Here is a 63,030-nt window from a genome sequence, read left to right on the forward strand (position 1 = left end):
CAAAAGTTTTTCGAAAGTGGGGTCATCCGGATATAAACCCATTCGCCGACCAAGATTGGATACCTTCAGCAGACCGTAGAGGATGCAACTAGCATGGAGAATTCCTCCTCTCAACCTTCTCCCCAAAGTACTGACTCACTTCAACAGTGTCTAGGGAACCTACCTGGTAGTGTTCCCAGACTGAGCGAAAGCATTTGGGTTTCCAAGCCCTCAGATCCCGAACGCTAGATAACTCGCACGAAATCCAAAACCTGCCTCCTCCACAGGTTAAACAATAACCCTGAAAGCTTAGAAAGGGGGGGGGGGGGAGGTTGTACAAATAATAGACTGGTCTAAACAGGAGAAGATTTATTGAAAATTAGCTGGTGTCAATCCACTTTGTCAGCATACTTACCAGCAACTAGAAGATGGTGCATATGGTGCTACAGTTTTAAAATTGATCCTAAGTCTGCAGATGTTGCCAAATTCTTTCTTCTTTTCCAAAAAGAAAATTTTGCCTATAAAACAATCCTTCTGCATCATAAAGCAGCGCTGTCGACTTTCTGTGGGCGAAATACATGTAGGACAGCAAACATTCTCAAGCTCTCTAATAAAAATTGCTATTTTAAAAAAGCCATCGGAATAGCTAAACAAAATTCAACTACTTATTACAATTTTACTAAGTGTAGTCCCAGTCACATGAGATCCGAGAATAGTTCTAAATTGGTTTTCTTCAAACCCAGCCACCAGATCACGCCTCAATGTAGCTTGAAGGACACCAACAACCATGTTGCTGGCTACTGGATGCAGAGTTAATGACCTTACTTTGCTCAACATTTCTAAAGACAGTTTCTTTGATAACAGAGAAAAACATCTTTCTGATACCAGTCTTTGGGTCTAAAATTGAAATCCATTTTCGTCAATAATCTGCATAAGTGCTTTCTAAACATGAAACTAAAGACATGCCCGGTAAGATTCGTAAGGACTTTTTTCTAACTATGTGTGTTGTCACAAAAGCGGCATCCCGTACTGTAATTGGAAACTGATCTTCGTTCAACCTTACGAGGTAATGGCATCAACGCATCTCTAAGAAGTTGTAGATCAGCAGTAGCCTCTGAGATGGATTGATAATGAACCAATGGACGAAATACTTTCTAGAGGCAATTGCAAATCATCCAAACGTTTACAATAATTATTGCCGAATAATAGAGCTTCGTAAAGATCCTCACGATTCTTTTTTTCAACACATTTACTTCTACATGATGTATATACATCATTTATACAATTTATACATTTTCTTGTATATACAAGATAAAATGTTTATTACAAACTTATAAATATTTTTTAATTATTGAATTAACATGGAAGTTAACAACTGTTTTTTCGATTTAATAATTATATAAATTATGAACATTATCATTGCGCTTCATAATTTTATTATGGCTTTACCTATTTCATCATAGCGTTGTGCTTAATAATTTCACCAGCAGATAACAAACACGTCTTCATAATACAATGCTGTATGTTTTCCTTCTCGGCACATAATATCGGTTTTATTGTTATGTAAAACCGTAATATTGATGTGCCTTTGGAAAAGGTCTTCCTGGTGAAGACTATGAAGATCAAAGATGGCTGCGCTCCCTTTATACTTGCTGGCAGCACCTAGCGGCTAAAGATGGAACTAAATTGACTGTCTATGGTTGGACATAGACAAGGAATCTAAGCTAAGTACACACTGCTTCTTCATAATACAATGCTGTATGTTTTCCTTCTCGGCACATAATATCGGTTTTATTGTTATGTAAAACCGTAATATTAAACAGTAACAACATAAATTACAATATTTTTTTTCCACAGGAGAAAATTGCCGGATTCGCACCCGCACGGCAGATGGGTTATGTGGGAGTCGAACCTCACTAAAAACTCCTGCCGCTCATAGCCAGCGCCCTACCCCAGACCGGGCGGGAACCCAGTCGGAGCTATTGAGACGGCGGGACAGGGTTTACGCAGAGCATATTACATCCATCCCGCCGTCCCCCAGACGCCGGACCGGCGGCCGCCAGCGACATGACCGCCGGTTCCCTCGGTCGACGGGCCAAAAGCCCGATTGATAGCGCTGCGCTACACCTTCCCCCGGAGCGGTCGGGGGAGCACGACCTACCACGCCGCCCCACGCCTAGGTTCCTCCCAGAACAAAGCTGGTGGAGCCCGAAGCTCTTAGGGGGCTGGGTTACAGACGGGATCCCGGTCCCGACCCCTGCTCGGCGGTGGTGGGTTTCTGCGTAGTGAGGACAGCTTTGCCTCACTCGCCCCGCCGCCTCCTTCTGCGAGTGCACCATCTCGCAGAAGGAGGCGGTCGAGTATAGCCTTTCAAGACTCGTCGCCGCCAAGCATCGACGCCACGACGCCAAGCAGCGACAAGTCCGGTCCTATCTTTGCGACAAGGACACGGCGCTGCACCTCCCAAGCGGGGCAGACAGCGAACGTATGCTACAGCGAACGGTGTATCGTATCTCTTTGGCGGCGCGCTAGAGTGCTGGTAGCGCGTCGCGCAACCTCTACGAGCTTACTTACTCCTGGTACAGTATTAATTTTCTAACCGTTCTCGGAGAAAAAAAACTTTACTCGAATTCACAATAAAACGCACCTCGATGAATAATAAAACGCACATATCACTATCCGTCAAATTGACGATACTGCCAGCCTACAGAAAGAATTTAGGGGAATTCCCTAAGCATAACATGTGAATTTATCTCATCTGAGTTGTCATGATTAAAGTGTGGTTGGAGCCTGTCATATTTATTTTAAAAATAGGAGAAATTTTCAAAAGTTCAGTTCGATCGAGATTTCTGGTAAGGATTCGAGGGTCCCTGAGCTTGAGGGCCCCGGGGCACTGCCCCGCCTAGCCCCTGGGTAGCTACGCCACTGCCTGTAAAGTAAGGTTTCATACTTCAGTGAGCATGATAGAGTGATCACGTGATCAAAGCATTGATAACACCTTACCTCGAAAACACCAGTGTTCACAATAGAAAAATTGCGACGCCAATGACGTCATATATCTTTTTTTTTTATTTCCGCTACTGCGACAGTATAATAATAGTGTCAGTCCAAAACGGAACGAATTGTTCCCCAGTAAGAGCACTAAGCAGAGCTCGAACTTGTTTTTGTTTGTTATTGTATTTTTTAATATAATACCTCTTCAGGATTAAAACTGTAATAATGGTAGTTCAATATCTGTGTGCAAGTATAGCATAGTAAAATAAAATAACTGGTTTTCGGGTGCAAAAAAATTTCAATCTAACAAAAATATTTCGCCGGTTTTATCGGTGCTAAAACATACTTATTATTTTCGCTATTAATGTGATCTTATTCAAGAATGTGACATCAGCTGTCACTTAAGTGTAATTATTAAAATATAAATATTTATTTTCACGGACGATCCATCATAGTTGTTTTATTTCTAGCCCACTGAGTTTCTCGCCGAATTTTCTCGGTAGGTCGCGATTCAAAACTAGTGGTATATTCTGCGAAGCACTGCTCTTGCTAGGGTTAGTGTTAGCAAGTTCTCTCATGCTGAGCTCGTGAGCTCACCTTCCCGTCCGGACGTAGCTATAATAGCCCCCTAAGCTACAAGTTATTAGTTAGACGAAAAAAAGTTTTACTTTTAATAATACATAAACTAATATGAAAAGCCATATTAATATCTATTTTCGAAGATTCAGCCAAGTACAATCGGCCGCCTACAAGTTTTTTTTCCTACCTAAGCTGAGAGCCTTGAGAGGCTATAGAGGCTATATCAGCGTAGCCATAACTAGTAAGTGAGCTCACGGGGCTCAAACCTGACGACGTTGCTAACACGAACCCTAGCAAGAGCCGTGCTTCGCAGAATCTACCACCGGATCGGAAACGCGACCCACTGAGAAGATCCGGCGAGAAACTCAGTGGGAGTAAATTAACCCTCAGACACAGAAACTCTGTGTCTGAGGGTTAATTTACTCGTCGAACCCGAATGGTTCGATGAGAACGACGATCGGCGCTTGAGGTACCTGGAAACACTCTTAGTGGATCGGGAGGATCTGAAATGACGTGTTTTGGGTAACGTCAATTGTGTACCATTCTGTCCGCAGGATCGGGAATGCAGTTACCGGCGACCACGATGAGAGGGTTCTCGTGTCGTGCCGCTTTATCGAAGTGTCGCATCGATGCCGACTGAAAATACGTACTGATGGACCTTAAGTCCAGGTCGTCATGGAGGTGGCCGCCTACCTAGGCCGCAGCTTTTATAATAACACATTTAAACGGTATTCCAGCCATAAACATTTTGAAAGCTTATTTTATTTCTTTTTTCTCATAAAACAATTTCTTAAAGTTTAAGTTATTTAGGGTTTATATTAAAATATTATATTATATGCAATATACTCCTTTAAATGGAATTCATACATTTTCTTTGCGTGTCCAATTAAGCAAAACAAAGATAATGATAATGTTGCCAAATTTGTCAGTTGTCAGTTTCCAGTTGTGATCGTTGTCGGAACATACTCGTTGGTTGTCGGCATCATAGATTATACACTTAATATATCGGCATTTTTGTCAAAGTACAAGTACTTAGATGTACTTAGAGTTTAAAATAAATTAACATATGTTAAATTACATAGTAGGTACATACATTCATAAATTCAATAACTTATAGTTAATATTAATTATGGAAACAACTGTGGATGGCCCTTCAGCACCAAAGAAGAAGCTTAAAACTGTAAGTGACTAACATTTTAAAGTGAACAAAAATTATATTATTTCTTTCTTTCTGACCGGTTTTTTTAATTTATTAGTTATTAATGATAAAACGAAATTATATCACTTTTTTTTTGTCGTAAAGTTGTGCAATTTTAGGGACAACTAAGAGCAAGTATGCCGAATGGAATTATAATGCCCAAAAATATTAACAAAAATTTACATTACGCAGGTGTGAAATTAGTGTTAGATGTAGTAATGATTTGACCTACTTACTATCTTGGCACCATCAGTTGAAAAGTATAGCTAATGGTCTTAAAACACAACATTGTTTTATTTACTTAAATTTAATATATTTTTGAGTTTAATTTTTATATTATTGTTTAAGCTTGACCATAATAGTGAGTGATTTTTTCTTAGTAAGTGAAATTGCAACATTCAGTAAGTTGTGGTAGGCTTATATGAGTTTAAAAAACCTCTTAAAGTAATTATTTAAAATTGCTAATGAATTGTTTACCAAATGTATTATAAGTAGAAAATTTTGAATATGAATATATAAATTAAATGAATGCATAAAAAGTTTGGATTAATGATGATCTGAAACTTGAAGATAATTTTCAACGTCTGTAGAGGCGCTTGTCTTATGTTTTGAACTGTAGGTTTTAAGGTAAATGTTCTGAGGGATTATTGGAGATTTCATATCAATCATTTACATTCACCATCATACTTATGAGCTGTGCCTTTCAGCATACTTGGAAGATGATAATGATAAACCTCTCTATTAGCTAAGGAGTACATTAGTCTGCCATTAATGGAAATAAAAAAATGAGGTTTAATTTAACAATTCAATATTATCAGTGAAATGAAATCTATGAATCCAATAATTACTTCTATTAATTTTAAATGTCACCATTAGTTGTCATTGTAGATCTGGGCCATTTGACTTTTTAGTAAAGAGCTGTGGCCGAATTATTGTAAACTCCCTGTGTGGTAGAATATTGATATATATATATGTAAACAATATAATTTAAAGGATAATCATTTTAAGTGATGTGACACAGTAATCTTTCTGATAATGGCAATTACTGTGGATTAATAACTGTAAATACGTATAATATTGCTGCATTATCAGATGATTGTAATGTTAGTCCAGTTAAGGAATTTGTGTTTTTTATCACTAGTTAAATATCTATAAAGATACACTTACACATATTATGAGCCATAGTTTGATATTGGGAAAAAGATAAGATGTAATCATACCTTACCTTAAATATGTAGGTAAAGTAAAGTAGGCAATATTTAAAGTTATGTTTGAAACTTTATATACATACATATCTACTGAGTTATAGTAGTATCTAGTTTTGTAAATAGCATTTAAAGTATATCATTTAGTATAATATTATATGTGATAATATTAGGCAGATCCCTATCTTTTTTTAATTTAAAATAAATAATAGGTAGTTGAACTAAAAAGATAGCTAAAATAATAAGCTAAAAAAATTGTGATTAAAAAAGAAAAAAAATGTTTAGGATTCCAGAAATCAATTTCTGTAAAGATTTCATTAACAGATGTTGGTGATTACTTTCACCATCATAATTACAAAATTATCAAAATATCTTAAAATCACTCCATGCTTATTTCACAATAAAATTATTGTTTTGTCACTTCCCTTTTTTTACTCATAGAATATTATTTTCTACATTTTTCTTTAGCTACAAAAGTGTTTTGAGTTTTTTAAAGAGGCATTTATTTTTGCTTTTTTTTAGTCTTTACAGATGATAATTTCGTAGTAATGAGGAATATGGTTTTTATTAAATTTAGTATAGATGTGAAACCAAGTAATTAAAGATTGTGCTATGATTTATTTCATAATCTAATCATTTTATCTAATACATCAACACCATCGCATGGGACTCTTCCTGTCAACTTTGAGCAATCAAGCTCTTCTATCAGATGACAGCTTCTGTGACTACCGGCGTTATATTCGATTCCGGAGAAGGAGCCTTAGAAAAGACGACATATCCAAGGAAGGCAGCAAACTGTTTTAAATGTCCGTCACGTCATTGATCCTGAAAATCCTGAGGATAATCAGACAATTATATAAAATCGTATTCTTATCAGTCTTTAATAAATGTGCGAGGTTTCAATTCAATCTCACATTTCGAAGTTTTTTTTTTAGTTGCCCTTGTAGGCAGACGAGAGCATACGGCTGATGGTGAGTAGTTACCGTCGCCCTGCAATGCCAGGAGCAGAGACAAACCGTAAGTGGGTGAAAATCACGTTCAAATACTCCATTACATAGATACCTACATACGAACATAACTATACTGAGACCTTACAACTTATATCTCAAGGTGGGTGGCGCATTTACGTTGTAGATTTCTAAAAAAAAAAAAAACGAAGCTAATAAAATCGCGTTAACAAAGGGATTGTTTTTTTTTTTTTTTTTTCTTATGTGGACGGACGAGCTCACGTTCCACCTGGTGTTAACCGATTACCAGAGCCCATAGACATCTACAACGTAAATGCCGCCACCTACCTTGATATATAAGGTCTGAGTATAGTTACAACAATGTAGTTACAATATACATTCACTAATTTGTAAGCTGTGACTGTGCCTGCAGTACTGTCACTATCGGTGTTCACTTCATGAACCATAATTAGTTCCAGTCTGTTAGCAAGAATGATAACGAGTTCTATACTGGCTGCAAATTTATTTAGTAAAAAAAAAACATATTTAAACGTGTTCTCAAAATATACAATTTAAATTTTGGCTCAATTGCACTCATTCCATTACTAAATAATATTGTAATATATTAATCGCAAATGGTAGTGTAGGTAAAAATCGCCCGTAGCCAAAATAGAATAATGTTGCTCTTCATTTACGTGACAAGTTTCTATACTCCCTGCTTATTATACCGGGTTTCGTGTGTCTCTACTATCCGAAATAATATTCTTGCATAGTACTCGAAACTGCCATCTTAGATTATCAATTGAACACTCAATTGGCGCCTCTTTCAAGAACTAGCCTGCTTCATCGGTTATCGGTTCTGTGACATATTTGGTCTGGTCATTCCCAATTCACTTTGCTGATCAAGAGCCACGACCTGCTTATCCAATGATACAGGTACATACATATTATATTCTAGATTTATTAATCACTAGCGACCCGCCCTCGCTTCGCTTCGGAAACATTAAAACACACATGAAACCAAAAAAATAAAAATTTTTTTTTTTTTTAAAAGTAGCCTATGTTCATCAGGGACAATGTCGGCTTCTAATGGAAAAAGAATTTTTCAAATCGGTCCAGTAGTTTCGGAGCCTATTCGAAACAAACAAACAAACAAATCTTTCCTCTTTATAATATTAGTATAGATAGAATTTTAAAAAGTTTATCGTCTGTTCTGTTAGCAACTTTTTTGGACCTATATTATGTATTAACTGCTCCCAGTTCGGGACAGTGTTCGCATCGATGTCATAGCGTTATATAAAAATCTATTTGAAATTAAATCACGTAAGATAACCATAGCTCGATTCAGAAAAACTAATAACACCACCTATCGCCTGATACCGTTGAAGACGCGCTTATAAAGATTAAATTTAAAATATTTTAAATTAAGATAGATTGATTATTTTTTGTTAACGGCCTAGAAGTTACATATTTTAAAAAAAAGGTTGTAATCGTAAGGGCAATAGCAATTTTGAAATTGGAATTAATAAACATGGGCTTAAATCATTACAGTTATGTTCATTATGTGTGTAACCCAAAAAAAAACGAGGATATACTAATTAAGAAAAAATATTTAGATTCGGTGTTTTTTCCCCTACCTATTCTAGTAACCTCAAAGGTTTATTCTAGATTCACCGAGCTAGTAGGTGAGCTCACGGGGCTCAAACCAGGAGTGTTGCTAAAACTTGCCCTAGCAAGAGCAGTGCTTCGCAGAATCTACCATCGGATCGGAAACGCGACCCACTGAGAAGATCCGGCGAGAAACTCAGTTGGCTGTGTCTATGGGTTAATTTACTCGTCGAGCCCTTCGTCGCAAGCGACGGGTTCAGCGCGGATTGTGACCGGTGCATTTGGTGTACGCGTAATACAAAGCACACATTATTTGAAAGTTATCTCTTCATATCATGATAGCGCGAATGTCTGTCTCGCTTTTTTTGATTCCGCGTTGCATCAAAAATATTATTAATTGTAATTTTTCTTCAAACATCTCAGAGACTCCTTATTCATATTTTCCCGCCAAAATGCATACATCTGCCTTGAGAAGCGTCTCTCTCTCTCTCTGTAGATATCATTACAAAATGTCGTATTAGTGATTGGCTTGGAAATTCACTGGCGATTTTGCATTATTGTCATAGTTATGCACGTGCTTGTGTGCGAGTATTGTTATATATAACAAAGAAAATTATTGAACCTAAGGCTAACAGGGAAAGAAAGGCCCGGGAAAAATCAAGGTCATTTTTTTTTCTAATGGCTGTTAATTATTTCCTACATCGTTTTGATTTAAAATTGTGTACGAACTGCAACTAAGCAACAATCCGACAATTCACTACAGTTATTCAACTGTTTAAATTACGTCAAAGTAAAGTGATCGCGCCAGTTGCGACTTCAGCGGCGCGCACGCCGGTTCGTCATTCCGCGCGGTTTCGTGTCAACAGCAACGAGATATTTGTTGATTTCCCAAATACATTTTTCCAGAAAATGAGTCTCGAATTGAGAAATAAAAAAGTGTCCGATACTTTTGTGAAGTATAAAATAGCGGAATGGGGGAATGGAAATATACGAGCGGTTTGTATATTTATTTATATATGTAGTTGTTTTTATTTTTGTAACTATTTCATAATAGTGCAGTCGATGTTTGCTTGTAAAGTCTTCTTTTTGGTTAATAATTGAAATTAAAGAGCCTTTTAAAAATTATCCGTAAATATAATAATTTAAATAAAAAACAAACGTTTTAAAAATACATATCCTTTGTCCGGTATCCGATATTTTGAACAGTAACAATTCATACGAAAGTTTGTTCGTCAAAAATGTATTAGGCAATTTCTTTCTCGTAAAAAAAAGGGAAGTTTATTCATATGGAAAATTGAGTTCGTGTTCAAAATTCGCGGACACATACTATACAATAATATTATAATAATAAAAGAACTGAAATACTGAACTGATATTACGAGTAGGTATATGCGTTTTAAGATTCATAAATAAATACCATTGTCAATTAAAATCTTCTTGAATTTAAACATCTCTCCACTATACTTTCTCAAGTTCCAACATTATTGAAATTTCACTTTCTATCCGGTTCACGGACTTTCATCTTAAACTCATACTAATTTGCCATTTTATTAATATAGTACTCGAAATTTAGTTTTATTGACTGATCGACCCGGTGGCGCAGTTTTTAGCGCTGACTTCTCGACCGAGCTCGTGGGTTCGATTCCCACTCCCAATAAACATTTGATCGGTTTTTATTTGTTAGATGTGTGAGCAAGATCACGTTCCACATGATGTTGAGTGGTTTACTGGTGGTAGGACCTCTTGTGAGTCCGCGCGGGTAGGTACCACCACCCTGCCTATTTCTGCCGTGAAGCAGTAATGCGTTTCGGTTTTGTAGGGTAGGGCAGCCGTTGTAACTATACTTGAGACCTTAGAACTTATATCTCATGATGGGTGGCGCATTTACGTTGTAGATGTCTATGGGCTCCAGTAACCACTTAACACCAGGTGGGCTGTGAGCTCGTCCACCTATCTCAGCAAAAAAAAAAACCAAAGAAATCGCAATGTGACCCAATGTCTCCCACTTTGTAATTTCAGGTTATAAGTGTCAGTTGTATAGTATAATGGCTACCCCCTCCCCTCGAAATGATGTGCATGTCTACTTCGCGGCGGAAATAGGAAGGGCGGTGGTGCCTACGTGTGCGGTCTCACAAGACTTCTTTCCACCAGTAAAGAGTTTAGTAACGAATAGTTTTGTTTGCTCTTTGTCTGAGCGTTGAACACTTATTATGTCACTGCATAATAAGTATTAATATAATAATAATACATATTTAAACGTCTTTATGAATGTAAATGAGTCGCTTTAAACTTTCGCGGCTATCAACATTACGCATACTATTATTTAAGGGTTTCTTACCACGATTTTTACATTTCATATGTAGGTATATCCTCATTATATCGGTGCTGTTGCAAGCGCCACGATCTTAGGTTTTTTTATTTATTGCTTATATGGGTGGTCGAGCTCACGGCCCACCTGATGTTAAGTGGTAACCGGAGCCCATATACATCTACAAAGTAAATGCCGTCACCTACCTTGATATATGAGTTCTAAGGTCACAGTTTTTACAGTAGAACGATTCATTACGTCCCCTTTTGTTCTTGGAGTAAATATAATATAATAATGAACTTTCAATCTTTTAGAATGTCTGTTCTAGATTTAAGTGGTTCTGATTATAAGTTCACACAGTACGTAAGGCATATTTCCATCTAGTCCCCAGCATGAAATGTGTTTTGTGACTAACTCGTATGTTTAACTCGTATGTAACTGTTTTAGAGATATTTCGTAAACCATAGTCGTTTTTGTATAAAAATACCGCGATGCTTTTCGATTTATACTCTAACGTTAGTAAAATAAGCAACAAGAAAAACTTTAAGTTAGTGCGTGTATCCTAATTATAGCAAGAAAAAAAATTCGCAATTTCATAATTATCTGTTCAAAGAACTCCTTTTCAATTTAAAAAGTGTGCTAAAAATGTGCTACATTTTTCCAAGTAAGACGGTGAAGGACAAATGTACTGGGAAAAAATACAAGGATTTCATTGTTTGTCATTTGGCTAAAGAATCCGATGAACTAATAATATCAAAGAGTTGAATTTTTTCCATGTGAAATGGTTAATACAATCTTTACAGATATACATTCCTACATACATTTATTCCTACATATAAGACGTGAATGTTTTCTTTTTTTTTTCTACCCAGCTAATGTTTATCGGTTTTACTACAAAATTCTTCTTAAAGGAATATAAATATACAAAAGTTTGGTGCAAAAGTTCTTGAAAATTAATTAAAGAAATCCATTTGCACTGTCTCCGTATTTGTTTTACAGTTTTTACACGTAATATAGTTTATTTGTAAGGAGTATGTTTCCTAAATTAATTGTACACACATTTTTATACTAGTAGGTACTAATGAGGGACATCCGTTGTGGAATGTTTTATGGCTTAGTCCTCCATTGTGCGCAAATACTCAACGCAATAATTTATTTATTTATCTATTGCTGCATACGTTTGTAATGAGATTTTTTTCCCTACCTATACGCTGGTAGCTTAAGAGGCTATTCCAGCAACGCCCCGACGGGTCTTTGAGCTCACGGGATCAATTTGAGAGAATCTGCTAACACTAGCCCTAGCAAGAGCAGTGCTTCGCAGAGTTACCATCGGATCGGAATCGCGACCCACAGAGAAGATCCGGCGTGAGACTCAGTTTGTTTGTGTCTCTGGGTTAGTTCGGTCGTCGAACTCTTTATCGTGATCGATGAGCTCGACGAGGACGGTGGCCGGTGCTTGAGAGGCCTAAAAGCATCGAGCAAAGAGTGAATCCGGGGGATCCGACAAGACAATGTTTCGGTGGAGGGCGGCTTTGCGTTGCCCCATTGTGGTCGGATAAGTACGTTTGTAAAATATGAGTTCTGACCTACCGAACACGTCATCAGGGTTAGACGGTTACCAGAGGCCATAGACATCACAACGTGAAGACCGCCTTGAGACATGAGGTCTCAATTATATTTTATAATTCCTCTCCTACCATTCGAACCGGAATGAACTACTACGTCGCGGCAGAAATAATAAGGGTACATAGTAATAGTAATAGGCCAGCATGTACATACTTAGTCTGGCCATAATTACTGTTACAAAGGAAAAGAAAAAAATTCTATGGCAAACAACATTTATTACTTTTACAGTGTGTTAGTTTAATACATAAATATAAAACAATTTAAAGTATAAAAAGCTTATTCGAAGTGGTCTCCATTGGCTGCAATACAGTCCTTTAAACGTTGAGGCCAGTTATCAATAGAAGCACGCTCTCTTTCCATGGGAAAATGTTTCACTGCCAATCGTACGGATTGTTTTAGGGACTCCAAATTATCATGGCGTGTAGAGCAAGCCGTACTCTCTAAAACTGACTATAAATCATAATCCAGCGTATTAAGATCGGGACTAGACGACGGCCAGTCTTCAGCTCTGATGAAGTCCGAAACGTTCGTTTCCAACCAAGACTGCGTAGACCGAGTTTTATGACCTGGCGCCGAGTCTTGCTGGAAGGACCATTCTTGATTATTGAACATGGTGTTGTTAAGAGGCTTCACTACCTTCTCAAGAATGGTATCTTGATACACTTGTGCCGATGTTTTGATACCTTTTTCACAAAAGTATGGCTCAGTCACTCCTTCATAGCTAATACTTATTTATTTATTTATTTATTAAGTTGCACCAACAAAGTGATCATCAATACAAAACATTGACAAATTGACAAAAGTTCATGGCAGATGTCACCTCAATTATAGGTGCAATCGACAGTGCATTAACATCAAAAATAAAAAAAATACCCCACCAAACCATCACTAAAGTCGGATAGTGCCCACGTTGCACTCTGTCGACTAATTGGGAAGCTTCCTTAGAGCTTTGAGCATAAATACGGTCATTTTGTTTGTTAAAATGTTGCTCAATTGTAAAAAATTTCTCATCCATAACCAAAATTTTTCTATGACCTACCTTTGCGTACCGCTTCAGTAGTTGTTTCGATTTTACCACCCTATTCTCTTTTAAATTATCAGTTAAGAAATGACCAGTACGTCTCTTATAGGCTGCAAGTCCTAAGTCATCTTTTAAAATACGGGACATGGTTCTAGGTGCTATCTTCATCTCCCGAGATAAAATCTTTTGCTTTCGGACAGGATTTCTTCGAATTCTTTCCCTTACTGCTTTGACCATCTTTTTCGTACGAACACTACGTGGACGGCCAGATCTTTTTCTGTCACAAACAGAGGAGGTCTCATTGCACCTATTAATAGCCCGGTATACAAACATTTTACTAATACCAAGCGTAAGGAGGAGAGTTTTAAAAATTGCATTTGGCTCCATACCTACTTTGTGTAATGCAATCATAGCGATTCGGTTCTCTTTATCACCCCACTCCATTTTAATATTGCAAACTATTGTACAATGTATTGGCGCCAAAATGTGAAAACTCAATGAGCAATTATATAAAAATGACAGATTCCAAATTCAAATATAATATTTTGTTTATTTTTAATTGTAACAGTATTTATGGCCAGACTTAGTATATTTAAAAAAATCGAGTTTTATTTTAAGAGCACGATATTATTCTTCATGGCTGGGAAGTCACAAAAAGGAAGTGAACACAAGTGTTAGTACGTATTTCGTAGAAAAAAAAAAGGTACTTTCCTGAGGATTTGAAAACTGGTTTGATATGAGTGCACCGGCGGTTTTATTCTTTAGTCCACAGTGAAATCCACGCGATTAGAAAAAAAAGTGGAATATGGTAATTTTAAAGTTTATTAAAGTAAATTTATAAGCAATAAATCAAATTCAGTCAGTATTTGCGGATATTTTAAACTCTACCAAGGCCGAATAGGAATGAACATTCAGTACCTAGTCAGGTCATAAATTCTGTCACATGTTTAATGCAAAATAATTGAAACAAGTTTATTCATTATTTAACCATTCATATACCAAAATGAACTTAACAAAACATAGATTCTTACGACACTAAAGTTTATTCAAAATGACCTCCGTGATTTTGAATACAGGCCTTCAATCTGCGCGGCCAGTCGTTTATCGCAGCACGAACGAGGTCCATGTCAATATCGGCGGCTGCCTTAATCAAGGATGTCTTGAGTGACTCCAAATTGGGATGAGGCTTTGAGCACGCCTTTTCCTCCAAGTGTTGCCATATCTTGTAATCTAACGGATTCAAATCTGGACTGGAGGAGGGCCAGTCTTCGTGCCGGATGAAGTCGATTTCACGCGCCGCCAGCCAGTCTTGTGTGCTCTTCGCTCTATGAGCTGGCGCCGAATCTTGTTGGAATACCCAGTGCCTGTTATTGAACATGGTATGAGAAACAGGTTCCACAAGGTTCATCAGGACTGTATTTTGATACACAACTGCATTCGTTTTTACACCTTTCTCACAAAAATGTACCTCTGTTAAGCCCCAATAAGAAACTCCCAACCATACCATGAGCGAGGATGGAAAATGACCTCGTTGGACACGCGGAATACGGTTGCTCGCTTCTTCACTACTGTGTGCGTACACCTTATCATTTTGTTTGTTGTAGCTCTCTTCTACGGTAAAAATTTTTTCATCCGAAAAAAGAATTTCCCGATATTTTTTTCCCGCGTACCGCTTCAACAAAGCACGGCATCTCTTCAGTCTCAGGTCCATTAGACGAGCATTCAAACGATGTCCTGTTTTTCTTCGATATGCCCGAAGCCCGAAGTCTTTATTTAACACCCTTTTCACCGTGGTTCTGCTTAACCCCATCTGAAAGGCCAACAGTTTCTGCTTACGTTTGGGATTTCTTTGAATTCGCGCCTTCACAGCTTTTATCACTGCTGGAGTCCTAGCAGACCGAGGGCGGCCACTTCTTGACCTGTCATCTACACTAGAGTCTTTATTGTATAGTTTGATGGTACGATAATCGAATCTTTTGGTTATATTCAAATTTTTCAGTATGTTAAAAATTTGCATTGGCGCGTAACCGCAACGATGCAACGCAATAACTGCAACACGGTCTTCTTTAAGCGTCCACTCCATATTTAAAAATGAGTAAAATTCTAAAAGTATAAATTTTTATTTTCATGAACAATTCGAAATTCGAATTCAATAAACTTTTTGTGGCCAGCATTCTAAAAGAAAAGTTTTTACTGTGTGACACTACTTATGACCTGACTAGGTATTTACACATGTGTCAAATATTAATAAAAAATACGTATACTTTGTATTGTTTCAGCTGTTAATTCTTCTTTAAAATATAATATAAATATACTTTCGATATGTTATAAATATTTCACGCCTATCTACATTATAAATGCTATTATTTAATACTTACTAAAAAATTTAACTTTAATGCGTACCCGATATATCGACATTGATGAAACTGTCTTGGTCGTGGTTCGACCGAAGACGGCGAGTAGGATGTTAGGACTAGAAAAGTCTGTCATAATTCTTTGTAGTTCGTTATGATATTACCACTTGAACTCGATTGGTGTTACCGACAGTTTTTTCCGGACGTTGAGAACGCCTTATTTTTTTTGTTTAAATTCTACATACCCAGACTGGTGAAGGAAAGTTTTAATACTAGTGATTATAAACATGTGTTTAATTGTTTAATAAGGTTGAAACTGAACAGCTTTTGTAGTCTGCGTCACATTCGATTTTTACGAAAAAAAATCGAGATCATTTGATAGACCGAATGTCTCTTTTCACACACTTAATAAATACAATCATAATAAAATAAACGATGAAATATTCATTCATGGCTTAAATAAAAAAATACATATATATTATTATTGTTTTATGTTACATAATGTATACACATATATTTACTGAAGCATCCGTGTTTATTACTGAGACTGTTCTTCAAATAATTAGCTCATTACCGAGGGTTGTGTAGATTGTTGTAGTTCGGAACTATTTCACCATCGATTGCAATCAGCTGCTTGATGAACTGTGAGGTATCTCTAAATGTTTCTATGCTTCATTCCAACGTATTGGATCTTTTTTTTTTACCTCAATTTTGCCAGTCATGCCATCAGATGTTTCTAATACATCTGAACTTATCGATCTTTTCGTACAATATAACCTTAATAGGTATGCTATTACGTCAGCTAGCCAGGCCAGGGTATCTGTCGGAAACTGTATTAAATCCAGATCCCAAAAGTTTATATTCTCTGTCTATCAGCTTTTAGTGTCCACGATGATTTAGTGCCACATTCGTCTTAGTATAATGTACTAATGTCATGCTCACGATGAAACAATGAATGTTGTAATTTAAGCGAGTGAAGACATGTATATCGTGGTGATGTTAACACCAATTAGTCCTTGCGTAGACAAAACGAGATTCTGCGCTTGTAAAGCACCAAAAATATATAGGGAGGCTTTAATCAATATTTTAAGTGTTGTTTAAAAATCTAAGAATTCCGTTCGCTTGATTTAATCACAAGCCCGTTTGCGTAAGATAATAAATTCTAATTGACACAGATATAATATTTTAATGGCCCTTAAGATTTCATGAAAACAATTAATGTTGCTATCGACAGTGCACAAAAGGCTTTTAAAGATAAATAATTATCTTGGAGTAATTAAATATAAGCTTCCTGTTTGTGTTTAAGTTGAGTGGCTTGCAATAGTCTGAAGCATACTGCTTTTCAGTATGGCGCGTTTTGCTAGAAAATTCAGAAAAGTAGTTCAGGTTCAATTCAAGCCGATTGGCGACCATTTTTTATTACTAAACTCTTGACTACACTTCAAACCTGCACGCTATGTGTCCAAATTTCGAACATATGAGGCTACTTCTTTCTGAAACACGACTCTTTTTTTATTGCCCCATGTAGACAGACGAGCACACGGCCCACCTGATTTTGAGTAGTTATCGTCGCCCATGGACTTCAGCAATGCCAGGAGCAAAGTCAAGCCGCTGCATACCGTATGATGACCTTTGAGTCTGTTTTAGGACGTTCGGAAAAACATTATGAAGAACAATTTGATGTTTAACTTTATTTATGATTTGCATATAGAATGTCGCCTGGTCATATTGAGGTTAGCATTTTAAATTCGGTTTTTCCATCCACCAATATAAAAATAAAAGAATGCATCGCATTGACCAAATAACAATGTGATCAAAATTTTTGATTAGGTTATCGATTATGATAGGTTATTTCGGACCTCACACAACATTTAGCTATAAATAATTCACTGATTTATGATATACGGTACAGTTAAGTGTCTTCTTTATTTATTCATGGAATTCTGTTGAATAATGGAGGTTGGCACACGCTTAGAAAGAAAGTATAACTCCGTTTACAAATCTATTTAAATCTGGTAGCATCACTTTTGAAGTGCGATTGTGATATATTAATATTTAACCGCTAAGTCATGCTAACTTTTTGTTACATTCTTTCACAAAAATATTAATTTTGAATCAATTTTATTATTGCGTATCTATATGAAAAATAGAACAACGTCCCTAAACATTCAAGGCGCCATATTGTGTTAGTTTAGTTCCATTGAAGTAGTGCGTTAATACCGGTTTGGCACTTGCAATTTTACGTAAACATTCTACTTTCTCTGCGCGTTTTCCTCCTACATGCATCAGTTCATTTTATTCACCGTACCGTTTCGGATTTGTATTTTATGATAGTATTTTGGCTTATGATTTTTTTGTTTATAGCATCTTACCGACTTCAGTTTTACTGTCGCATTTCGTAGATTCTACACGTTTTCATACCGCATTATATCTGCCGCAGACCGCTTTGAAGGTTGAAATAGTCCAGCTTTTAATATGGAGTTGCTTCTACATTTTCTAACCTCTAAACTAAAGCTCATAACTCTAAAGACACACACATAATAATGAAAAAAAAAACGTTAGTTAAAATGTTATTGCCAGCTCTCAACTTTTTAATCTATATGTTGCCATGTTAATTGAAATCGCGTTTTCTAGTTTCGATGGAACTCTACGTATGAAGCTACACACGTAAGACATCTAAGCAATAAAAAAAAGACAGTCAAAATTATTCATTTTCTTGATTAATATCGAATTTGAAAGGTGACTCAGATTACTAGGGTCTTTTTTATTGCTCTAAACGACAGACAATTCCTATGTTGTCGAGTCATTAAAACACAGTATTAATGTTTTTATTTAATTGCTTATACTGTGATCGAGCTCACAGTAAAGCTGGTGTGAAGCGGTTACCGGATTCCGTGACGTCACGACGTGAATGTCGCCACTTAGTTTGGTACTTGTTTGTTGTACTTGTAAAATTGTAGGGGGGTGGGGGGCTCTTGTTAATATCCTATATTATCGTAATATTTCTATTGGAATTATATTAAGATGATTACACTGGGATTAGCTTATTGTGATAGTGTTACAATTTGATATATCGCTTCGTTATTAGTTAATTGTGTTTTAAGTAAAACAGTTATTCTATTATTAAACAGTCGATCGTTCAATATAATAATGCCACAGTACATTAAACAAACCGTACTTCTATTTTATTCAGTGTGCTTAGTGCGAGTTTTTTAACGTTCTCGATAGCGTAAAAGTTAGCTCAGATTTGTATGGAGTTCGAGCGTTTGCCTACGTTTGCCGCTAGGGGCGCTGTTCCAACTGCATACAAATTCGAGTTAATTTTTACGCTCTCGAGAACGTTAAAAAACTCGCACTAAGCAATCTGATTTTATCTTTTCGATTACGTGTATCGCGTCTTGGTTAGTTTAATTCGGTATAAAAAAAAATTTAATATGTACCTAAAATGAACGCTCTAATAATATTGTCTCTAATTTCTGCTCAGATCTTACTTAACAGACCTAGGTAATTTTTTAATTGTAAAATAAATTTACTGAACCGAGCCACATTTCTATAAACAATTTGTAAACAGAAGTCCGGTTTTCGCTTTTTCAGATTCTTGACAAAAGTTTGAATGTAAAGTTTTTCGCCTGTATGGCTTTTTAAAATTGATCCGCTATTGTGTTTGCATCTACACGCTAATCTTCCCCAATAACTGTAGGCACGGACATTGTTTTAAGTAGTGTGCTGTGTGCTCATCCTAAAATTTTATATTTAATTTTTTTTTACCTATCTAAGCTGATAGCCTTGAGAGGCTATATCAGCGTCGCCTTAACTAGTAGGTGAGCTCACGAGGCTCAAACCTGATGACGTTGCTAACACGAATCCTAGTAAGAGCCGTGCTTCGCAGAATCTACCACCGGATCGGAAACGCGACCCACTGAGAAGATCCGGCGAGAAACTCAGTGGGCTGTGTCTGAGGGCTAATTTACTCGTCGAGCCCTTCGTCGCAAGCGACGGTTTCGACGAGAACGATGACCGGTGCTTGAGGTACCTAAAAGCACCGTTAGTGGATCGGGAGGATCCGAAATGACGTGTTTGGGGCGACGTCAACTGCTTTCCATTCTGTCCGCAGGATCGGGAATGTTATATTTCAAGATTCACATTAAATTATGGTCAAATATAATAAGGAAAAAAACCTTATTGAGTAATACAGATTATCTAATAAATAAATTGCGACGGGAGTATGTCGCCTATTGAATCTGTCATTGTAATAAAAGTATATTTTTGCAAGTTTGCGCGTTCCGAATTGCGGGCGCATTCCAATCACTAATTTATCTTTTAACATAAATAGGCACTTTGATCGGATGCATAATATTAATTTGTTTGATCAAGGTTCAATTCCCTTCACAAAACCTTTGTGCGCTTAATGTTATGTGCTACTTTGTAATATAAATTTTAATTCAATGTTACTTTGGACAGTTATAATCAGATACTCTATTGTCAACTGAAAGGAAAATGTATGGGGGAGAATTATGAATTTTGTTCTGATATAAATGCATTTTGTTATTGCTTTAGATAGGTTCACTAGCTCAAAGCTGGTTTTCAGTGGTTTACGGAACTCATAGATATAACTATGTAGTGCAAAATATCAACAACTCCATTGTATTGTATAACGTTGTATTGTAATCGCGTGACTACTACGCGGTACGAATAGACCGTCGAGATTGTTACCTACCCATGCTGGCTCAAAATATACCACTATAATAGAATACACTATTATAGAATATAATATAAATAAAGCAAAAATCGATTTTTATATTTGATTGTAATTCTTTATATCTGAAATTAAATTCAATTTGTCAAATTAAATTCAATTGTCAAATTAAATTCAAATTGGAATTAGTTTATTTAGTCTAGATTATCTTATATGAGTAATCTTAAATTATGTTGTTCCGAAACACCAGGTAAGCTAGCAGCCAATTAAAAATTTTGAAGTACAAAATGTGCTTATTTCGGTCATATTACGTAAAGAATAATGAGGGTTTTTTGTTTATAAAAAATGCTAGTGCCTATCTCCTTTTTGCTTCTTCCGGACTTTGCCTCAGGGGGATTAGTCGTTCGGGATAGAGTATAAAGGAGTCATTTAGTGGCTAGTTACGGCAAATCTACATACTACGTATCACAAGATCCCCGAGAAGACGTGCGAAAATTCAACCCAAAAAATGGTTTTGCATGTCCAGTTACAAACCTATGAGTTCTGGATTGGAAAACGCTTTTAGCTTCACCGCCGTGCTGAGCCACGAGTATATAATATACATATGTGTTAATTAACTCAAAACGATATGCTTATTTATATAAAATCGTTTTATTATGATCTTAAAGTTGTACATGTTTGGGCTATTTATGTAAACTTTATTACGAGGAAGAGGAAGGCTTTTTAACATCGATTACTTTGATTTTTATAAATTAACAATATGTAACTATGTTAGTGTTCTTAATATTGGTTCGACCTTTGTTTGAGGTCGTCATGGATCGTGTACGATTTTCAATTACAATAAATTTATTGTTATTCGAAATAGATGAATTTGTTACTTCCCGTTTAATTTCTAATCAATGAACAAAAAGTCAATAGAGTACAATGCCTACATAATATAGTTGTCTATTATTTTCGATATTGGTTCAATATTTATTATAATATCTTATGCTCTTTATTATCTTTATGAGCTACGGTGTTCAGAGCTCTTTCTGCTCACTAATAAAAGTACTTTATATATAGTATTTTGCTCACTATATAGTATTTTACATACACCATTCGTTGATGAAGGAGCAAACTTTAAAATTTTATCAGAATTGAAATTGGTCATAATTTTGTTAAAAAAATTATTAAAGTTAAACGATACATATGGCAAGCTATCTAATTATTATTATAGTTATTATATTATTATACTAGCTGGCCCGGCAGACTTCGTAGTGCCTCAATCGAGAAATAAAAGACCTAAACTTTTGTATAAAATAAACTTAAAACAAACAAAAGGAATTCGTCCGACGGGGGGACACATCAAAGGGAAAACAAAATCGTTATTTTTATTTATTTCCGAGCATTTTCATATTTATCTACCTTTTAAACCTTCTCTGGACTTCCACAAATAATTCAAGACCAAAATTAGCCAAATCGGTCCAGCCATTCTCGAGTTTTAGCGAGACTAACGAACAGCAATTCATTTTTATATATATAGATAGATTATGACACTATTATTATAGCCCGTCAAAAAAACCATTGTAGGTCTACGGAAACAGTCAGGAGTTTGGAGTTAGATTACGTGGCTAGCTATATAACAAAGCTAATATGTGCGCACTGCTTACATAAGTCGCATTAGTAGCTCGAACAGCCAATGAGATTGTCCAAACCTAATTGGAAGTTTATTATGTGAGACGGTTTCTTTTCACGGCTTTGATTTTGTTACGCATTTTTCTTATAGGATTCATATCTCAGAAACATAGTTGAGTTCCGATTTCATTTCTGCTAAATTATTTTTATACGTATAGTCTTATTGTCTTATTGGTGTCTCCGATTTTATCATCGCCTATTGAAAAATTAATTCTTCATAAAATAATAATATAAAGGACAATGCCCAAAAGTGGGCCAACTTTATGTCAAAACTATTTGTACTTGAAAAACTATGAATTATTTTTTTACGTTGTTTAGTTTATGTATCAACATTTCTTTCGCCCTGGCATTGTTTTACAAAAAAATAAATTACTTATTTGATAACATGCCAAAACTTAGTGCCATAGTTTTTAAATTCGCGAATAGGCAAAGGGCCTATTCGCGAAAAGCGAAGAAAAAGCCCATACAGCCTTATAGTAAACCTATATGCTGCCAAACGAAAGAGTTGTCTGTGACTTGAACAACAAATTAAAAAAAAATAACTAATGGTTATAATTCAGACTTTTTAGTTTATTTTTGTTCAATTCAATATTTATATATTGTAATAATGATTACTACTTAAAACCATGAGTTATTTTATTTAATATTTTTAGATATTAATGATTCCATTAGTAAAAATCTCAATGGCCTACCATTACTCTATTCTTATTATATATGATCAGAGAGTTTTGGCAGCAACCCGAGTGAAGCGTCACTTGAAGTTTTATTTTAATGTTTTTTTAATAATTTATTGTGATGATAATATATAAATTGGGCGTTGTTTTGTGTATTAAACGTCAATAATCGTTGTTCACGATTATTGAGGCATTGGAATAAAACTGTGGTTAACATAGCGGTGACTGTTTTTTTTTTTTCAAGATAAAAGGTCTGCGGTAATTCATGCTCACTCAATGAGCTATTCATCGAGTTGACGTCAAAACTCCCAAAAAGCAATAAAAAGAGATACACCGGCTTTTTATCGACATAAAAAAATATAACTACGACAGACTAGGCTGTATAGGCTACGCTCTTTGCCTGCTTATTGGCGAATTTAAAAACAACAACAACAATATCGTTGTCGGCTTCCGGATTTTCATTTCATTTTATAATTACTTTGAGGATATAATAATAATAAAATGTACGTAAGGGCTTATTTCTAGCAACATTAACCACAATTAACTTATTTAATACTGTAAATAATGATGAAAGCGATTATTGATTTCGAAAAAAACAATTAACAACTTAATTTTAATTGCAGAAAAAAACAGATTTCTCTTAAACCTGGGTGAGAATATAAAAATAGTTTTCTGAATATGAAACGATATTTCTTTGTCTATCAAAATAAGTTAAAACCATCATGACGCGACAACTTTTTGAGAGGCCCAAACGCCAATAGAAAATGGGCATTGTCTTTTCGAGTATTAAATTTGAGATGTTGAAATGGTACTTAACCGAGCTATTATGTACGAGTAGTATCGAGATATTTCGAATCTTAATATCTTATCACTTATTGACAATTAGTGTAGTGATTCAAAGTTAAAACTGAACTAAACATTATAATTTTATCAATATTATCATCGTATTTATCTATTTGTGTATTTTGCATTGTGTAAGTCTTGAAATTGGAAGACATGGAAAATCTGATCTGACAGGAGAAACCCTAATCTAGGTCGTCAAAGTAATTCTGCGAGTACGATTAGTTTTTTTATTTTTTATTTTTTTTTACTTCTTAGATGGGTGGACGAGCTCACAGCCCACCTGCTGTTAAGTGGTTACTGGAGCCCATGGACATCTACAACGTAAATGCGCCACTCACCTTGAGATATAAGTTCTAAGATCTCAGTATAGTTACAACGGCTACCCCACCCTTCAAACCGAAACGCATTATTGCTTCACGGCAGAAATAGGCAGGGCAGTGGTACGTAACCGCGCGGACTCACAAGAGGTCCTACCACCAGTAAATATCGTAAGTACCAGTAAGTAGTAACGAAGCTTTGTTTTTGTAGTGCGCTCAGGTGGCCACGAATGTCGTCGAGCAGAAGCATCAGGTGTCCAGGGCCAAGAGGAGCAGAGCTCTTGGAAGCAGAGCCTTCAGGGGCAGCACCGTCTGGTTCACGGGGTTGAGCGGAGCTGGTAAAACCAGTATTGCTTTCGCTCTTGAAGCCTACTTGGTCTCCAAAGGTAATATTACCATTTAATCTGTTTTTTTTTCCTCCCTAAGCTGAGAGCCTTGAGAGGCCATATCAGCGTCGCCTTAACTAGTAGGTGAGCTCACGGGGCTCAAACATGACGACGTTGCTAACACGAACCTTAGCAAGAGCCGTGAAACTCAGTGGGCTGTGTCTGAGGGTTAATTTACTTATAGTCCCCGGCACGTAACTTGGCAAGAGTCGTAAGATGCGCAGAAGTCGTTTTTTAGGTCTCTTTGGTTGTCAAACGGGACGCGGGGAAAGACGTAGCACCGTTCCGAGCGCACGATTGGGGAGTCAGTCGACCCTCCCCTCCCGCACCGCGTCCACGTTCCGTTCGCTCCTGGTTACACATGCGCCTACTAAATTGTAGGAGCCCTTTGTTTATATTGAGTTTTTGTTACGAGTTGTTATTATTGTTTTTAAATTTAGTTTTTGTTACGGGTGTTATTCTTTTAAATTTGTTTGCAATGCCAGGTCCAAATACCAATGACCATATAGTCGATTCAGTCACTGAGCGTTTTATTATTTACGCCAGTGACGACAGCGACTCTTCGTTATGTCAACGATGAGGAGCCAACTCCTTCCACCAGCTCAGGTGCTACCATAAATTTAATCTAAGAGGTAGCACTATTAGAAAATGATAGTGACGACGGCGACACATTAAATATTAAGTATATTTTTTTAAATAAACTTCTTAACTTTTAATTGTATTTTATTTTTAGCACCTAATACACTTCACGAATTCCTCTCTTTTCTTTAACTTTCTTCTAAACACAAAGGCTTAAAAACAAATTACGGCAAAACAAAATTAAATAAAATAAAATTAAATTATATGCGGGTAATAAAAGTGATCATTTTTTTGTTGCAATGTGCACCATGCGCGACATTACCCCCACTACACCAAAACCTTGCCAACTTACGTCCCGCTCACTATACCCGTCGCTTGCGACGAAGGGCTCGACGAGAACGATTCAATCAGTTGGATTGAAGGTTACTTTATAGTGACTAGGCGGGCTTAGGTTAGCCCGTCGACTGCAGGTTCCTCGTCTAGTGGCTTAGATACATGGACTCCACGCGAACCTTGACACTAGCTTGGTTCCATTGAGTTCCGTATCATCTGAAGCTCAGACGCTGGTTGTTGACAATAAGAGATTTTAGTCTGCTTAAATCCGATATACCACGTTTATCGCTCTCACAGCCTAGGCGAAGTCAGGGAATTTCCTTCAGAACCAAAGAAAAAGAAAGGGTTTCGTAGCCTTTAGCATAAGTGAGACTTATTATTTCAATGGGCCCGTTTGTCAATTAAATCGTAAAAATATTTTGTAAAATATACGTTTCCAAAGTTGTGTACTCTCCGTCTAAATATACAAAAATTTTTGGGAAAAAATAATTGTGTAAAAAAATGTAAGTTTCGATGGAAATTGATTGATGAAATTTGAGGTATATACTTGATATTTCTATTTATACGATTTACTCGTATAGTTTTATGCAGTAGCAAAAAGTGTCAGAAATATTAATTAGGTACTTTGGTTTTGAAATGTGAAAGTTCATCACAGCTACGGAACTCTTTACTGTGCGTAGTTCAACACTTCATGCCCGGTTTTGTTTGATCGGCATAACTGTGGACGTGTGTGCAATATTAACAGAAAAAGCAATCGAATGTCAAACTATAAAAAGCTAGCCAATTACGTTACGTGGCACAGTGGGTCGATTCTATGATTTTAGTGACTTAGGGACCAACTTTGTTTTTTTATAATTTTTTTTATGTAGATAGATAGAGCTCGTTAATCTCAATAATAATTGTTTTGGGCAAAAATTACAAAAACTTTATAGTTTGGTCAGAAAAATGTGTTTTGTGATTTTTTTGTATGGAGCGGGTCACATTAAATTAAATTCCTGCTAAGTACCGCGAGGTCCTGCTTTGAAACTTTATTTTCCTTATACCTTGTCTAGTCTACTATCATTTGATGCTATGAACATGTGCATAAAGTTGCAACTCTGCCAAATAAATGGATCGAAAAAAATTAATAAATACATAGAATAAAAACCTTTATATTTTTTTTCGTAAGTGCTTTTAAGTTAAATTTGATATGGATTAGTAAGTAAAAGCACGTAATGATACCCATAATTACATAATACCTAACAACAATACATTTAGTAGGTCTCTAATTATGCAATCTCTCTAAATATTATATATTTTGTTTCACCTTTCGATCTTTGGGTCAGAAGACGAAAGAAGATTGTGTAAAATATCCTCATTAGTCGATGTTCTACTTCTCATTCTTGAATAACATCTCTCTGTATATTTCCGAAAATCTTTATTGCGAGCTTCCGCTGCCTCTTCCGAGAGTTTACCTATATGAATGGCACCAAAGTTCTTCATTATTATATATCACTGCCATGTGCCAACAATTTATGGATACTGGAAGGCATATATAATACCAGGGATATACATTAACATACAATTCTGCAGTATATCTAAAAAATTCCGAAAAATTGGGAACGCGCTCTCCAGATGCAACAGAGTGAAGAATCACGTGAAGCCTCTCTATTAAATCTTTACGTATTCCTGTTATGCGGGCTGTTTCTTCTGCATCCCTGAAAAATCTTCTGGCAGTATTGCCATCATTGGTTGTTCCTACTCCTTGCTTGACAACATCTATAAGTAAACCGCATTCCTTTTTAACGCTTGCTGTATAGCGCTCTTTCTGATTGATATTTTTTCTTTGACATCCCCCCTTGCAACCTCATTTCTTGAAGTCCAAACGATAAGACGCAAACAAAAAAGTGTCATATAAAAAATAATCTCACAGGAAACTACATACGATGAAAAAATTGTGAAGTAATAAAATTATATTTACCGATATGAAGTAAGCACTCCATGCATCTTAGATAGGCATGTAAAGATGGCATTCCATACTGGAATATTTCTTCATTATTTTCTCTTTGATAAGCAAGTCACTCCAAAAAACTCTGACGGTTTTGCTTTGCAAATATCACAGACAGCAGAAAATGTTTCTGAAAAATATGAGGTTATTTTGCCGTCTATCATCATCATGTGCAATTGATGCTTAACTTCAACTTGTTTGATTTTTGATGGCTGAAGTCTTTCTATTTCTTCTGTTATGCTAGCTTTTATAATTGTCACTGTTGACTGCGTTTCTTTTGTAAATTTAATCATTATTGGACGGCAGTAAAAAGTTGATGAGGTCGTTTTCCCAAACAATTGTTCCATCAAATTTCTGAAGCCTTATAGGAACTAGACTGACCATGAAAATAGATGAATCATCAAACTCTGTTTCAGTTTTTTGTTTATAATTACTTTGACCTGGGGCTCTATCAAAGCCTATTTGCTTATAAGCAGTAGCTTTCTTGCAGAGTCCAAATCCGAAGTAATCACATCTAAAAGCCTATATAGCGCCAAGTTTAGTAATGCTTGCATTTTAATAGCAGCTCCTTCTTCAGTAATAATTACCTCGTCTTACCCTGGATAACATTTGGTCTTTTCTTGCTTAATTTTATATTAAGAAGGGTATAAATCAGACCCATTTTCACTTGCTGCTTCTCTTAGGTTTATATACTGCCACTTAATTTAAGTGAAACTAATATTGCCTTATCGGGAGAATATGTACTACTTTTCACTTGACTTGTAATTAAATACTCATTCACTTTTTTTAGATCTTCGGGGTGATTTGACAAGTGGTTCATTATTTCTCCTACATCTTCATTTCTAGTGTTTCTCAAACTAGCAATTGTAGTAGCTTTCATTTCATCTGGGGATAACGAAAGCGATTGGTAAATTTGTTCAATGCGTCTTCGTTTTTGCCTGGATCCCAATTCTTCAAAAGGTTTTCGAGGTGCAAAAATAGATGTCGAGGCTTCTGTAGTACATTTGAGGGTGGTACATTTACAACATCTTCAGTATTAGAAATCTCGAGCCTTTCATGTGCAGTGTTGATAGCTTCAGGTATCATTCCTTCGGGCCAGTTTATTGCACATTCTAACCAATCACATTTTTTTCTTATAAGCTGTGCTAACATGCGACTACTTCGTTTCCATATTGCACTTATATTTGAACAAAATTGCGTACTGAATTTTTGGAGCTCAACATTTTTCTCTTCGGTCACGTTTATTTGATTTTGTAGGAATTGAAAGAGTTTTTTATTATCAGACAGCGACTGTAGTTGCTCTCTTAAAATCATAAATAATCCTAAATTGTTAACAAAATTATCAATTATAACGGAAACAGCAAGATCACAACGACAATCACGAGATGTTAGTAGTAGTACGAATAAACGAACACTAGTTAGTATATAATAAACATGGTCACTTTATACTTCCAGAGACAAACAAATGTTTACTATATTTTCTACTACCCAGTAATGGCTACTTAACTAATTATCCTCATTAAATAATGTTAACTTTCTTAATAATTAGAGAGATTGCTTAATTAGAGACCTACTAAATGTATTGTTGTTAGGTATTATGTAATTATGGGTATCATTACGTGCTTTTACTTACTAATCCATATCAAATTTAACTTAAAAGCATTTACGAAAAAAAATATAAAGGTTTTTATTCTATGTATTTATTAATTTTTTTCGATCCATTTATTTGGCAGAGTTGCAACTTTATGCACATGTTCATAGCATCAAATGATAGTAGACTAGACAAGGTATAAGGAAAATATAGTTTCAAAGCGGGACCTCTCGGTACTTAGCAGGAATTTAATTTAATGTGACCCGCTCCATACAAAAAAATCACAAAACACATTTTTCTGACCAAACTATAAAGTTTTTGTAATTTTTGCCCAAAACAATTACTATTGAGATTAACGAGCTCTATCTATCTACATAAAAAAATTTATAAAAAAACAAAGTTGGTCCCTAAGTCACTAAAATCACAGTATCGACCCACTGTGCGTGGCTTAGCTGCAGATTTCTAACATCACGCGTCGCAGTTTGACTACCGCTGTCCGCAGTAACAACAGAACTGGGACAGCACGCGCCGTAGAAAAAAATCGACAAGTCGGCAAGTTCATTAACATTTCCAATGACATAGTAGTAGGTAGGTAGGTACAACGGCCGCATATGTTTACGTTACGTAATTATTTTATTAATGAACGTGTGTAACCTACATAAGGTAATTTAATAGCCGTCAGGTGATTATACAAAAACGATGTTGCGTAATCATTAACCCATCGGCAGCTCTATAATTACTATTGAACGTAAATGAAAACACAACGTTCATTGTATGTAGGGCAAGTTAGCATAACAATTTATCGATGTGAATAAATTACGAGTGTTTAATTTTATGTTTCTATGAACGCTGTTTGTAGGCAGCGGCTTGGCTCTGCCCCTGGCATTGCTGAAGTCCATGGGCGACGGTAACCACTCACCATCAGGTGGGCCGTACGCTCGTCGGCCTACAATGGCAATAAAAAAAAGAAACTTAGAACGCGTGTTACGCGTAACAAATCGTTTTACACTTACTTATGTTTCAGTAATACTACGCACGGTATATTTTTTAATTTTGTTAGATTAAAACAATAGCAACGTCGGACATTGTCTAGTTCGATCGTTACTAAGAAATTTATAGTCTGATGTAATTGCGTGCGAAAGTATGAACTGTTTCGTGTCCTCACATTCTGAGCAATTAAGCGTTTGTAAATTAATTATTGTAAAAGTCAGTCTTATTCAATTATGTAAAATGTACACGCACCGCCGTTAGTATAGAGATGTGGAGAAGCCTCGCAAAAGCCGCAACCAAGGAATAAAGACAGTGCATAACTACTACCACTCCCCCAGGAGTTACTTCTGAGAAGAAGAAATATAGAATCGATTTGAAGTTACCACGCGGCTCTTTCGCATAATATGACGACAACACTAGACCGAAAAAAACACATTGTAATGTCAACTCATTAGATATTACTCAATATTGTTTAAATCTGTACTAATATCTAAATCTACAGTGGTTTTTACGGATGTTCCGTTATAACTACTGAACCATGTATCCAATTGACTTGAAACTTGGTATCCATGTAGAAAATACATGTACTTAATGGATAGGTTTCTATTTGTATGAGTGTTGGTTTGCGGGGGCGTTAATGATGAGAATCTTTGTGGGGCTGAGAAATAATAATGTTAATTTTAAATGCCCAGCGAAGCGGACGGGTACAGCTAGTTATCGATAAATTTAATTCATCATTGAAAGCAGAAGATGATGTCTATGATTTTTTTTAAACCAGGAATCCCGGCTTACGGCCTCGACGGAGACAATATCAGAACCGGTCTGAACAAAAACCTTGGTTTCACGAAGGAAGATCGCGAGGAGAACATTCGGCGTGTTGCCGAAGTTGCCAAGCTGTTTGCAGACAGCGGCGTCGTTTGTCTGTGCAGCTTTGTGTCGCCATTCGCTGAGGTAATGTCGAATTATAACATGACCTTCTTCAAACGAAGCTTGTGGAGAGTACTTAACTGTAGGCAGCGGCTTGGCTTTGCCCCTGGCATTGCTAAAGTCCACGGGCGACGGTAAACACTCACCATCAGGTAGGGAGTATATTCGTCTGCCTACAAGGGCAATAAAAAGAAGCCTTAAAAGCTGAATTTTACAGGTTTTTCTGTCTTTTCATGGTATCCTGTGAATGGATATGGAATGTGTGAATATTGTGATGCCTATGAGCCTTGGTAATGAATGAACACAAAGTATAACGGTCGTCCACGTCCCACCAGCAACTTTTATTTTATTTTTTATTGCTTAGTTGGGTGGACAAGCTCACAACCCACCTGGTGTTAAGTGGTCACTGGAGCCCATAGACATCTATAACGTAAATGCGCCACCCACCTTGAGATATAGTTCTAAGGTCTCAGTATAGTTACAACGGCTGCCCCGCCCTTCAAACCGAAACGCATTGCTGCTTCACGGTAGAAATAGGCGGGGTGGTGGTACCTACTCGTGCGGACTCATAAGAGGTCCTACCACCAGTGTAAATGTAATAATTTTTTTTTTCTTCTTGATTTTTATTCTACGATGTTATTGAGTCATCGTGGAAGTAATTTGTGAACATCAATTATGTTATGTATTTAATTAAACAAAATGTTATGGACACCGGCAGTGCCGCATCGCTCAATACAAGTATACCGGGCGTCCTATCATTTAGGCGACAACGACTAATGACGCAGCTCATTAAAAACCATAAGTATTGGAGTAAAAGTTGAACTACTACATAGATTTCGTCACTAATTTTGGTCAAATATAATAATATTATTACCTACATCAGTTAATTTAAAGCATGATTTTCAACAATGAAGATTCATTTTAACAGTCTTATCCTTTAGACCGCGATGACGTTCAAGATGTGGTAAGGTGTGTCCCAATATTTACTTTTTCTTTCTCTACTGCTTAAAGACCCATACAAATAAATACAAAAATAATCTGATATGATTCTTAAATATAGTTATCAATAGAGTCACACGCCATCAAACTGACAAAAAGTTTTCAACTAAATCCGAAGAAAAAGACTAGCGAACCCATTTTTATATTATTTTACTGTATAATATTTTATATTATTATCCTACAAAGGTGGTACCTTATTTGTAAAATTAAATAGTACCTTATATGTAAAATTAAATTTGGGTAATGTTCATTATGTAGTTATTTGAATTAACGTTCGCTGTTTGCTCATGTGTTAATGGTGGAAATTTTGTTTGGTTTTTCTTGTAGTACTTGCTATAATATAATAATATACAATGCATATTGTATTGTCATGAACCGCTGGGTCACGTTGGATGCAGCTGGCAACGGACCGGCCGCACTGGAGATCACTTGGAGAGGCCTATGTTCAGCAGTGGACAATGGACAGGCTGAGATGATGATGATGATGTATTGTCATGCAAATTGTAGGAATTTGTTTCCAAAGAAATAAACAGGGCTGGATTTTTTTTATATTAAAATGTTATTTTAGTAGGTTTAAAAATTATTTTAACATGTTATTATCTATATATTAATACGGGAAGAAAAAACTTTGTACCCCTTTTTACGAAAATTGCGCGGACGGAGGAGTATGAATTTCCCACTTATAGAGAAGGAGTGTAGAATGTTAATATTTTTTAGAATTATTCCTAAAAAATAAATTAAATCAATAAAGGAAACATTACACACACTACCATGTATTTGACGCAACACGCATGCATACTATTTATTTATTGTCAAACTTTTGTTCTTGACGTCTGTGATCAAATTGAGAATAGATTAAATAATGTTTGTCTTTATTAATATTTTTCTATAGTGTTACAGTTGTCTTGGCGTTGAAAATACAATCATAATAGTGTACAACCTTACAATTCCAATTAATTATAGTCGAATTTTGACTACTACGGCACCTCTAGTTAGCTTTGTTATGTATGTTTGTTGGCGTGTAACTGAAAGTTTCAAAACAAAACGATATTTTTATAGGATCGTGAAGTGGCCCGTCGTATCCACACGGATTCCGACCTACCGTTCTTCGAAGTGTTCATCGATACTCCTTTGGAGGTATGCGAACAGAGGGACACTAAAGGGCTTTATAAAAAAGCAAGAGACGGCCAGATTAAGGTAAGCCTATTATACACAGGTTTCTTTTTTAATTGCCTAGGAAAGAATATTGCCCAGTCGCGGACGTCAGCAAAGCTGCTGCCTTCTTCTATAAACCCATTTCTGATTTTTTTTATTAAACTTTTTAAGCCTCTTAACAGTTACTTTAAAGGAATTAGCAGGAATCATATTACAAATTGTAAAACGTCTCGTTTTTCACGATGTCAAAGAAGAAAGAAAGAATGTTTCCCGTTTTTGAAGAGTCCAGTAGAATTTACAAACAGTGTCAAAAATCTTCAGGCAATCTCGTGTGTTTTTTTAAAGCCACTAAAATATATATATACTAGAAATGTTTTTTAACGCACATATATAAATTAACACACTTTTGTTTGCACAAGGAAAATATGTCATAATTTTTTCATGTAAAACTCCAGTGACAAACTTGATAAGGTTTAGCGATTGCGGATTTGAACATCGACAGTATTTAAAAAAAAAAAAAGCAAATTTATTTTAACGACTGTGTTTGTTTATCGAGTACGAAGTACACAAGTGGTAGTACTATTTATTGCATGCAGGCATACTAGATATACATGTATTTCGTCGGAACGGGAAAAAATTCGAGAAGCTTCCAAGGTCTTCCGAGAATCTAGGCTGCTACGATAACAACGCCATGGAACGGTACCCGCCCGCGGAGTTCTTGGCTATGACGACTTGTGAAACAATCATAGTGCAATACTTAATTAGTTTCTAAAATTAAATATATTTCATGGGTCGTTCCATAAAGGTCTCGAATAAATTTTCCCGAACCTGAAATATGGTCTGAACATACCTTTAGCCGGTTGTCAGAGTATCGTACTATCTCCATAACGACAATAATCTCTCGGGATTTCCTCCTTTGTGGGCGCAAAGAAAATGAGTTGAATGTTTCAAAGGTTTGCAGTGCAAAAAAAATAATCAGTCTATCAATTAATTAGTTTTGTTGAAAATTAAATTACGGAAATTTTCATGATAAAACTATAATCCAGCGGTGGTCATGTCTGCCGTAAACGTTAAAATTGAAACTCGGATCTTACATAATAAAATGTTCGAAGTTTTTTTTAATCGCTTACACATGTAAACGAGATTAAGGTCCACGTGATGTTAAGCGGTTACCGGAACCTATAGACACACCACAACTCGAACGTCGCCACTCGCTTTGAGACTTATGACTAGTGTTCAATTGTATATTAATTACGTAAATTACAATGTTTACTGGCTTCGTTTTTAATTACACAACGTTATTCCTTCATCGTGACAATCTTAACGTAGTAACACTTGTTAAGTATGTATTTTATCACCTCCACGGTGTTTTTGCCGAGCGGTATGACATGTCCTTCTTCAAACGAGGCTCGTGGAAAGTTCTTAATGGTGGGCAGCGGCTTGGCTCTGCCCCTGGCATTGCTGACAACCCTGAGCGACGGTAACCACTCACCATCAGGTGGGCCGTATCCTCGTTTGTCTACACGGGCAATAAAAAAATATAAAAACATATATTAGAATAAATAATTGTAAATAGAAAAGCTTTAACAAAAACCGACTTCAAATAGAAAAAAAAAAGATATTCCAAAACAAATTAATATACACTAAAAACAACAATCATCGAAATTGGTTGGCCTGATATTGGGTTAATGAGTTATTCATCTATTTTTCGCGCACTTACTTAATGCAAATTTAAGACTTATATAATTTTCTCATGGATACCATTATGAGAAATGGACTAAATTGACCACACGGGAAGCGTCAGCTTTCTAATAAAAAAAGAATCATCAAAATCGATTCACCCACTCAAAAGTTATGAGGTAACAAACATATAAAAACAATACAGTCGAATTGAGAACTTCCTCTTTTTTTGAAGTCGGTAAAAAATTGGTATCCGCCTGCGGGTTTCGAACACCGACACAGTCGCATAGATCGGTACGTGTAAGTACATTTGACGTCTTATCCTTTAGGCCACGACGACATTGACACTATAAACATCTGATATCACGTGATGAGTTTCTCAGCCTAAATATAGTCAATTTGTGTTATTTTCCTTATTAAATCCGTTTAGGGTTTCACGGGAATAACCCAGGAGTATGAGCGTCCCGAAGCCCCTGAGCTGATCGTGTCCACCGTGGGACGGAGCATCGTGGAGTCCACAATGGACGTCATCCGACTGCTGGAGTCCCAGGTAAGTGCAATCGAAGTTTCATAATACCGCACTAAGCATTTTACGTTTTGTCATATGATGATTAACGAACCGCTTTCACCCACTGAGTTTCTCGCCGGATCTTCTCAGTGGGTCGCGATTCCGATCCGGCGGTTTTTTTATTTATTGCTTAGATGGTTGGACAAGCTCACAGCCCTTGTGTTAAGTGGTTACTGGAGCCCATAGACATCTACAACTTAAATGCGCCACCCACCTTGAGATATAAGTTTTATGGTCTCAAGTTTAGTTACAACGGCTGCCCCACCCTTCAAACCGAAACGCATTACTGCTTCACGGCAGAAATAGGCAGGGTAGTGGTACCCACCCGTGCGGACTCTCAAGAGGTCCTGCCACCAGTTTAGCGAAGCATTGCTCTTGCTAGGGCTAGTGTTAGCAAATTCTATTAGGTTGAACCCGTGAGCTCATCTACTCGTCTGCGAGATCTGGAATATCCCCCTCCCAGCGAATAATTAAGGGTAGGAGTAAGGGTAGTAATAGGATCCACTTTGAAAGCGAATTGAAATATATCGCGTGCTACGTGAACACGTTCCAAATCAATAAATTCAATTTAGTCGTTAATTGGATTGAGTTGTAATGTCACAATATTTTTTTATATCCGGTGTGTAAATCAGACGATGAATTAATTAGCTACAGGTTAAGTTAATACCGGAGTAAGTGTAAATCATTCACTCATCACACACTCACATCATTCAAAACCATTTGCTGACGGACCCAGTGATGGGGTAGTGCTCCTGATTCCTTATTAATGTTATTTCGGGAATATTGAATGTAAAAAAAGGAAGATGACGTCAGAACTGTACACGTGCTGTACACGCATTTCAAAATAATACAGGGCCCCCATGTCGCTTACTAATTATTTCTTTGTATTTCCCTATCAAGATCATCAAAGTGTATGTATGTATGTTTAATTAAAAATAATAATATTGCCTTATAGTTAACATCTTATGAATACGTTATCGTCACATTACAGTACGAAGTAATTAAATCAACTTTTCTTTGATTATTTTTTGGGATTAGAGTTGCGATCATATCATGTAAATCGCATTTAAACTTTAGAATCATGTTGAAATTAAATACTAACATTGTAACTAATGAATAAACGCTGTTATACGCTGAAAGAGTTACATCGAATAATAATTATAATCATATTTTTTATTTATTTATTTCTTAGATGGATGGACGAGCTCACAGCCCACCTGGTGTTAAGTGGCTACTGGAGCCCATAGACATCTACAACGTAAATGCGCCATCCACCTTGAGATATAAGTTCTAAGATCTCAGTATAGTTACAACGGCTGCCCTACCCTTCAGACCGAAACGCATTACTGCTTCACGGCAGAAATAGGCAGGGCGGTGGTACCTACCCGCGCGGACTCACAAGAGGTCCTACCACCAGTAAAAAATATCAGAAATTCAAATAAATTTAAAAACCGCAGTTATTGTGATACTGATCCTTATCAATACATACGTAGATACATACTTCCACCGCCATGTATTTCAACTCTAAGGATCGGGCAACCCTATACAATTTAAGCTTGAACCTTATATCACAACAAAAATATATGAAGTCCGACGTCTGTTATTTTATCCTGATTTAAAGTCGCTCGCTCGCTTTCCCAGTCTAGAAAACACTATCCAATTCGAGTTTTGATTACCCGCTTTGATTGGTGCAATCTGAATTAAAACATGCAGAGTAATATTGTAAAAAAATTTAGTGCTGATCATGTAAATGACCAATGAAATGAAATCGTATAGCTACAAGTTATATAAATTTTAATTTCTTCAAAAATTTTCCACTCGATTTGTTTTGTTAACTCACGCACTTTGCATAGCTTGTGTGCGTGTGAAAAAATTATATCAATATATCAAACTGTATATATCACGCCTTTAAAACATCTTATAATATTATTAAAAACACTTATCCAAATAACAAGGTCACAGAGCAAATTGAGCAAATTTGATATTAATTTCATTGCTTAAGAAAAAAAAAAAATAAGCTTATATTTCTTAGTCATAACTATGAGTTTCAACAGAGCGTAGGTAATGTGTGTGACACACAGACACAACGTGCTTATGTAAGCTCCTAAGCTAAACTAAGCTTGGTTGGAGTGTCTTTGATTGTCGTTCACAGGGTATCATTCCGAGCCTCGAGAGCAACCGTTCTGGAGTTGAAGAGCTCTTCATCCACGGGAACAGGCTCACCAGCGCCATCGAGGAGGCGGCCCGGCTACCACAGATTGAACTGACGACACTAGACTTGCAATGGGTTCAGGTAAACCAATATATTTATTAGTAAAACTGGAAAAATTTTTCCTACCTAAGCTGATGATAGCCTAGAGAGGCTATTTCAGCGTAACCTTAACTAGTAGGTGAGCTCTCGGGGTTCAAACCGGAGTGATGCTAACACTAACCCTAGCAAGAGCAGTGCTTCGCAGAATCTACCGTCGGATCGAAAACGCGACCCACTGAGAAGATCCGGCAAGCAACTCAGTGGGCTGTGTCTAGAATTCCTAATGTCTCTCTGTATGTTGAAGAAAACTTCTCTTTTAATCATTGGCTCATTGCTGAGTGTCGTAACGCACCCCGCCTGAGCTATGATGAGCCTGATGAGGATTCAGTGTGTCTGTATATTGAACAAAACTACTAACAACACAAAGAGTTGACTAAGTTATAAGTACATACTACAAAGACTACATATATTACTGTAGAAATTGAAATAAATTCTTAGATCAAATAAATATATACTACAATTTATTAAGAACAGAAATTCGAATTTAGAAATTTAACTGTAAGAGAGAGATAAAGAGACAGAGAAGTCAATATATCCTAATACATGTCTCACTCAGTCTCATGCGCGTGGATAATGCCCTCGCGCTCTTATCCACAGAGGTATTAAATTGAATTTAGGGGATGATTGGCCCTTTAAAGCGTCTGCAAAGCAATTCGGCCGACGGAAAGTGTCTGGGACTATTAGCGATTTATTTTTAAGGATATTGCCTAAAATATACCTACGTAAAAATCAGCTTTCAGAAAATACGTGATTTTACGTGATTTTATGTACCTTGAGTACCTGATACCTGAAAATTGGCCGTCTAAGCAAGCTAGCAGGTAGGCATGCGTTCTTAGTACATACTAACACTACGCAATCGGCCACATTTCGTTCGTCAGAAAATACGTGACGTCTGGGGGCCCTGGGATCTTACTCTATAAGGATAGAAGATGATAGGCTGTCTGTCATCGTATTGCTGACCGCGGGCCTCATCCACACGATATAAAGTGCAGATGTTAATAAACTCTAGAGTTGGTAAATTTTATATTAAAATGTATGTGTCATTGCATTCGTAATTAATTACATGTATAATGTAGGACGTAGTATGTACGTACATAACGTTAGTAAATATTATACTGAGTTTTTCTCTTATTTTAGGTTTTATCGGAAGGATGGGCGTATCCTTTAAAGGGATTTATGAGGGAAACCGAGTACTTACAGGTGAATTATTTATGAATTATTTTAATTTTGAATATGAATTATTTTGATTATGAATTATTTATGAATTATATTAAACATGAATTATTTATTTACAAACGATAACATGCATATGATAAACTATGTGTATGTTTGTGATAGTGTATAGCCCGCTATAGCTGCTGATGTTTTTGTTTTCTGGCAGATAAAAATTGAAGAAATATAAGCTTAAGTTGTTGATGTGTCTGGGCTCCGGTGACCACTTAACATCAGGTGGGCCGTGAGCTCGTCTACCCGTCTTAGCAATAAAAAAGATAGTCGGTAGTGATAGTACTGTGTTTGGTACTTTGTGTTTTTACTTTACTGATCTTTATCATCTCGTGTACAATGAAGTGTGAGTCAAGAAATAAAACTTAAATAAAATTTGTTCTTCCCTCTGTTTCACTAGTTTAGTCACTCACTTAATAATTTGTAGTGTTTTATAACTATGGACACTATATATATTATATTCATGTTATGCTTTCATTTGTTTTATTTAATTTAGTGTTGAAACTTATGCGATATGAATTAGTGGGTGGAGTTAATAAATTAAAAAAAGAACGGTAAATAAAGATTTAATAAATAGTCGCTTTTACTCTCGGCTACACTAGAAAGCATTAATTTTGAATAATAAAAAAGTTTTTTTTTTTTGAAATCTTACATTTTTATAAACGGTTTTATAAATGTTCCACTGAAATGCATCGAAAAATTATGTAAATTCTGTTTCGACTTATACACGTTTAATCGTCCTAGAGGTCGCGCAGTAGTCGAAATTCGACTGTAATTAATTGGAATTGTAAGTTTGTACACTATTATGATTATATTTTATACTTCTATGATCACAAATTTCGCCAAGACTACATTATAAAAAATATTAATAAAGACAAACAATATTTAATCTCAATTTGACAACAGACGTCAAGAACAAATAAATAGTATGCATGCGTGTGTGCGTCAAATACATGGTACGTAGTGTGTGTAATGTTTTCTTTATTGATTTAATATATCTATTATGCATTATTTTAAAAAAATATTGGCATTGTGCACTTCTTCTCTATATTCTGTATAAGTGTGGAAAATTTCATACTCCTCCGTCCGCGCAATTTTCGTAAAAAGGGATACAAAGTTTTTGCTTCACGTATTAATATATAGATTAGTATAACGTGGAGTACAATGGAATTAACAATGTACATTCACCATATCAGAATATCATATCGGAATCGTCATGAACTTATTAAGATGAAGTTATTTCTTAGGAAATTTATTAATATATTCCTTTTAATACTGTATAAACTATTATATGTATATATGTATGTATTTATATATAGGTATATGTGATTGTCTATATATGTATGTATATACTTTTTTGTGTATGTATTTGTAACTTAATATAAATTTCATTGCACCTACCACTGTTTACTCTGCACTACCTTTGGTTGACAGATAGAGAATGCCTTAGGCATTAAGTCCGCCAATGTAAATTTTACATGAAGTGTAATAAATATATATCAGGCGCTTCATTCGAACTGCGTCACGCTGCCGGACGGGTCGCTGGTGAACCAGTCGGTGCCGGTGGTGTTGCCGGTGTCGGCCGAGCTGAAGGAGCGGCTGGCGGGCGCGGCGGCGGTGGCCCTCACGCGCGGCGGCCGGCCCCTCGCCGTGCTGCGCGGCCCCGAGTTCTACCCGCACCGGAAGGAGGAGCGGTGCTCGCGGCAGTTCGGCATATACAACGCCGGACACCCCTACATCAAGGTAGGTAGGCGGCGACGGCGACCTCTACGACCCGCGGCACGGCGCCATGCTGCTCAAGGTCGCGCCGGGACTCAACGACCTAGAGCAGCGGTCGGGGAACCGGGGTAAATTACCCCAAATGGGATAAAATGTAATTTTGGGAGGTAAAAATAAAACTTTTGTGAGTAAAAAGTATATATTGAAGTGAAACTTCTTTAGAATTGTGATTTTCCAACTCGATGAAACGAAATGAAACGAAACGAAAAAATAAATCCATCAAGACATAAACACATAAATGTATAGGATTCAGCCGGCGAGAGAATGAGATAGAACACATTGTTTGGAAACACAAAGTTCACGTGATTGAGGTATTTTATTGTAGGCATCGTGTGCTGCGATTGGCTTGCCGCTATGTATTACTAGATATTACATCGATAATTTGAATAAATGATGTTTAAATTAAATTTTTGGCCATTTTTTTCTTTTCAAAATTATTATGGGCGTTCTAATATGAAAGATGCTAAAAAGAAGCAATTTCGTTTTTTTTGTTCTTATTTACAAAAAAATATTTTGGGGTAATAATTAAAAAAGTTCCACGACCGCTGATCTAGAGGTATGTCCGCTTATCCGACCTTCGGGACCGTCAAACTACACAAGATCACCCGCCAGGTCAATCGAAAGATAATTTCATCGTGTCGTCGCTGTCAAATCAAAATCTGCTACGTGCAAAAACTCTTATTTTGAATTAACGAGTAAAAACATTTTCGTATAAAATTTTATATGAAGGTGATTTTTTAAGAAATATATCAAATGAAAACTATAGATAAATATTAAAGCTATAGACACATAACAGTTTTTTTGGAGTTTACTCCTTTAGAATCGATTTACATATATAGGCCCGGGGTATGAAAATTATGGGGACCAAAATCGTACTAGCATGTCACACGAAATGCGTTATGCGCCTGATTGGCTCCTGATTGCGTGATGCGTGCGCGCGCCAATCAAAATCGTACTAGCATGTCACACGAAATGCGTTATGCGCCTGATTGGCTCCTGATTGCGTGATGCGTGCGCGCGCCAATCAAAATCGTACTAGCATGTCACACGAAATGCGTTATGCGCCTGATTGGCTCCTGATTGCGTGATGCGTGCGCGCGCCAATCAAAATCGTACTAGCATGTCACACGAAATGCGTTATGCGCCTGATTGGCTCCTGATTGCGTGATGCGTGCGCGCGCCAATCAGGAGCCAACGCGCGGCCGCGTTATCGCAGGTGACGCCGGGCTGCTGCGCCGGCAGTCCGCCACAAAGCCTCGTACTGATCGCGCGTTTCTCTCATTATTGTATTTTCATATATTTGTTAGTCGTTTGTTTTGTGTCTCGTTAATTTGTTAATAATCTGTAGTGTATCGTGTTGTCGTAATATAGAACTATTTCTCGTATTGTTTCGTTTAATTTTTTATATCCAGTAAACTCCAGTCGTGCGTCGGAGCGGACACACACACTTTTTGGAGTTTACTCCTTTAGAATCGATTTACATATATAGGCCCGGGGTATGAAAATTATGGGGACCAAAATCGTACTAGCATGTCACACGAAATGCGTTATGCGCCTGATTGGCTCCTGATTGCGTGATGCGTGCGCGCGCCAATCAAAATCGTACTAGCATGTCACACGAAATGCGTTATGCGCCTGATTGGCTCCTGATTGCGTGATGCGTGCGCGCGCCAATCAAAATCGTACTAGCATGTCACACGAAATGCGTTATGCGCCTGATTGGCTCCTGATTGCGTGATGCGTGCGCGCGCCAATCAGGAGCCAACGCGCGGCCGCGTTATCGCAGGTGACGCCGGGCTGCTGCGCCGGCAGTCCGCCACAAAGCCTCGTACTGATCGCGCGTTTCTCTCATTATTGTATTTTCATATATTTGTTAGTCGTTTGTTTTGTGTCTCGTTAATTTGTTAATAATCTGTAGTGTATCGTGTTGTCGTAATATAGAACTATTTCTCGTATTGTTTCGTTTAATTTTTTATATCCAGTAAACTCCAGTCGTGCGTCGGAGCGGACACACACACTTTTTGGAGTTTACTCCTTTAGAATCGATTTACATATATAGGCCCGGGGTATGAAAATTATGGGGACCAAAATCGTACTAGCATGTCACACGAAATGCGTTATGCGCCTGATTGGCTCCTGATTGCGTGATGCGTGCGCGCGCCAATCAAAATCGTACTAGCATGTCACACGAAATGCGTTATGCGCCTGATTGGCTCCTGATTGCGTGATGCGTGCGCGCGCCAATCAAAATCGTACTAGCATGTCACACGAAATGCGTTATGCGCCTGATTGGCTCCTGATTGCGTGATGCGTGCGCGCGCCAATCAAAATCGTACTAGCATGTCACACGAAATGCGTTATGCGCCTGATTGGCTCCTGATTGCGTGATGCGTGCGCGCGCCAATCAGGAGCCAACGCGCGGCCGCGTTATCGCAGGTGACGCCGGGCTGCTGCGCCGGCAGTCCGCCACAAAGCCTCGTACTGATCGCGCGTTTCTCTCATTATTGTATTTTCATATATTTGTTAGTCGTTTGTTTTGTGTCTCGTTAATTTGTTAATAATCTGTAGTGTATCGTGTTGTCGTAATATAGAACTATTTCTCGTATTGTTTCGTTTAATTTTTTATATCCAGTAAACTCCAGTCGTGCGTCGGAGCGGACACACACACTTTTGGAGTTTACTCCTTTAGAATCGATTTACATATATAGGCCCGGGGTATGAAAATTATGGGGACCAAAATCGTACTAGCATGTCACACGAAATGCGTTATGCGCCTGATTGGCTCCTGATTGCGTGATGCGTGCGCGCGCCAATCAAAATCGTACTAGCATGTCACACGAAATGCGTTATGCGCCTGATTGGCTCCTGATTGCGTGATGCGTGCGCGCGCCAATCAAAATCGTACTAGCATGTCACACGAAATGCGTTATGCGCCTGATTGGCTCCTGATTGCGTGATGCGTGCGCGCGCCAATCAAAATCGTACTAGCATGTCACACGAAATGCGTTATGCGCCTGATTGGCTCCTGATTGCGTGATGCGTGCGCGCGCCAATCAGGAGCCAACGCGCGGCCGCGTTATCGCAGGTGACGCCGGGCTGCTGCGCCGGCAGTCCGCCACAAAGCCTCGTACTGATCGCGCGTTTCTCTCATTATTGTATTTTCATATATTTGTTAGTCGTTTGTTTTGTGTCTCGTTAATTTGTTAATAATCTGTAGTGTATCGTGTTGTCGTAATATAGAACTATTTCTCGTATTGTTTCGTTTAATTTTTTATATCCAGTAAACTCCAGTCGTGCGTCGGAGCGGACACACACACTTTTTTTATACTGTAGATAGGTAGAAGTGGGTAGTTAAAAATCGTCGTGACCTAAAGGTAAAGAAGACGTCCGGTGCATTCGTATCTAGCGATGCAACGACGTTTGAATACGGCAGGTGGGTACCAATTTTTCTAATGAAATACGTACACAACAAATGTTCACGATTGACTTCCACGATGAAGGAATAACATCATGTAATAAAAATCGAACCCTCAAAATTGTAAGTTGCGTAATTGCTGGTGGTAGGACCTCATGTGAGTCCGCACGGGTAGGTACCACCACGGCACCTATTTCTGCCGTGAAAAAGTAATGCGTTTCGGTTTCAAGGGCGAGGCAGCCGTTTTAACTATACTGAGACTTTAGAACTCATACCCCAAGGTGGTTGGCGGCATTTACGTTGTAGATGTCTATGGGCTCTGGTAAACACCATGTGGGCTATGTCCACCAACCTATGCCATAGAAAAAAGGTGACACCCCTACATCAGTCCTAGCCGAGTTCGTGATGTGCGTTGTCAAAACAAATGCGTTCTACCTGGACCTTAATCAATTTCAAAGTCTATCCGAACGCCCACCCTAAGATACGAAATGTAAATCGTGGCCTGGTGTAGAGAGATACAACATTTTCTAAGTATGTACTAAACGTACGACTTGCACGCTCATACCCGATCCTGCGGACCGAATGGTAAACAGTCGACGTCGCCCTAAACACGTCATTTCGGATCCTCCCGATCCACTAACGGTGCTTTTAGGTACCTCAAGCACCGGTCATCGTTCTCGTCGAACCGGTCGCTTGCGACGTAGGGCTCGTATTTACTCATAGACACATCCCACTGAGTTTCTCGCCGGATCTTCTCAGTGGGTCGCGTTTCCGATCCGGTAGTAGATTCTGCGAAGCACTGCCCTTACTAGGGTTAGTGATAGCAACGTCGTCTGGTTAGAGCAGCCGTGAGCTCACCTATTCGCCCGGTATAGTATGACCTCTGAATGTCGCTAGAATAGAAACTTACACGGTGAAGGTACAGCAAAGAGGGTATTGGAATAGCTCTGGGTTGATATTTCGAGCGAACTAGAGCTTTGTGATGTTTGTGGACTGCAAAGACAACTTAACGATAACTGGATCGCGTAGCCGTTGCTTGCGTGCCCCTTTTCTAAATTAAATGTCACGTTTTTAAATCATTAGACAAAATGACTATGAGAAAAACGAACATGTTTGCAGATGATCAAAGACTCCGGTGACTGGCTGGTAGGCGGCACCCTGGAGGTGTTCGAGCGGATCCGTTGGAACGACGGCCTGGACTCGTACCGCCTCACCCCCAACGAGCTCAGACAGAAGTTCAAGGACCTGGGGGCTGACGCCGTGTTCGCGTTCCAGGTAACGATTAAAAACTGGCAACACTATGCCTATTCGTTTGGATTTATACTATGACAGATGCTCTATAAAGACCAGTGTTCGCGTTCTAGGTAAAGATTATAGTAATTAAAACTGGCAACACTATGCCTAATCGTTTGGATTTCTACTATAAAAGATGCTCTATAAAGACTAGTAGTGTTCGCGTTTTAGGTAAAGATAATAGTGATCAAAACTGGCAACACTATGCCTAATCGTTTGGATTTATACTATAACAGATGCTCTATAAAGATTAGTGTTCGCGTTCTAGGTAACGATTATAGTAATCAAAACTGGCAACACTATGCCTAATCGTTTGGATTTTGGACTTTTTGGCGGGAACGCGAGGAGTGAAGTTGTGAGATTTGTTTTATTTTGTCTATTTAGTGTTTCTTCGGGTTTAAATGTGTAATAATGGTGGTTTATTAACCGTTTAATATCTGTAAAAGTGCACAAATGTGGGAAAATGAAACAAAGCCGCTGGACGTAACTTCTCGGGATCCTCCAAAAAGTCCATTGAAAAAATCTTAGTAAATGACCACCATTTTACTGAGATTAGATTTCATCTCATATCATCTCATTTAATTTCATCCCAGTTGATTAATGTCTCAAATTAATCATTTTCGTTTCATTTCACTCCATAATATCATTTTTCATAAAATTAAGAATATACATTAAAATAAGACATGACTTAAAGGTCTCAGTTACCAGGTCATAAAATAAGATGCTCTATAAACTCTATACTGCTAAATCAACAATACAACATATCTTAGAAACCGGTATTCATTCATTCTCATTCCATCTCCTAAATCCGGAGGTTCTGTCCAATCCTAAATGTTTTTTTTTCTTTTTTCTAAATTGTACTAAATGTAGTAGAATACGCCTTTTTTTTTAAACAGCTACGTCCATAAAAGTATTTTGTACAGTCAACAAAAGAATATGATATTTTGGTTACTGTATGTGATTTTTTCGTTTATAATTTCCAGTTGCGGAACCCGATTCACAACGGACACGCGCTGCTGATGCAGGACACGCAGCGGCAACTGGTCGAGAGAGGATTCAAGAAACCCGTGCTCTTGTTACATCCGCTCGGTATGCTCAAACATTTCATATTGTTACGAACTGGGGCTAGAGATAAATGAAAACTATTCACCGAGATGCTCATTTAAACTCAATTTAATTATTACGATAATTAAGGTAGACTGTCACAAGTCACTTGTACGATTCCTTGTGGTGATGTCTACAATGTTTTAGAAACTCAGCGAACAAGTGAACAATTCTGTGATTTGTTTTATTTTGTTAATTTAGTTTTTATTTAATTTTAAATGTGTCATAACGGTGGTCTATTAATTGTTAAGCCTCTGTAAAAGCCCAAAAATTTGGGAAAATCGCCGCACGTATCTTCTCGGGTTCTTCCAAAAAGTCCACTGAAAAGCTTCAGCTATTAACCACTATTTTACTGAGACTGATTTCATCACTATCTCGTTTCATTAAATTAATCACAATTGATTAAAGCCTCAACTTTATCTATATCTTTATATCATTTTTCATATTATAACATAATACAAAGACTTGGCTTTAAGGTCTTATTGCCAGGGCGTAAATAAATAAAAAATTGCAGAACATAAGTTATTTCTGATCCTATTTCCGTTTTCTCTCTTTGACGACAGATGTCGTTACTTATACCGCATATCATATACTACTGAATACTGAAGTTGCTCTGTGAATGTAAATTTTTTTTTTGCTACCTTTGCCTAGTGGTTGGTGCGGAATCTACAAATTTATATTAAATGTTACACAGGTGGTTGGACGAAAGACGACGACGTGCCTCTAGAAGTGAGAATAAAACAACACAAAGCCGTGCTAAAGGAGGGAGTCTTGGATCCTAACTCCACTGTCCTGGCCATTTTCCCGTCCCCTATGATGTACGCCGGACCCACTGAGGTAAATACACTTTAGTCCGTAGCTAGTTTGTTGTAAGAGTCGTGTACAGAGTGTGGAGAGAACAGCCAGCGTAGATGATGCCACAAACCGCGTAGAAAATTGCCGCAATACGGTGCTATGTACCTTTCCATGTATATATCATTTAAAAGGATTTATCATTCATTCCGTTAAATAAGCTATACCAGTACATTATATTCAACCAATAAGTAAATTTTTTTCAAAGGCAAAAGCAAGAGCAAAATCAAAATCAATTTCAAGAGCAAAATGGTACAAATAAAAAATACTTTAAAGGTCAAAGATTTTTTTTATTCACAAATCCGATTGTGTTTTTTATTCCTAATAAGATATGAATCATTTTTCTATGCAGGATTTTCATATTTTATTTATTTATTGTTTATGTGGGTGGACGAGCTTACGGCCCACTTGGTGTTAAGCGGTTACCGGAGCTCATAGACATCTACAACATAAATGCGGCCACCTACCTTGAGATATAAGTTCTAAGATCTCAAGTATAGTTACAACGGCTGCTTCACTCTTCAAACCGAAACGCATTACTGCTTCACGGCAGAAATAGGCAGGGCGGTGGTACCTACCCGTGCGGACTCACAAGACGTCCTACCACCGGTAATATATACTTGCAAGTATTTTTTGCTCGTACCAAGGGCGCCGTACTTCGAAGTGTAGAGCTGGTAGCGTAAATACGCCTCATGTCTATTGCAGGTGCAGTGGCACGCCAAGTGTCGCATGAACGCCGGCGCCAACCACTACATAGTGGGGCGCGACCCGGCCGGCCTGCCGCACCCGCGCGGCGACGGCGACCTCTACGACCCGCGGCACGGCGCCATGCTGCTCAAGGTCGCGCCCGGACTCAACGACCTGGAGGTACGGCCGCTTACCCGACCTTCGAGATCATCACCATACTCCTAATTACATCAGCTATCTGCCAGCGAAAGTCTCGTCAAAATCGGTCCGGCCGTTCCCGAGTTAGCCGGAACAAACAGACAAACATTGTAAAAAATGTTATTTTGGTATATGTAACGTATATAAATTCATGTGCATGTAGTAAAAAGCGGTTATTTTAATATTACAAAGGGACACTTCAATTTTATTTATTTGTATAGATTTGTTTCATAGGTGAACATGTGTTTAATGTATCACGAGCGCCGGAAACCATTCAACATCAGACTCCACTAGTGTTTGTTGCCCTTCAAAAGAAAAATAAAAAAAAGTAAATAAATCAAATCCATGAGACGCGCTAACCGTGAAATCTATACTAATATTATAAAGAGGAAAGATTTGTTTGTTTGTTTGTTTCGAATAGGCTCCGAAACTACTGGACCGATTTGAAAAATTATTTTTCCATTAGAAGCCGACATTGTCCCTGATGAACATAGGCTACTTTTTTTTTTTTTTTTATTTTTTTTTTTTTTGGTTTCATGTGTGTTTTAATGTTTCCGAAGCGAAGCGAGGGCGGGTCGCTAGTCGTTCATAATTCAATTTCATCTCATTCTCTCGCAGGTCAAATCTTGTAGTAGTTCTATGCTTATCTCTTTTTAGTGTCCTGTTTTCGTTTCATTAGATTTCAAATCGCAGCGGAACTAGTAAAGTGTTAGGCCTTGTCCGCACTGCGATATTTCGCCGCACGTTTTTTTTTCTCGTTAATCTGTAACACGATTTAATCCTATAGAAGTAGCCATACTGGCAGTAAAAAAAATCATCCGGGAAAAAGTCTGTGGTTCGATGCAAACTTGAATGCGAAGCGGTGAAATTTATTTCCGCGCGAATATTTTGTACCCTGTAAAGTGAGTATGGCTATGTTTGCAATGCGGAATAAAATTCGCGCGTTTCGCTTAGTTTCATGGGTCTCAATGCCGCAAATGGGTGAATCCAATATTCATGACATCTTTTGATACGTCTATTACGCCGCCTTAGTATTAGATAAATTAAAATTTTAGTTCGGCTGTCCATTTTACGCGTGCGTCTTAGCCGAGAACTGAATTAAACTGACCAAAATAATACGAAATTTTATTCGCAGTGCGCGTACTAGGTGTAATTAAGATCGCGGAATTTAATACGCGAGGTATAAAAACCTCGCGGTGAAATATCGCTTTGTCGAACCCGTCGCTTGCGACGAAGGACTCGACGAGTGAATTAACACGCAGACACAGCCCACTGAGTTTCTCGCCGGATCTTCTCAGTGGGTCGCGTTTCCGATCCGGTGGTAGATTCTGCGAAGCACTGCTTTTGCTAGGGCTAGTGTTTGTAATATTCCCAGTTTGAGCCCCGTGAGCTCACCTACACGTCAAGGAGAAGCTGAAATAGCCTCTCAAGGCTATCGGCTTAGGTAGGACATAAACAAGTCGCGTGTGTTATTGTGATTCCAGATAATTCCGTTCCGCGTGGCCGCCTACGACACGTCGGTGGGTAAGATGGCGTTCTTCGACCCGACGCGCAAAGAGGACTTCGACTTCATATCCGGAACGAGGATGAGAGGTAACTTGGTGCTTACACGACCAGACCCGTCAGCTGACTTATTGCACTGATTGAAAGATGTCGTACAATTTTGTAAAGGAAGACAATTCAAGAACGTATCGAGGGGTTCACCCTTATCAAATAGCCTTTCAAGGCTATTTGGTTTAAGCGATATTTTGCTACTTTACAGGAGAACAATTTAAAGTTACAAATTTGGAAAAAATACATTTTTTTTAACGTTGGGGAATCCATTTATAGATGTCGAGGGGGGGAAAAATATCCTGATAAAATTCTCAGCTATTTCAATGGATTACTTAGTTGAAGTTCAATTAAAAACATCGAACTGTTGATGCTGTTACACAAAGATAACACAAAATAGACACAAAGATAAATGCCGCGTATTAAGCGAAATATCGCTTAAACCAAATAGCCTATCACCCCTCGATATAATGAAACATAACGACGACGTTTAGAGTGTCTTATTGGCACTGATAAGCAAAGCTTTATACTAGCCTGATTTAAGCCACGAAGTACTAGTGCGTTTGAATTCTGAGGGTGGAGCAAGCAAGAAAGATGGCCGGCGGCTGCCCTCGATACAATAAGGGTCCGTTCACACGGATCGACTCGGAGAGAAGAGCAGATTTTTAACAGGCTGGAAACCGAGTTTTCAGGAATCGTAGTAAAGTTTATATTTGTATGTGCACTTTTTTGTCATTAAGAATGTTTGAACGCACTCCGTGTGAAATAATAAGAGGAGCCGATCCACTCGGATTGCGTGCGCATCCGCTTTCAGATTTCTTCTAGCCGGTCTATGTGAAATAGTTGGCGGCTCAGCCCCAGCTAATTCCAAACGTACAATCGATACGATCAGGTCTGTGTGAAAAGAAATAACCGGGCCGATGCTCTCCGATCCGGTGTGTGTGAACGGACCCTAAATGTGGGAGTCTATTGTCTGTTCGTCCGCAGGGCTCGCGAAGGCCGGCAAGGAGCCTCCGAGGGGCTTCATGGCGCCGACCGCCTGGAACGTTCTCGCCGAATACTACCAGTCGATGAAATCCAAAATGGATACGAATTAACGCACGAAAACAAATACGTAGTTCATAAGATGATCCCCCGTTGATCCGTTAAATCGCGGATAGTGAAAACAGAATTAACAAAAGGCGCTCTCTGATCACGATTTGAAATGAACTTTGTAATGGCTTAGCGGCCTTAACGTAAAAGCGAAAATCGCATATCACTAATTTTGCGACTTAGAATTATAAATGTTGATAATATAATTTACCAAAAATGGTATCATTGAAATTTTGAAGCACTTCGTGATTCTGAGATTTGGAAAGTACAAACAATTGGAATTGTTTTTATTTTTCTTCTGTACTAACAATAGTTTGTGGTTTTCAATTCATAACTACGTCACGTAATAAATAGATATTTACTTTTAGTTTTAATTTCGCATTATTATTTTTTTGTGGTTATGCTATTTTATTATTCATCTCGAATGCTTTATAGTCTACGTGACCACATCATACTCAGAGTTGTGTGCACCACTAGCGGAAATCTAAGAAAGTATTATGTTAAAATATTTACTATTTTATATAATATATTAACATAATAATTAATATTTATATTAATAATTCAAATTAAAGAAAAAGAAAAAAAACGTTCGGTTCATTTTGTGATTAGACAGCGCCTTAATTGATTCTTTAAAAATAACAGTATCATTAGAATAATTCGGCTGTTTTGCATTAGTCATTACACATTTTAATTTATTGTATATTATATGTCGATCACTTCTACGATTTCAGTATTGAATACAGAAGCGAATTTTATTATATAGAGCATACGGTGAAATTTATTGATACACACATTTGTAATCAAGTATTTTAGGAGATTAAACCAAACCCAAAGCGTTTGTGTGATCTAAGCTATAATTATATTATATTTTATATTGAAAACTTGAATATGGGGTAGTGTAGTGCTTTTTTTTTTTGGCGATATTATAGAATACTACTTTACATATTCTAATTTTATTGAATGTTTGCTTATATAGCAATAAAATACTAGAAGTTTTTAACATAACAACAATTTATGTCTTCTTAGAAGATTTGAGGCCGCCAGCGCAAAAGTCGCCTAAGCCACAATTTTTCATATTCGTGCAATATTGTAATTTATTAAAAACATAATAAATTTTGATGCAAAACCGGGCAATCCGTAGTTTTACCCATAGATAACAGATGGCTTTGTAAACATTATTTTTGCGCGCATTGTATTTGCCTACGAAACAGTGTAAAAGTAAATTCAAACCTCATTATCTCCATACTATGGATATGCTTAGGCCACTTCTGTGCTAACCGCCTTATTGTAGTCCACAAAGAAACCGTCACAAGAGCACACGCTCTAAACCTAAGCTGCGTTGAAAAAGGCGAAGAAAGATGCGCGTGTCCTCATCGAATAATAATTATTATCTATATTAGAATGAATTTAAAAGAGGCTATTGCCACACCACATAGATATCGGACCTTATCTCAAGTCATATACGTCAAAGATTTATTAGTGGTAATGCTCCGAACTAAATTTACTTGCGGGGTTGCCATACAACCCTATTTCCCCTACTCGATAGAAATATAATTGAGACTGGTTGGTGGGACCTCTTGTGAGTCCGCACGGGTAGGTACCACCTCCCTGCCTATTTCTGCCGTAAAGCAGTAATGCGTTTCGGTTCGAAGGGTGGGGCAGCCGTTGTAACTATACTGAGACCTTAGAACTCATATCTCAAGGTGGATGGCGCATTTACGTTGTAGACCACTTACACCAGCTCGTCCAACCATCTAAGCAATAAAAAAAAACACAATATACTATTGATAATGAAGTAAAACTGAATCGTGCTAACGACATTGCCAGTGCCCGCGATTGATGGTAATCACTCGCCATTAGATAGGCCGTATGCTTTCTCCTTCCCTCTCTCGTTACCTACGGTTAATTTTGCTAACACGTAATCCGGTTCCCTGTGACTCACGATGTATAACATGCGATGCAAACGTTTCTTGATATTTTCATTCGCACGTTCCTACGCTGGTGGTACAATAACGGAAACCTTCCCTGAAATGACAATAACAACTGTCAAAATTTGATCTCATGCGGTTAATTCACAAGCTATTACACATAAATATGTATTAAAAACATATTTAAATTGAGCGCGTTGAATCGGCCCATCTCAATCCATTCGGTAATGAATCGAATAAGAATGTGAATGAAAGTAAAATCTCGATTTCACTATGTGATTATTCGTGTTCACTACTTAAAACTCGGGTTTGGGGCGACGGAGAGTTATCGGCACATCTAGTTATTTACTAATGTAATATAATACTATAACGTTATCTTAAGCAAGTAATAAAGGAATAAAAACATCATAGATATGCTCGTCATTTCAGTTCGAGTTTCGTAAAACACGATCAGTGAACGCAGTGTATGAGAATGTTGACCTCGTATGTCGGTCGATGGTATATTTGTATTCCATTGCGTGCAGTGTAAATACTAACACGACCGCCTGTCTTCGGTTTAGGAACGGTTCTTTACCGTCGATATATGAAGAAGATGGTTGATAGAAGAAATGATAAACGAAAAAAAAACAGTAGATTTTAAACTCAAGTACTAGGTACAGTTGAAAATACAAGTACAATATTATCGCTAGTTTTAATCCTTAAATTCAGTCGGATTGTTACGCATTCTGAAAAGAAGTTTATCTATTAAGCGCGAAAAGGTTTTACGAATTCTAAAAAATAGTATTGTAAATATAAAATTTTAGAAGTTCTTCCTGTTAATAAATTATAAGGTACATAGTGTTTAATCACTGCAATATTTGTGAATGAAATCTGATTTGTTTAACATTCCTGTTGACTATTGTACTCGTAAGATTATTTGTTAAACTAAGCATTCCTACGAAATGTTTTTGTGCAATTTATTTTGATATTATTTTGCTTTGATATATATATTTTTTTTATGTATGTATGTATGTAATATAAACAATTCTACAACATATTGTTAAGTGTGGTGGGACACTTATTTGAGTATTTTAATTTACGATTTGTTAAAATAAATTATGGTGCTTGTAAAGCTGTATTTAATATTTGAAAATAAACGACTTAAATTTAAACGGGTTTTGTTATTTTTAGGTTAACTTAAACATTTATTTTAAGATCGATTCACAATATCGATAATCGAAAAAGAAAGAAAAACATAATTACTGGAGGGTTGTTCGCTCCTAAGGAAATTGGGAAACATTTCTGTAATATGTTCGAGCATGGCTAATTGTATTAACGTCGCCCATGGATATTATGAACGCTACAATCGCACAGAAGCTCTTACACGTCGAAGAGGCTTTAAGGGTCCGTTCACACAGACCGGCTCGGAGAGCAGAGCAGATTTTTATCACGTTGGAAACAGAGTTTTGAGTAATTTTAATAAAGTTTATTTTTTCATGTGCACTTTTTTAATACGCTTTTATTAGCTTCAGACGTATGTATGTTTGTAACGGAATCTTTGAACATGATTTTGACCCCCTTCAAAACGTCGGCTTAACTCGAAATTTGGTATACTTATTAAGGACCGATGAAAGTTCAATATCAAAAAAAAAAGAAAAATATTAAATTCAACTAAAAAATGAAAAAATGTTTAAAAAAACTAACGAAATACGTTTTTATAAAAAATCCAACTAAGAAATAGAAAATAAATTTTAATAAATTTGAATTAAAAATAGTGTAAGAAAAAAGGATTTTATTGTAAAAAAGCGTGGGGTGCTTTTCAGGATATTAATAAAATAACCCATCTACTCGTATCTGTTCATAAAATATTTATAACTACTGATATAATAGCCGGCAAACTTCTTGAGCATTTGTTGACGTAGTGGGGGTAAGTTTGCGCATGGTACACTCACGTGCAAAAACATTATTTACTCTGCGTCATAATGCAATTAAATTATTAAAATCAACATATGTATTTATTTATATATTTATGAGAACATCAACAAAAAATATAGGTTAATAATTGTAATAATTTAATCTTGGGGTAAAATAGATATTCCTTCTATTAAGTCAAAACTAGAGCTGTTGCCAGGTCTTGGTTCAGTTGAAGCGAAGCTGGTATTTGTAATTTTATTTTCGTTATCATAATCTTGACCATCATCATCACTGTTTTTATCACCCGAGTTGCTATCATGGTGATGAGTCGACATAGGGATCATCGGTGTAGTTTACAACTCGGTCGGTTCGGTCTACTTTTTTGTCTATAATTAATTATATTTTGAAGATATTCGATTCGTAGTAATCGAATGTAACTTTTTTCAATTACCAGCTTCCGATTATTTTCTGTTTTTTTTTCCATCTGAAGCCTAGCTCTTTCATAATTCGTCGTAAACTTCATACCGAGCCATTAAAATTTATATCTTCTTTAAATTTTTCGAAGCCTTTCTACGGTACGGAGTTTCGCTGCTTGTTATGTAGTTATTATGATTACATCTTTATATTACAGATTGAATGAAACTATCCATTCCGGTAACTTTCTTCTTCCCTGATCTTTTCTTACCCGGAGTCCGAAACACGACGAGCAAGCCAGAGCCTTTAGCTTCGTTAATAATGCACCTAACAGTACTCACGGATGTTTTATAATGAAGCAATATACGTCGTACACAATTTTTCTACCCTTTCTTTTGAATACTACACCAGTTTTTCGCAGCATAGTGTATTTTTTATAAAAAATCAACAAACACTCAACAAATAGCAATGGCAACAAAGTCAACAAGCAATTATAACAAATAACTTAACGATTAATAATGATAGACTTTTCACTGTACGCAAGCGTACTTTTGGGAGCAAGCGGAACGAGGGCGCGGTGCGGGTCGCAAGGTTCGACTGATCTACCAATAACGCGCTCGATACGATTTCCCCTGCCGTCGCGCCTCACCCTCACCAAATTCAAATTCAAATTCAAAATCATTTATTTCAACTTAGATGTCAGTATGACACACTTGTTGAATGTCAAAATACAAATAACAATGTTAACTCTACCACCGGTTCCAAAAAAAGCCACAGTCCTGAGAAGAACCGGCGAAACAAACTCAGCGGGCTTTTTTTTTTCTTTTTGTTTTTTCTCAAATATTTTCTTTTTTTTTAAATAAATAGAAATATTCACAATAAAAGAAAAAACAAGTCTAAAATAATAATAATAATAATGAAAAATGAAAAGGCCAGGAGCGAGCGCCTCATTCCCACGTAGTGCCATCTAGTAAATAATCCTTAACTTTATAATATGCCTTGTTGCACAGACGTTCCTTAACAGTTTTCTTAAATCTATGAACAGGTAGTAGTTGAACGTTTAGTGGGATCTTGTTGAAAAGCTGTACACCCAGCCCCCTAAAAGAGTTGCTTATTTTCTTAATTCGAGCCGCCGGCAACGCAAGCCTATGTTTGTTCCTAGTGTTCACATTGTGCAAATCGCAGACTCTGGGGAATTCTTCAATGTTTTTACGCACGTACAATAAATTTTCAAAAATGTATTGGGACGCTAAAGTTAGAATTTTGATTTCCTTAAACTTGTCCCTCAAGGATTCCCTCGGGTGCATATTATAAATAGCACGAATAGCCCTCTTCTGCAGGATGAAAATCGTTTCGACATCGGCAGCATTGCCCCATAGCAAAATGCCATAGGACATAACACTATGAAAATAACTAAAATAAACCAAGCGTGCCGTATCTTCATTAATATACATTCGTATTTTTTTACCGCAAACGCTGCAGAACTAAGCCTACTCGCTAACTTGCATATGTGAGGACCCCACTGCAGCTTAGAATCAACTGTTATACCAAGAAAAACTGTCGAATCCACAAGCTCCAGTGTCTCTCCACTTACAGTAATATTAGTGTCAACTTGTCTAACATTAGGTGTGGTAAATTTTATACATTTTGTTTTTTTGTTATTTAATAACAGATTATTAACACTAAACCAATGTACCACGCGCGAGATAGCATCATTCACATCGTCATAATCTTCCAAATGTCGTTTAATTTTAAACAATAATGATGTATCATCAGCGAATAATACGACCTCGTGACGGGTTTCAATAAACTTAGGTAAATCATTGATATATACAAGAAACAGGAAGGGACCCAATATGGAACCCTGAGGAACACCCATATTAAGTAAGACACCGGAAGATCTCGTTCCTTTAACGTCTACCTTTTGGATTCTTCCGGATAAATAAGATTTAATAAGTTCTAATGAAACGCCCCTAATACCATAATGGTGTAATTTCCTCAACAATGTATTATGCTCAACACAATCAAAAGCTTTAGATAAGTCGCAGAAAATCCCAAGGGCATTATGCGACTCTTCCCAAGCCTGAAAAATATTTTTAATGAGATCTACACCTGCATCAATAGTTGACCGACCTCTAGTGAATCCATATTGTTGGTTATGAAGCAGGTTATTGGAATTGAAGTGGTTCAAAAGTTGTTCCAGAATAATTTTTTCAAAAATTTTACTCAATGTAGGTAGTACTGAAATGGGCCTAAAGTTAGAGGGGTCAAAAGTACTACCAGATTTAAATAACGGTATTATTTTACTATATTTCATTAGATCAGGAAACACACCACCATCAATACAGTCATTAAATATTGTAGCAAGGTAAGGTGCAATTATATCAATAATGGATTTTATAACATTAATTGAAATTCCCCATAAATCACCAGTTTTCTTAATATTAATGAGCTTGAAATTATCAATTATGTCCTTTATATCAATATTTGTGAACTTAAAGTTAACACTGCATTTATCAACATGATTTTGCAGTAATGATTCGGCGACGGTAGGAGATGAAATTAAAGATTTTGTGGTAGAAGCTGGGATATCAGCAAAGTAGTGCTCAAAGGCACTGGCCACTTCTTGATGAGAAGTTATTATTCGATTATTGATTTTTAAAGTTAATTCATCATTGCTGTTTCTGACATTCCCAGTCTCCCTATTAATGATATTCCAAGTCATTTTAATTTTGTCAGGTGCATTTTTTATAAGATTGCCTAAGTGCAATGACTTGGCCAATGTACAGACTTTTTTAAACAGCTTGGAATATTTAGAGACATACTCATGAAATGACTTATTATGATTATATGATTTTTCATGATAGAGATCATATAATCTCTGCCTACTTTTGTGAATTCCAACAGTCGCCCATTCATTGAATGATCTTTTATTATGTAAGATCAGAGTTTTAGAAGTAAAGATGGCACTAAATTCAGAACTAATAACATTAAATAAATCCATGTAATGAACATTAGGATCTTCACTATAACAAACATTCGGAATTTTTGCCAAAACTTTACCTCTAAGCTTCTCCAAACGTCTAATATTAATAGGAACAAACGGTAGCTTTCTTGTACTATTAACATCTGAAACAGATTTAATTTTAAAAGATAAGAATTGTCCACTGTGGTCTGAACTTAAATGATTAATAATGCATTTATGTAAAGGTTTTACATTTGTGAAAATATTATCTATACAGGTTGCCGATGTGCTAGTTATTCTTGTGGGCTCTGAAAATAGATTGCTAAGGTTATATGATTTTAACAATGTTCTGAGTCTAATAGTGGCATTTGTATTTTCTAATAAATTTATATTAAAATCACCACAAATAAAAACATGTTTATTAGAAACAGAAAGCTTTAATAAAACACGTTCCATTATATTTTCAAAAAAATCATATAACGAATTCGGGGGCCTGTACACACTTACAACAATGAATCGCTCAAGCTCTACACATGCCATTTCAATAATCCGTTCCACAGAGAGGCTCACAATGTCTCTACGTTCCTTACATTTATAATCTTTATTAACAATGATCAGTGAGCCACCTCATATAGCATTCTCTCTGCAGAAGGAACTTACAACCTGGTGATTTTTAAAATTACAATTTAATTCATATTTTTTAAGCCAATGTTCAGTAACACATAGAACATTGACTTTATTATAATCTAGGAACAAATCAATTTCAAGTTCTTTACCCATCAAACCTTGTAAGTTCTGATGCACCAGGTTGATCACAGTTGTTTTCAAAGAAATATTATTTGTTGATGGGCTGTGTCCAAATAAATCATATTTACTGCAAGAGGTAAACTCTGTTGTCTTAGTAATTAATTTAAAGTACTTGGAACGGATTCCAAATTAATAGATGTCATATTTTTTTTCTGCTCAAAAGAAGCAGTAGGTTGATTAGCCAAATTCATGGCTAGATAAATGTGTAAAAATAATGTAGCGAGTTTGCTACTTGTCTAAAATTGTAGCTACCTAAATAGAATTTGTTAGGTTTTGTCATAATAATACATTTATTTTTATCATGCAATTAATGTCAATACTATAAAATATATTTTCTGATTTGCATGGTGTCATGACATAATAATTATTAACATTAGAAATTGTCTGCATGAAATCATTAATGCAATGTCTGATTTTATTTTCTGCTGGCATACTCTGAATAAATGGAAATGCAAACATGATGATCTTTTTCACCTGTAGTGTTAATAATTGATTTATTTGATATTTTATATCTCTTATATCTGCATTTCCCCTTCTCCCAATCATTATGATTATTGTTGTGTTAGGGCAATGAGTCACATTTAAAATTTTATTGAGTATGTGGGTACATGAAGCCCCAGGCATACAATAATTTATGACAGATTGTCCCAAACACAGATCATTCAGCGCTACACCCATATTTTTCCCTAGTTCATCACTGAATATTTTAATAATGTTTTTAGTAAGCGCAGGTTTCATTATATTGTTTACAACGGGCTTAGAGGTAGAACTAGAAAATTGATTTTGACTATTGGAACAGTCTGGTACTGGAGAACCTGATATAGAGCAATGGCATTTACAATTAGCATATTGTAATGTCAGAGATTCAAATCGCTCTTTATTATTATTACACAAATCTAGCAGGTTATCCATCACCGATATATGTTCACATATGTCTTTTTGAGCATATTCATAATTTTTAGTTACATTGTCCAAATCAGTTTTCAACGAATTTATTTGTGAAGTTAACTTTTCTATTTCTAACTCATGATTGTGATGAACATGTTGTAATTCTTCAAGTGAAGTATTTAGTTTTGTACGCAGTGCATTTCGGTCTTTGCATATAGTTTTTATATAATTAATAGATTTTCTAGGTTTTAATACTTGCTCCGTTTTATTTATAAACTTATTTAACCTAGAATATCTCTTATACTTTTTCTTACTAAGAACTAATCGAGAGGAATGTGTACTATCGGAGTCACCACCAGTCAAATCTATTGTAGGTATGTCACACTCAGAAGTGGTGATCACGGTTCCCGAAGCTGGTTCACTCTCGATCAGTTCCGAGTACAGGCTCTGTGTTTTTTGGGCTTTTAGACCACCAAAGTGATCTAAAATTCGGTTCTGCGCAGTCAAGGTCATTTGCTCAAGAAGTTTGCCGGTTACTATACCATGCACCCCACGCTTTTTATACAATAAAATATATTTTTTCTTACTTTTTTTTTTTTTTTTTCCTACCTATGCTGATAGCCTTGAGAGGCTATTTCAGCGTACCCTAGCTTGTGTAGGTGAGCTCGCGGGGCTCAAACCGGAGAATTGCTAACACCGCCCTAGCAAGAGCAGTGCTTCGCAGAATCTACCACCGGATCGGAAGCGCGACCCACTGAGAAGATCCGGCGAGAAACTCAGTGGGCTGTGTCTGTGGGTTAATTCGCTCGTCGTCCCCTTCGTCGCAAGCGACGGGTTCGACGAGGACGGTGACCGGTGCTTGTATTGCCTGAAAGCACCGTTAATGGATCAGGAGGATCCGTGATGACGTGCTTTGGGCGACGTCGACGGTTTACCAAACGGTCTACAGGATCGGGTATGTAGTTTCCGGCGGCCACGACAAGAGGGTTCTCATGTCGTGCCGTCTTCTCAAAGTGGCGCAGCGATGCCAACTGTAGATACTTACTGACGGGGTCGAGCTCCAGGTCATCGTGGAGGTCCACGTTCCTCTGGAACCATGGTGCTCCGACGGCTATCCTGCAGAATCGGGATTGTATAACCTGAAGGGGTTTCAAGTTGGTGCGGGCCGCGTGAGCGAACACTACGCTTGCATACGTCATGACGGGGCGTATGCAAGTTTTGTAGAGGGTTACCTTGTTACGGAGGGACAGTTTGCTTCGTCTACAAAGCATTGGGTAGAGTCGTCCTAGTATAAACGCGGCGCGATCGCGTACCGTTTTTACGTGGGGACGGAATGTCATCCCTCTGTCGAGGGTGACGCCTAGGTATTTGACCTTCGGGGCCCACGGTATGGGCTGGTCAAAGAGAGTGATGGGGCTAACGGCGGAGGTGTTTACGCGCCTATTGGGGAGTGGGGTGCTCGAAGTGGTATTCGGAGGGCGACCCCTTTTGAATAGCACCGCTGTGCTTTTCGTGGGGTTGATGTCAATTCGCCACTTCCGGAACCACTGTCCCATGGTGGTTACTGTGGTCTGGAGTCGCCGATGAAGCAACGACATCTTCCTACACGAGTAGTAGATAGCCGTGTCATCGGCGAAGAGCGCTAGATGGGTCTCCGGAGACCGGGGTATATCGTTGATATACAAGCTAAATAGTAACGGGGAGAGTGCGGAGCCTTGCGGGACTCCGGCTGTCAGATGACGGGGACGAGAACGAGTTCCCTCTACTCGATATCGAAACGAACGGTTCGACAAGAAGTCTCGTATGATGAGCACGAGTCTGTCTGGCACTCCCATGTTGTACAGTTTGTAGATCAAACCGTTGTGCCAGACTTTGTCGAACGCCTTCGCTACATCGAAGAAAAGGGCGCCGGTCGGGATTTGTTTACGCCTATTTAGCCCTATTAAGATGTGCTCCGTGAGGCGGTGCACTTGTTGTACGCACGAGTGTTTGGCGCGGAATCCAAACTGCTCGTCTATTAGAATTTTATTCGCGGTAACGAAGTCCCAGAGGCGTTTCCGAAGGAGCCGTTCGTAAATTTTGCCTATCGCTGGGAGGAGACTAATCGGACGGTAACTAGCGGTTTCATTATTCGGTTTGCCCGGCTTGTGTATACTGATAACGTCCGCTTCTTTCCATACCGCCGGAAAGATGCAGTGCGTCATAGCGGCATTTAAGATGGTAGCCAACATTGTTATCAGTTGGACTGGTAAGAGTTTTAACGCGCGGTTGCGGATGCCGTCGGAGCCGGGTGCCTTCTTAGGTTGAAGGTTATCTATTACTTCTCTAACTTCGTCAGAGGTAATGGGGGGTAACGCGTCCGAGGGTGGCAGGGAAGCTCTGCGTTCGACCTCCCTGTCGACTGCCTCGGAGTGTTCGGGGTCCGCGTATTGAGTGCTGGTGGTGCACTGCTCTTGCAGTGCATCGGCCAGCAACTCTGCCTTGTCATCGTCATCGAAAGCCGGTGGTTGGCCTGAAGGGCGTACGAGAGGAGGCATAGTAGCGGTAGTTTCGGACTTGAGAGTCCTTGCTAGTCGCCAGTATGCTTGATGAGAGGGCGCGAGTCCTTCTAAGTAACTATCCCAATTCTCATTTCAGGCGTCGCTTAGGCGAGATTTTACATCCCGCTGTAGACGACGCATCCGAATCCGGTTTGAGTGCGTGGGAAGTTGATCGTAGGCCCGGATTGCCGCGTTTCTAACTCTTAGGAGGTTCCTAAGTTCGGGGGACAGTCTGATGCGGTGAAAGCTATCCTCCACATCGACTTCTTTTGAGGATCTTATGATCGCGGAAGAGATGTGATTCGTGATGATGTTTATGGATTCGACTGTGTCCTCGGGGGATGGAGTTGAATCCGGGCCGCAGGGGAGGATTGGTGGAGCGGCATCGGCTAAGCATTTGCCCAGCTTCTTCCAGTCCACCATGGTCCTCGTAGCTGTGACTGGGTTGTGGGGGCGACCGAGCTGCATAACGACAGGTCGGTGGTCTGAGTCGAGCTCTGACATTGATTCGATGGAACGCAAGCGCAGAGTTACGTTCCTCAGCAGTGCCAGGTCAATAGTGCTCGGACGGAGCGCGATGTTATACGGATAACATGTTGGAGTTGGGGGACCGACTACTTCAAAGGTAAGGTCGTCTATAAACGCGTCGAGACGCCTACCATTTATGTTTGAACGGTGGCAGTTCCACCTAGTGTGGTGGCAATTTAGATCGCCTGCCAGGATGACAGAGTCTCCCATGCCGAATAGTGACTCGAAGTCACTGCTCAGGAGGGGCTTGTCGGGGGGGAGATAAACGGATGCGATGACGATCGGCTGGTGTCCCGTCAGCGAGATGCGGCACACTGACGCCTCGATATGTGAGAGCGAGGGA

At 37.6% G+C, this 63,030-nt stretch overlaps 1 protein-coding gene and 1 long non-coding RNA gene across 3 annotated transcripts; one reads left to right on the forward strand and one right to left on the reverse strand.

The window, feature by feature from the left end:
• Nucleotides 1-333: 333 nt before the first annotated feature.
• On the reverse strand, nt 334-1,555 carry LOC149500298 (uncharacterized). Its single transcript, XR_016324982.1, has 2 exons — nt 1,429-1,555; nt 334-542 (listed from the first exon to the last, which is right to left on the reverse strand). It is a non-coding gene; the product is annotated as an uncharacterized LOC149500298 (long non-coding RNA).
• Nucleotides 1,556-4,500: 2,945 nt separating this feature from the next.
• Papss (3'-phosphoadenosine 5'-phosphosulfate synthase) lies at nt 4,501-53,803 on the forward strand. Of its 2 annotated transcripts, none has more exons than XM_089736814.1 (14): nt 4,501-4,732; nt 24,235-24,409; nt 30,668-30,840; nt 32,875-33,012; nt 35,081-35,200; nt 37,371-37,511; nt 38,667-38,729; nt 40,257-40,496; nt 45,067-45,222; nt 46,224-46,329; nt 47,039-47,181; nt 47,902-48,063; nt 49,566-49,674; nt 50,620-53,803. In XM_089736814.1, exons 1-14 carry the CDS (start codon nt 4,682-4,684, stop codon nt 50,727-50,729), a joined length of 1,887 nt encoding a protein of 628 aa, XP_089592940.1. In that variant the 5' UTR covers nt 4,501-4,681; the 3' UTR covers nt 50,730-53,803. The 2 variants fall into 2 exon arrangements, with proteins under 2 accessions (XP_089592940.1, XP_028027779.2); XM_028171978.2 differs by lacking the exon at nt 4,501-4,732 and adding an exon at nt 9,283-9,506.
• Nucleotides 53,804-63,030: the final 9,227 nt, after the last annotated feature.

Source organism: Bombyx mandarina, chromosome 22, assembly GCF_030267445.1.
Source record: "Bombyx mandarina strain Sakado chromosome 22, ASM3026744v2".
NCBI classification, from domain to species: domain Eukaryota; kingdom Metazoa; phylum Arthropoda; class Insecta; order Lepidoptera; family Bombycidae; genus Bombyx; species Bombyx mandarina.

Coding starts and splice junctions, on each gene's coding strand:
- Papss (XM_028171978.2), top strand. CDS start 9,420: ATGAGTCTCGAATTGAGAAATAAAAAAGTGTCCGATACTTTTGTGAAG. Junction 45,223..46,223: donor ACGCCGTGTTCGCGTTCCAG/GTAACGATTAAA, acceptor TATAATTTCCAG/TTGCGGAACCCGATTCACAA. Junction 48,064..49,565: donor CCGGACTCAACGACCTGGAG/GTACGGCCGCTT, acceptor TTGTGATTCCAG/ATAATTCCGTTCCGCGTGGC.